Genomic DNA, 62,937 nt, shown 5'->3' with positions numbered 1-62,937 from the left:
GGGCTAGAGTACTGTCATTCTGACGATGCCTGTATGCCATTGAATCAGAGCGCTGTCAATTGCTGCCTCTGATTGTTGCATGCAAAGTTTGCATTTGGATTTGGAGTGCTCAACAATGCCATTAGATCAATGGGTTCTGTCAGTGTTTTGGCAAGGTAAGGATTTTTTTTTTTTTTCAAAGTTCAAAGGCCAATTAAAATATTGGTACATAAAAAGTGCACAAAATCAGAATTTTGTTTAGGCAGTATTTGTGGAGTCGAGAAATCATGTTTCATGTGAAACTGGTCTAAAAGGTGTGCGTTTTTGCGCCAATGCATTGTTAAAGGTTCAGTGTGTCGTGTAATATTCCCATATAAAACTTTTTTATCAGCCAATTAAAAAATATTGTTGTAGTAAAATTTGCTAATTCACAAGATCAATACATACTTTATTAAACTGCTTTGTCAAGTTGAACGCATTCTGACGGAAGTGTCGAAATGCTGAATCAATTAATTCGCTTCCAAAAAAATAAAAAATAATAATAATAATTCGCTTCCAACAGCGCTTAAAGGGAGTAGCGTCATACATATACAGGTGCTGGTCATATAATTAGAATATCATCAAAAAGTTGATTTATTTCACTAATTCCATTCAAAAAGTGAAACTTGTATATTATATTCATTCATTACACACAGACTGATATATTTCAAATGTTTATTTCTTTTAATTTTGATGATTAGAGCTTACAGCTCATGAAAGTCAAAAATCAGTATCTCAAAATATTAGAATATTTACATTTGAGTTTGAATAAATGACCATCCCTACAGTATAAATGCTGGGTATCTCTTGTTCTTTGAAACCCCAATAATGGGGAAGACTGCTGACTTGGCAATGATCCAGAAGACGAACATTGACACCCTCCACAAAGAGGGTAAGTCATAGAAGGTCATTACTGAAAGGTGTGGCTGTTTACAGAGTGCTGTATCAAAGCATATTAAATGCAAAGTTGACTGGAAGGAAGAATTTGGGTAGGAAAAGGTGCACAAGCAACAGGGATGACCGCAAGCTTGAGAATACAGTCAAGCAAAGCCGATTCAAACACTTGTGAGAGCTTCACAAGGAGAGAACTGAAGCTGGAGTCAGTGCATCAAGAGTCACTACGCTCAGACGTCTTCAGGAAAAGGGCTACCAAGCCACTTCTGAACCAGAGACAACGTCAGAAGCATCTTACCTGGGCTGTGGAGAAAAAGAACTGGACTGTTGCTCAGTGGTCCAAAGTCCTCTTTTCAGATGAAAGTAAATTTTACATTTCATTTGGAAATCAAGGTCCCAGCGTCTGAAGGAAGAGTGGAGAGGCACAGAATCCATGTTGCTTGAAGTCCAGTGTGAAGTTTCCACAGTCAGTGATGATTTGGGCTGCCATGTCATCTGCTGGTGTTGGTCCACTGTGTTTTCTGATGTCCACAGTCAACGCAGCCATCTACCAGGAAATTTTAGAGCGCTTCATGCTTCCTTCTGTTGACAAGCTTTATGGAGATGCTGATTTCATTTTCCAGCAGGACTTGGCACCTGCCCACACTGCCAAAGGTACCAAAAGCTGGTTCAATGACCATAGTGTTACTGTGCTTGATTGGCCAGCAAACTCGCCTGACCTGAACCCCATAGAGAATCTATGGGGTATTGTCAAGAGGAAGATGAGAGTCCACTATTAGAGCAACCTGGGCTCTCATAACACCTGAGCAGTGCCACAGACTGATCGACTCCATGCCACGCCGCATTGTTGCAGTAATTCAGGCAAAAGGAGCCCCAACTAAGTATTGAGTGCTGTACATGCTCATACTTTTCATTTTCATACTTTTCAGTTGGCCAAGATTTCTAAAAATCCTTTCTTTGTATTGGTCTTAAGTAATATTCTAATATTTTGAGATACTGATTTTTGACTTTCATGAGCTGAAAGCTCTAATCATCAAAATGAAAAGAAATAAACATTTGAAATATATCTGTCACGTCCTCTGTCGTGTGTGTCATGTGTTCCTGCCTCTTGTGTCCATATTTGGTCTTGTTCCTGTCTTTGTTAAGTGTGATTATTAGTTAAGTCTTGTCCAGCCGTGTTTCAGTAATTATCAGTGATTGTCATGTGTATTTAGTTCCTGCCTGTTTAGTTAGTGTTTGTCTGGTCTACTCGTTATTCCCCGGTGTTCCTGTCTGTGTCTCAGCCTTGCCTTGTCTTGCCCTGTCCTGATGTCCTCATTAAAGACTGTTATTTTGAAGTATCTCCTCGTCTGCGTGTTCCTCGTTCCTCCCTGCTGTGTGCACCGTGACAATATCAGTCTGTGTGTAATGAATGAATATAATATACAAGTTTCACTTTTTGAATGGAATTAAAATAAATCAACTTTTTGATGATATTCTAATTATATGACCAGCACCTGTAGTGGGCAGAGCGTCACGTTATTTAAAGGGGAAGTTCACACGTCAATGAGTAATAAAAGAACAAGTAGCTGCATTCTGATTACTTTTATGTCACTGATCAGGCTTTTATAGGCCTATGTAGTTTGGGGTAACAAAGGGTTTTATAGGTTTGACTGAAATAATAATGCAATAACTGACACAACAACAACAACAACAAAAAAAAACAGATAAAATCAAAAAGTAGCTGTTGATAATATCTAAACATGTATCCAAATCCAAATGTAATAAAATTAATTTATGTGTGATGACAATTTCTTGGCAACTAGGGATTGTTACATAGAGATATTCAGGCATATAATGGTATCACAGATAATAAACTGTGCAAAATGTTTTATTTTAACAGTCAATTTACTGTACAAATAGGCCTAATGCGTTCAGATTTGTGGAACGCACAATGCGCTGAATTTCCACAAATTAGTGTCTTTACTAGGACAACCAATTTGAATGTGACAAGAAACTGATGTCTGAAAAATAAATTATATATATATATATATATATAGGGGCGCTAATAGGGTTTCGCCTAGGGCGTCAAAATGGCTAGAAACGGCCCTGAGTAAATTACTTAAGTTTTCCAACATGTCACAACATTGAGCACAGTCAACTTGCTGTCAAGAGCTCACAGAAGGGCTTTGACTGTTCCAATATGGCGGATGAGCAACGTATAATGTTCCATAGAAACTAATCTACATAAACACATCTATGGGTCAGAACCTCCCGAAATCCTTCATAATTTGCACCCTGTTTATTTATGCTGTGCAAAATGTTAAAACTGTTTTAAATTAAACTGCTTTAATTTAAACAACTTAATCTTAACAATTCAGTTGCATTGCATAATTTTTGACATGACTTCTATGATTGTCCGTTATCAAAAAGAGCTGTTATCTTTCAGATTTTCCTTGAAGTATTCAATTTGCTTTTTTTTTGCTTTTTTTTCTTCATTCAAAATGGGACAGGAAGCAACATGCAGTAACAGGGAGACCAGGTTTAGGATCTAGAAATGACAGGCTGGCCCTTTATCCGAATTAGTGCCACCACACAGAATGCCTCTATAAGCCCAGACAATAAATAAATTGAACATTTACATGGTAATAATAATAATAACATGGGCTATAACCAGCTTGTGGCATCCCACTGTCAGACTAACTCAAAATCATCTAAATTCCATAAAATCTCCCAATCCCAAACCCGTTGTGTGATTACAGCGTCCTTCACCATTTGTTAGCTGAATTCTTTACTACAGCCGCACAATTCCACAGTAAAATGTTTATATACATTACAGTTTTTCTTAATTGCTTTGGTGCAATTTTCACAAGCAATTGGTACATTTTCAAAACTCTTAGTACTAATATCACAACAGATCATCAAAAGTGGTAAGTTTGTTCGGTAGGTCACGGAGTACGGAGACGGACTTAGGAGACGAGAAGCACCGGTTCGAATCTTGTGTAACTACGGTTCAACAAAGCAGTTAAAATCTGCATAAAAGGAAGTTCAAATGGCACAGTTGCATCAGCTAAAACGTTTTTATATCAGTTTTGCATTTGTTAACACTATCGGGTAGGTTTAGGGTTGGATTTGGTGTAGGGCATATTTCCAACAAGATAGAGCATTAACTTTTAGCGACAGTCCCCAGATATTTGAGGAAATGTCCACTCAGTGAACATTTCTATTTGAAACAGCGGCGAAACGTGCAGCAAGGTACATAAAATGGTGTCGCACAAAAAGTGCGCAGTGGTACGTATTTTTATGAGACCAGGTTGGTTTCATTCACAGTAACTGCCTTTCATAAAGATATTACTATCAAACTTTTCATTAGCATGCCTTCTCATTCAGTTTAATACATTTGTCTATTATTTAATCTAACTCATCTTAATGGTTAATCAGTTAATCATTTTGTTAATCTATAGATATGGATTCAATAGATATTTAGTTTCTGTAGAACGTGATTGCAATTTAGGAATAACAAAAAGCACTGAATTATTTTTACACTAAAAGTGATTTATCGAAGATGATAACCACTATTTTGTAAGGGTGTGTGTGTGTGTATGTGTGTTGTTATTGTTGTGTGTGGTTCAGGTAAACCCTATTTTATGGGGACAAAATGTTCCCACAAAGATGGCAATATCTGAAATCATTGTCTTTTTTTGGGTCTAATGAGAAAAAATATAAAAAATATTTTCATAAGGGTAGGTATAGGAGTATGGTTAGTGTAGGGGGAGACAGTATAAAACCCATTACTCCCATGGAATGTCACCATAATGATAGGAAAACCTGTGTGTGTGTGTGTGTGTGTGTACCTACTTACTGTAACCATATTTTGGGGACAAACCCAGAAGTAAGCAAAATCACATAAACCTTCCTTTGAGGACGTCCTCATCTGTAAAACCGTGTGTTTAGCTATTTGTGAACATACAGCCGGACACAAGGGAGAGGAATTGATCAGAGATATATCAGAAGAAGGGAGACAGATGGCATCAAATACAGCATTTTACATTGCATTGTGCCATGTGATACTGTATATAGAAGCATTACCATGGTAAAGACTTCACATTACTATAACTCACCCTTCTTCTGAAAAATTCAGCTAGAATATAGATTCAGTCAAATGGCAAAGTGAGGACATTTAGTGCATTGACAGTGAACTCTGTTCCAGCACAAAACCTTATGGTCATGTCATACCTTCATCACACTTTTTGATAACACAATGGATAAATGTTTTACAAACATTATTGATTTTATGTTGTTAAAAGCACTAAGTTGAAAGAAGATCTTACTGTTGTGTTTTGGTGATTAAACCAAATGTTCTCAATACATATCACAATGATCTTGTGTTCTGAAACAATGATTATGTGGAATGAAAATATGCGCAACTACAATGAAATCATGAGATCAGGTTTTGAAAGAATGACTAGTGGTGTTACAAGTGTGATCATACTGTAAAATAATTTCCATAAAATCTACGGTAAAAAACGCAGCTGTGGTTGCCGGAACTCTACCGTAAAAAAAATATGGTAATAACATTTTAGGTTTTAACTTAAATTTACAGTTAAATACCATTTCATTAACCGATATACCAACCTATGAAAGTACTGAAATCTGTTTTGTACCTTTGAAATATACTGATAAACACCAAATGCAGGTGGTGATGAGAAAATAACATGATGAATCAAAGCCCATCACAAGCAGCTTTTAAATAATAACATATATAGAAGGTGCACAGTGTCATTCACACAAACACTAAACACCATCATGGTGAGACTCATTAAACTGAAATATGCAATAAACATTAATTTAACAACATTAGATGTAACATACAATCCTAATAAACATAACTGATAAGAAAAAAACTGAGAAGCAGCATAGTTAATTTAAAGAAAAAACATCAAATTCAAACAAAATTTGAAATGCAACGCAGGTAATTCTGGGAACGTCAATTTATGTTTTTTTCCCCCTGTATATTTTACAGGAACTTACCGTTAACCATTTAACAGGTTTTTACTGTGCAGTTTCGTACTAAGAGTTTTGTAAATGTACGCCTTACTTGTGAAAATAGTACCAAACCAATTTTTAAAAAATACAACTCTAATACAACAAATATTTTCTCTAATATGAGAAAATACTCCTATTTGGATACTCCTAAATGTTTTTTCATGCATTCATAAAAGCAGAAATATTAAGGCCTTCCAGTGAAGACAGGATTTTGCACAGCTCTTGCCCAATGTCAGTATTTGGCTGCATCTGAAAACTTAGGCAGCTGCCTTACTGCCTCATGAGGCAATGACTTTGCAGGCAGCGTTTATGCACGAAGGCACCACATGAAACTAATTTCGGACAGGCTTCTGAGGCAGCGTAACGGTTTATCTACAACAAAATAGAACGAGTTTTGGTGATAACTAAAATATTTAATTACTATAATACTCATTTCTCGCTAGAAATAACATCAAAAGTGAAAAAAGTTAATCAGAAATATATATTTACACACAAACTAACCACCAAACACAACTTTCAGCCGTCATCTCCGAAGGCAGCATTTTTCAGTTTTCAGATGCAGCCATCGTGTGGCTTCAGTATATTAACCTAACTGGGATGGTTCAAAATAAAAGCTTGGCCTTGTCAGCCCTTATGTCCTGTGTTGTGCGTTTCCCGCCCTCTTGTGTCCATATATGGTTATTTTCCTGTCCTTATTTAGTTTGATTAATTAATATGATCTCATTCAGCTGTTTGTGTTTGACTATCCTGTGTATTTAGTTCCTGTCTGTTCAGTTCTTTTTCGCCTGGTCTACTCGTTACCCCCGGTGTTCCTGTGTGTGTCTGCCCTGCCTTGTCTGGATTAAAGATTATTTTTTGAGTTTATCCACGTTTCCTTGCTTCCCTCGTGAGTGTACACCGTGACAGGCCTTGTGTTAGCATTTTTCTACTACAATACAAAGGAAAATTCTGAAAAGAAATGAAACGTAAGAACAACAGTGCTGCATAATATCCATAATCTCACAATTAACATTTAGGACAAATTAACAGGAAATAAAGTAAAGAGCAATGGAAAAAAAAAAAACTACAATGTACATGGACTATATTCATTACGGAAGGAGACTCAGACAGAGAATTAGAAAATACACAGGTATCTTTATTGACAGCAACTGAGGCAGATGGTAATGGCAGGGGAGTATCAAGGGTAATGAAACAGTTCTTGAATAGATGGGGAGTATAACCTTGTTGCTTGTTTCGCAGGAGATCGTGGAATGGAGACTGGAGATAGCACACACCTCTGATGAAGAGCAGAGACCAGATTGTTGGAGCGAGGAGCAAAGACACACCGGAGGAGACCCAAAGGATAAGTATACAAGGTAGGCATTTCTAGATAGCACTCAAATAGCATAGAGTGAGTCCACTTTGTATGAACAAGATTGGACCATGAACTGGTCATGTGCTTTTGTATGGTGGCTGATGAGGGTGCTGATGATGTGCAGGTGCGTGCAATTAATGATGTTTTATTAACAAAGTTCGGGAGGAGCACATCAGATACTTAGCCTAATTAACACAAGAGGAATGCACTCGAGTTAATCAACACGCAGGTATAAATACAGCTGACATACTGCTATCCATTGATGGTTAATCAGCATTCCTCCACCGCCCCTTCTCCACTCTTGAGCTCTCACTACACTTTTACGGGGGTACTCTAGGGGTTGGGCTATTCCCGAGCTCAGGGCCCTTTCCCGGACAGCACGCCAATTACGCATTACTATACTCCAGCTATTTATATGTAAGTGTGAACTCGTGAAATACTCAGGTGATGGAGTGCGTTGTGATTGGGAGGTGAATGAGCCTGGCTGATCTGTGACAATATTATTCTTACCCTTTTTTTTTCTGTCAATACATCTTTGATTTCTTTAGTCTGTGAATCATTGGGTTGACATAATTAATATGATAAGAGTACCCAGACTGGTTAGAACTGTCCAATCCATTTTCAACACTTACTGGAATCTGTTTCATGTTTGGGATACAATCTAGAGCTTGACTATAGTTTGTCCAACTCAATTCATAAAGCATGTTAGAGCAACTGTAAAGGAATGCCAATTTGTTTCTTTTGAAATGTTTTTTTTTTTTTTAATATTTTTTACCTCTTCTGTTCTCAAACAATAAATCAGGGGGTTGATCATAGGTGGTCGTAGGTTATACATCATAACAATGAGTAATCGCAAATCAGTACTGTACCTTATACCAATATTGCCAAACAAATAAGACACCTGGGTAGAAAAAAGAGAGCAATTATGAGCTGAGGACAGCAGGTGGAAAAAGTCTTAATCCATCCTTGAGTGCTTGAAATTTGCATAACTGCCACTAAGATGGAGCAGTAAGAAAATATAATAACAGCAAAGGAACCCACCAGTACTATAAGGGCTGGAATACTATACAGTGATCTGTCTCTGCATGTCAGTGTTGTAACGGAGACATGATCACAGTAACAGTGTATAATGGTGTTTTCTGCAAAGTAAGGGAGAGGATAGGCTCGAATGACTACCATTAAGGGTCCTGCTAAACTCAAAATCCAAGAGCCAAGGATCAAAATGAATACATTTTGGTTTGTCATGATACTGTGATATTGAAGTGGATAACAAATAGCTGTGTATTGATCCATAGCCATTACTACCAGAACATTTGAACAAACATTGCCTAAATAATGCACAAAGAACATCTGAACAAAACAACCCAAGAATGAAATGGTTCCATCTTGAAACCAGTACCTGCTGATTATCTTTGGTAAAGTTGCGGTGCTGAATAGTACATCACACACGACTAGATTTATAATGAAATAATATACGGGCCTCTGAAGGCTCTTAGTCATTACAATCACTGTAAAAAAATACAGCGTTTCCCATCAATGTAAACAAGAAACAGAATGGCTGATACGAGGCCATAGTAATTGTCACAAATCCTGTCCCTGCACTTCCGTTCATTCACCACCAGAGGTCACTCACTCACCACATTGACTCTCACACCATACATAACACTGGACTCCATTTCCCATCATTCATTGCACTGATTGCACACACGGCTGATTGCACTAATCACACACACACCTGATCATACGCACACACTGATTACATGCCTTATTTAAACCCTGGACTTTCTTTCCCTCACTGCCGAGTATTGTATGCGTTTATCGCTCCTCTAGCTGCTCTACAGAGCTCCTGATAGTTTTCCTAGTCTTGCCCTGCCTGTTTTGGATTGTGGTTTCCCCTGCCTGGACTATTGCTTCATTTTTAGATAACCTCTCTCGTCAAGCCCCTTTGGATACTGTTTGCTGTCGACCGACCCAGGCCAGTTTTGGATTACTCTTTGCCTTGCCTATGATAGACCTGTTTGCCATTGCTCGACCCTGCTTGTATTTATGACCATGCCTTTTAATAAAAGCTTGCACATGGATCCGCAAGTCTCATGTCTCGTCAGCCCCGTTACAGTAATGAGGCTGAAGTCCAGGAAAGCTGACTATGACAAAATCCTTCACAGAACTAATGCAGCACAAAAATTTACATCAATTTACATCTTCATTTTATAATGTACATGTCGTACAATACACTCTAACAACAATAGCAATTACCATAAAGGAAAAAGAGAAGCAAACCTGCCACACTTGTTTCACAGGCTACAGATATGCTAGTCTTAGTTTATTTATATCTGACATGTAAATTATGAAGGCCATGGCCTGTTACACAGATGACGCAGTTCCTCCAGGGAGAATCTCTAAAATGCCATTCTTAATCAAAAATTCAAAAACTTAGATGATTTGATGCCCTTACTGATTTTCCTGCTATAGTTTTTAACCAACTGACCCTGACAGTTTGATGAGCATTACTGTTGCAAATCCAGCAGTTACTGTTAATGTGAATGAGGACATCAAATAGGCTACACCTCTTAAAGAAATGGTTCACCCAAATTATAATTCTTTCATCATTTACTCACCCTCATGGCAATCCAAACCCATATGATATAATTTTTAACATGGAGTACAAAATAAATTTCTTGAATATAGTTCACTTAACTCTTTCCCATAATAATAGTTCATAAGCTGTCAAGCTCTAAAAAAAGAACCAAACACTCCATTAAGTAACCATGAAAGCCATACAGCTTGTGCTCTGCAGCTACAAAATAGTATACACACAATTCAATACATTACATCAAAATAATGACTTTATTTTAATTTTTGGAAAAAGGTCAAAAAGGTTGAGACCTCTGAGGTGGGACCACAACTTTTATACATTTAATAGGAGCCACATTTAATGCTAGATTAATTTTATTTCAGATAAAATTAGATAATTAGATTCTGGTGCATATTGCAGCAGATGTGTGGTGTATTGAATAACAATGTGAAAAATACTCTGTGCTGCTTTTGCTTTTGATGTTATCATTGCCTGCCTAAGTCTGGGAGCTGCATTAAGAAGAACGGTGAATCCCAAATTTATCTATCAGTAAAATGGTGACATTGGAAGTATTATTGAATAAAGTATGTACAATAAGTACAGAGCTCCTAAAGTTGGATTTGCATGTTGACTTTTACATGCATACAAAAAATGTAGTCAGAACTTTTTTATCAGTACTCAGAAAAAAAAAATAGAATTCCTGCAAAGTTTAATATCTGCTGTATACATATTATATGTATATAACAATGTTCAGCATAAGCCACTTTTTCTGCAACATTGTAGTCTAACTTATTAAATATAACAGATCAGAGCAAATGTAAAGACGTGGCAATTTTCCTCTTCTGAAATTGACTTCTTAAAATCTTTTTTACTTCATCTGTTCTTAAACAGTAAATGACGGGGTTGATCATGGGCGGCAACAAGCTATACATCATAACAATAACTAATCGCAAATCAGTGCTGAACTTAATACCAATGTTACTTGACAAATAAATAAAACACCTGGGTAAGAAAAAGAGAGCAATTATGATGAGCTGAGGACTGCAGGTGGAGAAAGTCTTCATTCTTCCTTGAGTGTTTGAAATTCGCATAACTGCCACAAAGATGGAGCAGTAAGAGTAAACGATAACAGCAAGAGAGCCAAGCAGCACTACAAGAGCATTGATGAGGGCTGGAATGCTATACAGTAATCTGTCTGTGCATGCCAGTGTTGTGATGGAAACATGATCACAGTAACAGTGTATAATGGTGTTTTCTGCACAATAAGGAAGAGGATAAGCACGAATGACTATCATTAAAGGACCCACTAAAGCCAAAATCCAACAGCCCAGTATAAGATTGAGTACTATTTGGTTTGTCATGAGACTATGATATTGAAGTGGGTAACAAATTGCTGCATAGCGATCTATAGCCATTACAGCCAGAACATAAGAACCAACACCACCTAAATAATGCACAAAGAACATCTGAACAAAACAACCCAAGAATGAAATGGTTCCATCTTGAAACCAGTACCTGCTGATTATCTTTGGTAATGTTGTGGTGCTGAATAGTACATCACACACGACTAGATTTATAATGCAATAATAAACAGGTTTCTGAAGGCTCTTAGTCATTACAAACAAAATAAAAAATATAGCATTTCCAGCCAATGTACAAACATAGACAAAAAACAGAAGTGCTGATACAAAGGCATAATAATGAGGCTGAAGTCCAGGAAAGCCGACTATGACAAAATCCTTTACAAAGCTGATGTTTCCCACTGGCATGATGAATATTAGTCCTTAGAAAAATATTTAAAGTGCCTTTTCATCTTCTGTTTGAAAAATCAGTATTTAATATTAGTACAATATTTACAACTTCACCAAAAAATACACTAAAAAAAGAGTATTTTGATTTTATAATAAAAAATTAAAAATAAATGAAAAAATACCACTATATAATTATAGCTAGATAGTTTAACAAATAATAATAAAGAAAGAAGAGAAGCAACCTGCCACACTTGTTTCACAGCCTACTGTTAAAGTACATTCTGCTCCTTACACTGAGATGTGCTGGTGTCAGTTTGTTTATATCTGACATGGAAATTATGAAGATGTCGTTCCTCCAGGAGCAGTGACAGCAGGAACAACTAGTTCTGTCATTATTTGCTCACCCTCATGTCATTCCAAACCCATATGCAATCATTTTTAACATGGAACATGAAAGAATATTCTTGAATAATTTTTACAGTTTTTACCTCCACAAAGTTTATTGTGGCTACTGTTGCCAAACTGAAAAAACGAAAAAAAAAGAAAAGAAAAAAAGTACCAAACACACCATACAGGAATCATAAATGCTCATACAACTATAAAGAAATATCAGTATACAGGTTCAAAATGACAGTAGTCAACAGTCTAACTTCACAGTGTGCTCATGGAATATCAACTGAACACATAACATGCCATTTTTTTTGAAAGCAGTCGAAAAGGTCATGACCTCTGAGGTGGGACCAGTTGTTGTGTTTAAAAGGTGTTACTTTTCACGGTAGATTAATTTTTTGTTAGATACTTCTGGATTAAATAACTAGATTCTGGCACACTTTGGCATTACAGCAGATGTGTCATATAGGATATATAATCTTTCTCATTGTGTCAGAATTGCCACTTGCCATATTTTCTGATAATACTGAGCAGCACTGTACAGTTAGAAGGAACACACAAATGATTCAGGTTGTTGCAAGAGGTTTTGAACCTTTTTATTAACACAGTTTTCAAGCACCCCTGTTATTTAAAACACATTTCATTAGACGGCTATGTGTGAGAGTTGCAACGAATAGCATGGGGCATCCAATTTTATCCATCAGTATAATGGTGATAGTGCTTTAGCATGTAATGAATGAAAGTATAGAGTCTTTAAAGTGACATTCACTGAAAAAAGAAAAGAAAAAACTTAAAATACTCTTATGTGCAAATGAAAAACTTTTCCAGTGCACAAGAAAATGCTGGCATTCTCACTCGTTACAGTTTTCTGGTTTATTTACATAAAGTTTTCTGATGTGCTGCGCTAAAGTTTGTCATGTACACACAGAATTTCCTAAACTATAACAAAGAATATAATCAACAACAATTACAACATGTTCAACAACAGAAGCCAGTTTTCTCTGCAATATTAACAGAAACTATGACAAAAAATTAGAACCACTCAGAGAGGTCATCCTGAATCATAACAATATGGCATATCATTCACATTTTTATCTATATAATTGTATTACATTACATAATGAATTTATATGCATTTATGTGATGTATACGATTAATTAAAGTATATTTGAGCAGCAGAGTGGAAAAAGTTATTTTAGGCCTACCTGTTGCATAAATTATCATAATAAAATGACCATATTGTCTACAATATATTATTAGCCCTGTAAGTAATGTTACAGCAGAAGGTGCAAAAAGATTCTTAATTTCATGAGGATAAAATCAATTGTCTGGAGCCCTTCTAAAAAAAGACTTATATTAGTGTTCTTGGCATTCAGTCTAGCTGGAATACGGTGTATGTTTTGTAATATAGAGATATCTAGAGATGAGGACCTTATGACAAAGGCAACAGTTTGGCCACCTCATTAAATAAAGCACATCAGATTGACCGTAAAGGAATACCAATTTGTTTCTTTTGAAATTGTCTAATTAGTAACTTTTTGACTTCTTCTGTTCTCAAACAATAAATCACGGGGTTGATCATGGGTGGTAACAAGCTATACATCATAATAATTACTAATCGCAAATCAGTGCTGAACTTTATACCAATGTTGCCAGACAAATAATTAAATAACCTGGGTAGGAAAAAAAGAGCAATTATGATGAGCTGAGGACTGCAGGTGGAGAAAGTCTTCATTCTTCCTTGAGTACCTGAGATCTGCATAACTGCTACGAAGATAGAGCAGTAAGAGAATATAATAACAGCAAAGGGCACCAACAGTATTGTAAAGGCATAGATGAGGGCTGGAATACCATACAGTGATCTGTCAGTGCATGCCAGTGATGTGATGGAAACATGATCACAGTAACAGTGTATAATTGAGTTTTCTGCACAGTAAGGGAGAGGATAAGCACGAATGACTATTGCCACGGGGCCTAGCAAACCCACAATCCAAGAGCCAAAGAACAGAATGAGTACATTTTGGTTTGTCATGATGCTATGATATTGAAGCGGATAACAAATTGCTGCATAGCGGTCTATAGCAATTACTGCCAGAATAACTGAACAGACACTGCCAAAATAATGCACAAAGAACATCTGAACAAAACAACCCAAGAATGAAATGGTTCCATCTTGAAACCAGTACCTGCTGATTATCTTTGGTAATGTTGTAGTGCTGAAAAGTACATCACACACGACTAGATTTATAATGAAATAGTAAACAGGTTTATGAAGGCTCTTAGTCGTTACAAACAACATAAACAATAAAGCATTTCCCACCAATGTAAACACATAAACAAAAAATAGAAGTGCGGATACAAGTCCATAGTAATGAGGCTGAAGTCCAGGAAAGCCAACTATCACAAAATCCTTTATAAAGCTGATGTTTCCCACTGACATGATGAATATCAGTCCCTCGATATGGGACTTCTTTGCTGTATGTAGAAAACATTTCATTTAATATTATAAGAATATACTATAATTATAATAATAGCAATAACTGGATGGTTTAAAAAAAACATTATTATGAATAAAGAGAAGCAAACCTGTCACACTTCTTTCACAGGCTACTGTTAAAGTACATTCTGTCCCTTTACATTCAGATGTGCTGGTGATGTGTATTTATATCTGACCAATTACGAAGACAATGGCATAGTTGAAATACAAATGACATAGTTCCTCCAGAGACAGTGACAAAATTACCATGTAGTTCTCCAACCTCTAAATCATTGCATTAGGACAAAAAAAAAAAAAAGGAAACCAGATGCAAAAGTACAGCTACTGACTTAAATATTATTAATAATAAAAACAAATATAAAGGGGTGCAAATGATATTCCACTGGGACATTTGATTTATAGTTTTTAGAAACACATCTAATAGTTTTCACTAAAATAAAATAAAACACTGGCCTTCAAATCTTATAGGCTGATAGGTATTTCCAGCCATGTAAGATTCTACCAGTATCATACGGGAACTGTTTCAATGATTGTATTAGTCCGCTTGCAGCATTTCATGAGCTTCATGGCGGAGAACCAAACCCAATTAAACTTTTTGTCACTTTTTAAAAGTTTTTAAGTGAGAATGTAGTTGTTTAAATATGCTGTGGTAACAGATCACTTTAAATATCTATTACACTGTTAGTATAATGGGGCTGGGGCTTCCGCAATGTTCCTTTTCCAAAAAGAATGGGTGCATTTTTCTAGTGTTAGCCAATCTTGAACTGGATTACCGGCTCGGCTCCTCAGCAAAAACCTGGGTATGAGTTGCACCTGCTGCCTATTTATACTCACGCTGCAATCAGCAACAGCTGAATGTAATCATTGCATGTCAATATGTATTGGCTCGTTTAGTTTACACTCAAATTAGATCTCTAGATTGCTCTAGCAAGATCCCCAATTTCGTTGGTCATTGATGTAACATCTTTGTTCCCTTCTTCAGGGAATGAGGGTTACATGCGTAACCGAGATGCTTCTTGCACAGTAAGGGAGAGGGTAAGCTCTTATTGTTATCATCAAAGGGCTCGCATGTGTTAGCAGCCATGCAGCCAGACAAAGACAGAAAATATTCAGCCTTGTGACTATATTAAGTTCAAGCTCTGTTGAAGCTAGTCTTAGGCCCTGTCCCAAATGTCACTCTAAACCATTGCGGTCTTCCTTTTGAATAGCAAAACAATTTAATATGTTCAGGTATCGTTATTTTATTTGAAATTTCGATAACAACGCAACGTTTGTACATGGTCTCCTGCATCGAAACATAATTAGTAATCTATTATGAGTGCTGCTAATTAACAACTGAAGTTTGAGAAACAGCATTATTCTGAGACATAAACACTCTTTATCTTTCAATCAAAGATGATGCAACTCTTGCTAAAAGTTTTACAACAAATACAGAATTATTATTATTATTATTATTATTTTTTTTTTTTACAGTAGTAGAAAATATATCAGTCATTAATGATTTAATCTTCTTTAATAATAAAAGTTGTAATAATAGTATAAGAAGATAATGAAATATCTAAGACATTTCATTATCTTATCCACATGGAATGGTTAAGAATAAAGACTCTTATTGTGTGTTGTGGTGTACCAATATATAAGGCATTAGATGCATCAATAATATTTTGGAGGATTCGACTGTAGAGAGAGAGTCTGGATATGAGAACATATCTGTGTGATCATTGTATTAAACACTACTGTACTGTCAAGCATCATACAGGTGCATCTCAATAAATTAGAAAGTCGTGGAAAAGTTCATTTATTTCAGTAATTCAACTCTAATTGTGAAACTTGTGTATTAAATAAATTCAATGCACACACACTGAAGTAGTTTAAGTCTTTGGTTCTTTTAATTGTGATGATTTAGGCTCACATTTAACAAAAACCCACCAATTCAACAAATTAGAATACTTCATAAGACCAATAAAAAAAAAACATTTTTAGTGAATTGTTGGCCTTCTGGGGCCGGTTGCACCAGCTGGACGTACACCCGGTCGTAAGGCTAGGCTGGACGTAAAATGCGCATTAAGTCATGCGTAGAATTTATACCCGTTGCACCATCTCGGCGTAGTGCTACGTCTGACACTAAATCTTACGCCTAGTCAGAGGTAGGTGTAAAGTGAAAACTCATGATTTGCTCGGACATTATTAGTTTGTAGGATTCATGTCTGTTAGTTAATTATTACTGCAGACGTGAACTGCAATGTTTATGGTCTTTTCAGGCAGGATAAGTGATATCAGTCGCGGAGCTCGGTGTTGACTATAACACTCTGTCGACAGTAATTGAACTAATAAAAAAAAAAATGTACATCTTGTAATTATACAGTAAAATATTACATATGATCTGGGATTATTAAAAGAAATGTAGCCTACCATTCCACATCTTGCTTGGAAGGACAGTATGCTTGGAAATATTTCACGTCTTTAATTGCATTGTAGCGTGCCTACCATTCAATAATGACAGTAAGTTTGTGCTTTGTTGTTTTTAATTAGAGATAAAAGTATCAGCTTTCAAACTCTGTCAGTTTTATCACAAAATACAAACTATAAATGTGGTTTTCCAGCCACAGAAAGACGTCACGTAAGGTCACATTTGGCTACCTCAGGAAAGACATGCATTGTGCATATAACCTCGATTGTCAGCTAGAAAAAAAATAACTAGAAAGAAGCCTTGTATTGCATTCATTATATTTTACTTAACCTGCCGCCTTCATTTTTAATGTTTGTTTAAAGAAATCTGTCATGGGAACGTGCAGGGAGACTATATAAAAATGCGGACTTGTTAGAAAATGTTTACTCAATGAAATCATGGCACGGTGGCTTCACTTGTTATGATGTCTTGAGCAATTCAGTTCTATATTAGTAGTTGTTGCCATTGCAGCGTGAACGCCGTCTCAGCTATATCTATAACTGTGGGAGAATGTGTCAGCGTGGACGCGCATCGTCTACACCGGGCTTAGCTGCGCCCGATCGTAGTTTTAGTTGGTGCAACAGGTGTAAATATTTATCGTAAAGCTGGACGTTGCAAAGCCCAGCGTAGGGCTTACACCCAGCTTTTTTACGTCTAGCTGGTGCAACCGGCCCCTGGAAAGTATGTTCATTTACTGTATATGTACTCAATACTTGGTAGGGGCTCCTTTTGCTTTAATTACTGCCTCAATTCGGCGTGGCATTGAGGTGATCAGTTTGTGGCACTGCTGAGGTGGCATGGAAGCCCAGGTTTCTTTGACAGTGACCTTCAGGTCATCTGCATTTTTGGGTCTGGTGTCTCTCATCTTCCTCTTGACAATACCCCATAGGTTCTCTATGGGGTTCAGATCAGGCGAGTTTGCTGGCCAATCAAGCACAGTAACACCATGGTCATTGAACCAGCTTTTGGTACCTTTGGCAGTGTGGGCAGGTGCCAAGTCCTGCTGGAAAATTAAATCAGCATCTCCATAAAGCTTGTCAACAGAAGGAAGCATGAAGTGCTCTAAAATTTCCTGGTAGATGGCTGCGTCGACTGTGGACTTCATAAAACACAGTGGACCAACACCAGCAGATGACATGGCAGCCCAAATCATCACTGACTGTGGAAACTTCACACTGGACTTCAAGCAACATGGATTCTGTGCCTCTCCACTCTTCCTCCAGACTCTGGGACCTTGATTTCCAAATGAAATGCAAAATTTACTTTTATCTGAAAAGAGGACTTTGGACCACTGAGCAACAATCCAGTTCTTTTTCTCCACAGCCCAGGTAAGATGCTTCTGACGCTGTCTCTGGTTTAGAAGTGGCTTGGTAGCCCTTTTCCTGAAGACGTCTGAGCGTGGTGACTCTTGATGCACTCATTGACTCCAGCTTCAGTCCACTCCTTGTGAAGCTCTCCCAAATGTTTGAATCAGCTTTGCTTGACTGTATTCTCAAGCTTGTGGTCATCCCTGTTGCTTGTGCACCTTTTCCTACCCAAATTCTTCCTTCCAGTCAACTTTGCATTTAATATGCTTTGATACAGCACTCTGTAAACAGCCACACCTTTCAGTAATGACCCTCTGTGACTTACCCTCTTTATGGAGGGCATCAATGATCGTCTTCTGGACCATTGCCAAGTCAGCAGTCTTCCCCATTATTGTGGTTTCAAAGAACAAGAGATACCCGGAATTTATACTGTAGGGATGGTCATTAATTGAAACTCAAATGTAAATATTCTAATATTTTGAGATACTGATTTTTGATTTTCATGAGCTGTAAGCTCTAATCCTCAAAATTAAAACACTTTTTTTTAAAAAATGTTTTACTTTACATGTAATGAATCTAAAATATATGAAAGTTTCACTTTTTGAAATAAGTTACAAGAAAAATGAACTTTTTCACGACATTCTAATTTATTGAGATGCACCTGTATTCATGAACCTTATATTGAATTTGGTTCTGCTTAGTAAAGAGGTGTCATATAAACAGTTTCTGCACTTCTTATGTGGCTGTAAGAGTAAAGGTCAGCAGTTTTTTTTGTAAGGTTACAAAGTCACTGCCCTTCTAAACAACTTTTTAATTACCTGTGTTTTGATCTACAGTACTCCAGGTAATGGGAGACAGGATTTTCCCACACTGAAAAAAATAAGAAGTTAAATTTACTTAAATTTACTTTGCAAGTTTAAAGTAAAATTTAAATACAGAAATAAGTAAAATCTACTTAACTAAGTTATCTAAAATTAGTAAAGGAAATAAGTAAATTTAAGGTGGCCAGGTAGAGTTTGATGAGTAATTTCTACTTAATTATTTTAAGTTTACCCTACAATACTCAAGTACATTTCACTCAGTCACAGTTTGTTTACTTTGCTTGTTTAAATTTACTCAAAAAAAAAAAGCATGTGGTTAAGTTACAAGCACATATGTAAGCAAGTAGACTGCTCATTATTCGTTTTAAGGTAATATGTTGACTCAATATAGTTATTAACTGAATGAACACAGAGACCTGAATACTTGGTCTGAATACATGATACACTGAATACACAGAAATGTTATATTGGAGAATTCCATATTATATATTATACAATATATAATAGTATTTTGGAGCATCAGAATACAGTAATTTTCTTATTCCTTATAGATTAGCTGCAGTAGATATGCATTATATAAATGTGTAATTGTAATAATAGTATAAGAAGATAATGAAATATATATTTTTAAGTATACAAATATCAGTGTACTAGTAGTATACTTGTAAGTGTACTATTTCAATACTCATTGGGACTAAATTGGCCCACTTTCTAGTATATAAAAGTACACTTAAGTATAACAGTAGTAAACTTTGAGTACACAACTAATTTACATCAATGTTTTAGCTTGTACTGCAACTATACTAAAAGTGAACTTATAGGTATACTGATAGTTTACTAATTAAATACTTGTAGTAGCATTTTTAGTACACTTTGATGTATAGTCTCAGTAAGCTACTAGTTTAGTAATTTTATACTGCAAATTTTCTTTAAGCGAACTTTACATCATACTTCAAGCATACAACTATGTCCCTATTTAGGTATTAATTTGTATGTATTTTGTTGTACGAATATCTGAATATACATCAAAAGAAAGAACAGGGTATCTGCTTGAAAAAAAAAAAGTTTCATGCTTTCTTTTTTTAAACAATTGAATGTGGGAGATAAAGAAAAATAAACAAATAAACAACATTTTTAACAAAAAGCTGAAAAAAGACTATGAATTGGATTCAGAATGATAATCAAAATGTAGATGGAGTCGATCAACACCCCAAGCTTTACAGTCGTTATTACCTCTTCATTGGTCGACATTTTATTCCATAATGTTACACAGTTTTGATGCTGTTTTAACATGTGGAAGCAAGTTTTGGTTTCTTCAATTGTGTTTTTTTTGGAAATTCTGTACAGAAGATATGTATAGTGCCCCCTACCATATAACAATGAAAACATGGATTCTCGGAGCACAAGTATAGCTCAAATATATTTAGACTTTTTCTAAGTATAAGTCAAGTATACTTAAATGTCATTTTAAGTATATTTCTTAGAAGTACATAGTCAATTTCTGAGAAGTACGTAAAAAGTAGACTAACAGTATACTTTCCTATTTTAGTTTAAAAGAAGTATACTAATAGCACACTTGAATAAACTTCTTTTTCGTAAGGGTACTTGGAATTTGTGCTCTGCATTTAACTCATCCAAGTGCACACACACACAGCAGTGAGCAGTGAACACACATACACACACCATGAACACACACCCAGAGCAGTGGGCAGGCATTTTTGTTCTAATCTGCATATCTTGGCTGCCATGTCATTAAGCTCTTTTGAAGCTTGTCTCCATTTGAAGAATCCTTAGGCCCTGTCCCAAATGGCACTCTAAACCCACAATCCATTGCACTTGTTACACGCACTCAGGTGCAGCCAATCACACACCTTACATAAGCCATGGACTTTCTCTCTTTCACTGCCAAGTATTGTATGCACTTATCGCTGCCCTAGCTTTAGCTACCTTACAGAGCCTTTTTGTAGTTTTCCTAGTCTTGCCTTGCCTTGCCTGTTTCGGATTGTGTTTTTCCCTGCCTGGATTATTGCTTACGTTTCCGGATTACCTCTCTTGTCTAGCCCCTTTGGATATTGTTCGCTGTCGACTGATTCATGCCCGTTTTGGATGACTCTTTGCCTTGCCTGTGATATACTTGTTTGCCATTGTTTGACCCTTGCTTGTTTCTTAACCACGCCTTTGTAAATAAAGCTCGCACATGGATCCGCATGTCTCTCATCTCGTTGGCTCCGTAACAGCCGCTTTGACCGACGTGTAGAAGTCTGCACTGATGTGAGATCTGCAGAAGTGTGCATAGAGGGCACATAGTGGCTGCAAATGAGGCGCTCGTGGCCACACTTCTGAAAGCAAAAATGATGCATGGGACATTCTATGGTCTCATGGACTTAACGGACATGTGTATGCAGTGGCCATTGCAAGTCTGCAAGATTGCAAGTGCACATGAAGTGTGCCATTTGGGACAGGGCCTTAGTAGGCAGTCCTCATTTCACATCCTTCATTCGGCCTGTTTGGAAGGAAGCATCAGGTGTATCCTTTGCGTCCTTCAATCATCCACAATGCTTTGCACACATTACAATTTACAATTCGCTGAAAATAAATCGGCACTGAGCTCATCCAATTTCTTTTGTACTGCAAAAAGATTTTGGAGATGAAGGCATATGTTTTCTACGGTGGCAGAGAGAGCTCAATACACTGCAACTTAAGAAAACACATGCAAATAGAAAAAGCACCAGCAAATTCCGAAAACATCTTCATCAGTTTCTCGCAAATCATCAAATACTCGCAACACACCTAAATACAAAAACACACTGCAAAAACAGAAATGAGCTGCAAATACTCACAACACAACCAAAAAAAGAAACATGTTGTAAGTAGCACAGACCACAACGTGAGAACCCCAACAATGTCAAAATAACCCCAACAAAATGAAAATTAACCATGGTTTTATTATAATAAAAGGACAGTAAAATTAATAAAGTATTTTTTACTTTCAAGTATGCCGCCGCTAACAGCGCAAGCCCCGGCACCCGCCATTCCCCCTCTCTTCCCCTCCCTTTCCTCCACTCACCGAGATTTCCCAAGCCCAAGCATGCCTCAGCTAGCGGCTCCAGGGGCTACCTTTCCCCCTCCCTCTGCTCGAGGTTCATTTTCGCTTTCTTCCGCCACACTCCTACCCATCCCTCCGAATGCGCTCGCACTGGAACCAGTCCCTGTAGCCAACTCCATCAGATCACAGATCTTGTCAGGTATGGATATAGACCTTTTTTCCCTTTTGTCACCAATTTCGCCAAATCGACTGCAGCGAATTTTCTGTCACTTTAAAAAACACCGCTAACAACCCGTCACCTATTTTGTCATTCACTGAATTCACGATCGCTTTCAACCGTTACACAGAAGTCATCTGCACTGCGTTTCCCCACAGGAGACGCGAGCTCTGTGACTATCTTGCGATAATCGCCGAGCTCGCATTATCATACGGAGGCTCCCACTTTACAATGTACCACAAATTATTCGCCGCTAAATGCGCCATCCGAGTGGCCCAATGAAATCAGTGTCATTACTGGGGAGCCCTGGACACTGAACTCCACAACAGAGTATTTTTAGGCTGCCGTAACATTGCATGTGCGGTCTGCCGATCAATTTCCCACTCCACCATCATATGCCCCTTCATCAATCCATCCATTCCCCACTGCCCAGAACCATCCCAGCCCAAATCCACCAGCTATGTGCCACGCATTCCAAACGTCTCACCCAACCCACCTCCCCCTACCTCATTTCGCCACCGGCCATCTTCCTTCGGCAGCCAGGTCTGCAACAGTTTCAATTCTGGCAGATGCTCAAGACAACACTGCCGGTTTATGCATGTTTGTAATTTTTGTGGCGGTGCTCACGCCCGCTCGATATGTCCAGTGCAAAAAGCTGCAAATAAAAATGATAAAAAATATTTATCGACCCCTGTAAATATTTCTCGTTTGTCTGCAGAACTGTTTCATCACCCAGACCCCCATTTCATCGATTATGTAATAACAGGTCTCTCACACAGTTTCCACCCCGGCGTCGGAAATCTCTCCACCCAAAGCCTCATCTGCCCCAATCTCCAGGCCGCTCTCACCGAACCCGAAACAGTCGATACCCTAATCAAAAAAGAAATAGACGCAAACTTCATGATCGGCCCCTTTTCCGTTCCTCCCTTTAACGTTTTCCAAGTCAGCCCCATCGGCGTAGCTACCAGAAAATTTTCAGGTAAAAAACGCCTCATAATCGATCTCTCATCACCACATAATTCCCCGTTCCCGAGCAAGCCTTCCTCCAGCTCAGGAAATCACAGTCCAAACTCCCATCCGACCCCCTTTTTACAGGCGACTCCAACCGCCCCGTCACTCGTTTCTGGTTCCAAAAACACCTTAAGTCAGTTTTGCTCCTATCTGGTACCCCAGCCGAAAACTTTTCCAGCCATTCATTCAGAATAGGTGCAGCAACCACAGCGGCTCAAAAAGGCCTCTCCCAGCAGCAGATACAAGCTCTCGGTCGCTGGTCGTCAGAAGCTTTCAAGAGCTACATTCGATCGGACCGCTCCCATATCAAGGAGGCCCACCGAACTCTAATCGGTCAACCCCTTTAACGACTGTATCCCCGGTAACCCAAACTTCAGACCCCCCCATAGCCAACCCCTCTTAACATCACCCAACCCACCCACAATGGCCCATCCCCACTCCATCTATCCCAGCAGCACCCCGCTCCCGTAGGAGCCTTATCTATATTTCCCCACTGCCGCAGCATTGTCTGCTCCCGCAGGAGCTTTATCTGTATGTTCCCACTGCCGCAGCAGTGTCTGCTCCCGCAGGAGCTCTGTATTTTCCCACTGCCGCAGCAGTGTCTGCTCCCGCAGGAGCTCTCTGTATTTTCCACTGCCGCAGCAGTGTCCGCTCCTGCAGGAGCTCTATCTGTATTTTCCCACTGCCGCAGCAGTGTTTGCTCCCGCAGGAGCTCTGTATTTTCCCACTGCCGCAGCAGTGTCTACTCCCGCAGGAGCTCTGTCTGTATGTCCCCACTGCCGCAGCAGTGTCTGCTCCCGCAGGAGCTCTGTATTTTCCCACTGCCGCAGCAGTGTCTGCTCCCACAGGAGCTCTATCTATATTTTTCCCATGGCCGCAGCTCTATCTGTATTTCCCTCTCATCTCTACTTTTCAGATGCCGCAGCAGTTCCCTGCAGAAGCCATTTAATCTTTTCAGGTGCTGCCGCAGCTTCTGCAGAAGCCACTTTTCTTTTCAGATGCCGCAGCAGTGTTCACTCCCGCAGGAGCCAAACTCTCTTCTCGAAGGCCACAGCAGTACCGTTACTCCAAGTGATGTCCAGCACCCCTCCAATCTTAAGCTCTGCAAATTTTGGGGGGTTATCAACGCACCTCTCTGGCTGCTGTCCAGCAGTTGCATGTTATTGCATCTTTGGGGGGAACGCTCTGGGTCCGGGCTAAATGCCAAGCTCTGACCCCTCTCCCCGGACAGGGGGAGTACCCTGGGCTCGGGAGTGATTACTGAGCTCTGAGCCCTCCCCCTGGACAGCATGCCAAATACGCATAATCTTTACTATTATAGGTAAGAGTTAACTCGTGAATATCATTTGCAGCACATTTCTGGATCTGGTGTGCTGTCAAATCGATGAAGATGTATTTTTATTTTATTTTTTCCAGGTGTTTTATTTTTCTATTTTCATGGGGGGGTTTTTTCCTTTTTATTTTTATTTTTTCCATTTGCAGCGCATTGTGCTCTCTTGGCCACCGCAGTCTTCTGTTGTTTTGTTGTAAATGAATTGCATAAAGCTAAACTGTGCGTAATGTAAACCACTGGGAGATCACAGACAATTGTCATTACATATATTGCATTAATAGAAATTAATTAAATATATAGATTTTTAATATAAAGAATTCCTTAAAATATAATTTAAATAGTATTTTTGACAAGATCATGGGGCTAAAACAAATACGACTAGCATTTAATCCTGAGCAGGACTCTAGCACTGAATAAGGCCTGGACTAGTAAGGATACATCCTCACTATGATGCAGCCTTCTTTGAGAAGCACTCTTTGTTTCGTGTCCTTCATTCTGCCTGTTATGAACAATGCATCAGGTGTATCCTTCTCCTGAATTTGTGCTAATTCAGAAAAAAATAATTAGCTGAAAACACCATTTTCAAAACACTGACCAAGCAACACCACAAGCTGGTGATGCTTGGTCAAAACTATGTAAATGCAAAAAAAAAATCCAAACATGCATAAAACAGCTTTAACAAACCCATTGCAATGTTTATTGAAAATATAATCTATTAAATGCAATTAACAAAACGTTACATATGAAGTATGAAGTTTCTGTATAATGTGTGTTCTTTTAATTTAATTAGTTTAGTTTTATGTAGGGCTTGGCACTATAACACTTCTTTTAAGTATACACATGTCATTGAAATGTCTACAGATTTAGATCACATGGCTCTGTCACTTACTTTTTTTTTTTGGCTTTGCTGCATGTGTTTGTACATTAGGCTTATATTTAAGACATGCTTAGAGTGAGAAGTTAAAACTTGAAAATTGGATGAAGGAAACAAATATGTATACACTTTATGTAGAATATGCGATAAAGTATAGACAGTTTGTGTTATTAGAGGGATTGGTTTTAAGAAAATTGGTATGTGTAATTCCACATACTCCACAGACAGCAGGCCACATGACAGTGATTCACAGTGTTAACATTTATCTTAATAATCTCTCCACTGGGATTATTTGGAAGTCTCTAGGCCAATTATACCACAAATTGATTTATCTTTTAATAATTTAGCACATCTCTAGGGCATTTGAATTAATGACCTATAATAATTAACTTCTGCTTAGCAGTAGACAAAGTAGGATTTTCTTGCATGGTTGCATCAGGTGGTCATTGGTCATGGATCACCTGTCAAGCAGGCCATTAATGACATCTTGCTATAACAGGCCTAAGTCTTCGTGTCAGGTTTTTTTTTGTCTATGTTGATTATCATTGAGCAGTATCTCTCTGGACCTTTACTGTGTAATTGCTAGGTGACATTCAATGAAATTAATTGTAAACATCATAAAAGCAATTATTTTTTTTGCTGATGAACAGTAAGTAACATGCAAACAGCTGCCATAAAAAGTGTCTTTTCCCCAGAGTCCTAATTTTCTACTTGTTGTTCTTGGTCCCCGAAGAGGCAGGCCTCCTTCAAGATCACTGAGTGACATTTTGTTTATCAAACATTATTTTGTTTCTACAAGTGTCTGTGCCTCTAAGCAGCTCATTATCAGGTGAGGTGTGACAAACAAAGAAGTTACCCTGGAGCAAAAACACTTTCAATCAAAGATGATGCAACTCTTGCTCAGAAGTTTGAAAACACTCACACAAAACTTTCTACATTGATCAAAACTAAATTATTAGTAATTAATAGGAAAGCAACTGACATGTGTTTGATTTTCATTGACTTCTGCTAAACAGATAAATCAGTATTGTTGTCATAATATTTGCACCAGAAATTAAATTCTCACCCATTCAGACTCTTTAAGAATAATGCATTTTTAATTACTCTACATTTCTCAAGATATGTAAATAATTATGAAGTGCCACTAAAACCATGCAACATGCTGTTAAATTATAATATAGGGAGCTGACACATTTTAGAATAGTAATCAGTCATCATATTCATACCATCAACTGTTACACAGCTGTGTAGTAAATGCTGCTCCATGTGAAATCACGCACGTGATGGAAATTTACCGCAGATTACAGAACCTGCTTTATTGACAAGATGCACATTAAATATCGCATGCAATATATCGTGCAGCCCTACCAGAAAAGTATGAAAGGCATAGTCAGAATAGTCCATCTGCCATCAGTGGTTCAATCTGAACTTTATGAAGCGACAAGAATAATTTTTGTATGTAACAATTCGTCTCATCTGCGTCACCGTAGCGCCATTTTGGAGAGTTCGCTGGATGCAAACTGCATATGCTGTTCTGTGTCGAAGCTTTTACGGGTTTGGAACGACATAGGGTAAGAGATTAATGCCAAAATTTTCATTTTGGGGTGGAGTAACCCTTTAATATGTTGTATTGTATTAACATCACATAACTATGCTACCTCATTGTTACTCCAATTCAGTAACTTCTCAGAGACAGCCAAAGTTGTCATTGCTAGTTCTAACACGTTGAATTAACACAGAGGCTTGGACACATCTGATGTTTGTAAAGAATAATTAATTGTGAGCAAAGCACACATGAAAAAGGCCACTGTATTATTAAGAACATACTATAGATCGTTCCAGTGTATTGAATTTGAATTAAAAAGCTTTTAAAACATGTAACACTCTTGAGTCTGTTTTAAGGAACTTTTAATTTGTGATGTCCGCATGTCATCATCAGAAAAGGGGAATTATGAGCTCGCAGTTTGATTGATGGATCTGCAGCAAGTTGTCTGTGAGTGATCAGTTCCTGTATTTGAAATAATTTTGATAACCGCTTTTATTTATGAAGTAATCGTGTAAATACAATCGATATTTCACTAAATGTACACACTTTGGGACTAAAAGCCATATGGACGTAAGCTCTGTGATCACATAAATGGTAGCAAAAAACAATTGAATATATTCAGGTAGGCTATGTAGGCCTATCTCGTTACTCTATTTTAAATTTTGATAACTACGCATTGACTTTGCCATCCTGACTGACATTAAGTAATTACTATAATTGTGAAGATCAGAAACATAAACAGAGATCTCCAAATCAAATAAGAATTAATAATTATTCTATAAATGTTTTTTTTTTTTTAACAGCTGTCAGAAAACAAACAAAAACTACTGTAGAGGTGTGTATTTACGGTTAGCAAACTAAGTTAGAAAGACATTTGATTATTTGTTGATGATAGAGGAAAAAAAAATATCTTTAAGAGTTTCATCTTGAAGGGAGGAACGAAGAGAGGGGTGTGTGTACAGTAGCCTATGCACTGGTGTTAACTTTCTCCAGTTTTACTATGCAACTATTATAGGCTACCTATTATGCCAAAAGATATAACAAGCTAAAAATAAAAAGTGTTAATAAAGTATTTTTTCTTTTGTAAGGTCACAAAGTCACTGCCCTTCTAAACAAAACTTTTTAATTATGTTTTGATCTACAGTACTCAAGGTGATGGGAGACGGGATTCTCTGAGGTGTCAGAGCTGTGTGTACATGGTCTCCTGTGTGTTGACACATAGTTAGTCATCTATTATGAGTGCTGCTAATTAGCAACTTAAGTTTGACAGAGTCATTCTTAGATGTAAACACTCTTAATCCTTCAATCAAAGATGATGCAAGTCTTGCTAAAAGTTTCACAACAAATACACACATATATATATATATATATATATATATATATATATATATATATATATATAACATTTACAGTAGTAGAAAAATATCAATCATTAACGATTTATTCATCTTCAATAATAAAAGTCAGCATCAGAATACAGTAATTTTCTTATTCCTTATTTGGATTAATTGCAGTAGATATGCATTATGTGTTTCTTTTCTCCAGATATTAAATAACTTACCTTTCATGGGTGAATGAATAAAAACAATTCATATAGATATGAATTAGATATCTCAAGATACTATCATTACAATCCATATGGAATAGTTAAGAATTAAGACTCTTATTGTGTGTTGGTGTAGCAATATATAAGGTATTTGATGTAATAATAATATTTTCGAGGAATCAACTCTGTAGAGAGAGTTTGGATATGAGAACAAATCTGTGTGATCATTGTATTAAACACTGCTGTACTGTACCATGGCATCATATTCATGAACCTTATATTGAATTTGGTGCTGCTCAGTAAGGTGGTGTCATATAAATAGTTTCTGCACTTCTTATGTGGCTGTAAGAGTTAAGGTCAGCAGCATCCCGAAACTGTAAAGATTGGAATGACAGTTACAAGTTACAGACCAGTGAAAACATGTTCAACAAAACATCTATATATTTTAAAAAAAATTTAGTTGTATTTTAATTATTAAATTCTCAGAATAGACTCAGTTGAAAATTCTGTAATTCAAAAAAAGGCCCACCACAAACTTGGGTGTCAAAAGGCCTCTAAGTAATACAGATAACCTGCTAATCTGTTGTACAGCCCAAACATATCCAGAAGAGGGTGACAGAGACAAAGTAATACACGATTCCTTTAAATTTAGCAATGCAGCTCTCTTAATTTAATCCTGTTTATTGATAAATAATGTCTACACATGTGAATCTTAACTTCTTAATTTTTGTTTCATATTTATTTAGGGCCAACCTCTCTAAAGGTAGCACATCAACGTATCAGTTTCACTTGATAAACTGATACATGAATAAGGGAATATTTAGCAATAACACAATGGCATTGAGCTGGGTCAGTTTCTGGGAGATTGTAGGAATAACAACAACAGTCCTCCAAATGTCATGATTCATTAACAATATCATGCAGTGCTATTCAGCTAGTCCCCTACTGCCTAAATTATATATATATATATATATATATATTTTTTTACTGTGTCATAAGGATAACCACTGCTTGCACAACAGATCCACAATAGCATTCAAGATCAAGTTGTCGTGGCATCATTGCAGGGCCCTCTAAGCCTCTGGGCCCTATGCACATTTGCCCACATTGCAAACGAATTAAGAATTAATGTGAAGAAAGAATTGCATCATCGATTGAAAGTGTTTTTGCTCCAGGTTCAATTTTTGTTTTTCAAACTTCACCTGTTAATGAGCTGACATAGAACATAGAAACAAAATAATGTTTGATAAACAAAATGTCACTCAGTGATCATGAAGGAGGCCTGCCTCTTCAGGGACAAAGAACAAGAAGTAGAAAATTAAGACTCTGGGGAAAAGACACTTTTTATGGCAGCTGTTTGCATGTTACTTACTGTTCATCAACAACAAAACGGTTGTTATTATGATGTTTACAATTAATTTCAATGAATATCACCTAGCAACTACAAAGTAAAGGCCCAGAGAGAAACTGCTCAATGATAATCAACATAGACAAAAAAACCTGGGGAAACAGACAGAATGACTGAGGCTTGTAATGCTGTTAAAGCAAAATGTCACTGATGGCCTTTGATGACCGTCTGATGCAAGTAGGGGAAACCATGCATGGAAATCCTGCTTCGTTTACTGTCACCTAAGTAAAAGTTAATTATCATAGGTTATTAATTAATGTGCCTTAGAGATACTGTCCTGGGCAGTGTAACTTCCCCCAACTGTGCTAAATTATTAAATGATTAATCAATTTGTGGTATAATTCCAGAGACTTCCAAATAATCCCAGTGGGGAGATTATTAAAATAAATGTTAGAACTGTGACTCACTGTCAAGTGGCCTGCTGTCAGTGGAGTATACTGGGATTATTTATCTGTTTTCTTTACACCAATCACTCTAAAAGTAATATTGTCTTAAAGTAAATATTCAGGTTTACTTTACCATGTATTCTGTGTAAAGTATACTCAAGGTTAATTAGTTTCTGCCATGATCCGGTTTTCAAGTGAAAATTTACCCCTGAGCATGACTTGATTATGCTTGATGTGCAAACACATGCAAAGGATATTATAGTTTTGAATTTTTTAATTAGTTTTTATTTTAATATCGTTTTCAAATTTCCTATAATTTCAGTTTAGTTTTAGTTAGTTTCATTAATGGTTTTGTTAGTTTTAGTTTAGTTTTTATTTTGTGTACACATTTCTATTTAGTTTTTTTATTTTAGTTTCAGTTTTAGTTTTAGTAATTATAGTTTAACAGAGTTAATGGAACACTTCCAGTGTAGACCAAACCAACACATTTAATTTTAGCAAAGTTGAATGTTTGCAGTTTACAGTTAACTCTTATGTATACAATTTATTAATTCATATTCCTGTTCATATTCATTCACATTAAAGATGTAATCTTGTTTAATATGTCAATAGTTTACAAACAACAAGTTAATCAAGGTTTTCAGAGTTACTAGACATCATCAGGCAGTTGAGTTTTTATCAGGGCTGGAGCTAAATTCTGCAGATCAATGGCCCTCCAGTGCTGGATTTGAGGAAACATGCCCTGCGTCCCAATGTGCATACTATGCACCCTATCTGCCCTAAATAGTATTAAAAATTACTAATATCACATAGAATTTAGCATGGACAGTGTGCACATTGGGACGCAGGCATGTTCTTTGCAATCGTCGCTGAAACTCTATAAACTTTATTTTTGTCCATCTGTGTTTTCAATGCATTAATTTGTTGGATTTTTTGCACACACGAGCCACCGCGGTGCACACTGTATGTCCCGTCTCCCTCTATGAACGTACACAATAAGAAGAAACAATCTAAAATGGTTTGAAACCTCATACTACTCAAAAATAAATGCGATATGGTGACTTAAATGATGTTTGCACTTTACTTTGACGAGCCACTCCAGCTCGCACGCGCTTCAGATGAGCAACGCAACCAATCCCAGTTCTTCTAAAGCCCCTTTTACACAACACGGCCAGCGGTGAAAACACAGCGCGGCTATCGCTTTCTCTCATTTTGGATGTGTTTTATACAGGCCTGGCCCACCCAGTCAGAAGCTTGGCCCACCCTGGCCCCATACATAACAGCCAATCACAAAATTGTTGTGATATTCAATGGAGGTTCATATATTTTTTCTTTTTCGTTTTCTTACCGCCCACACCCAAATACGTGCTAATACTGTATTTTCGCGCATCAGGGAGCCGCTATCAACATGCGCGAAATTGAAATGCTTTTGAATGAGCGCTCGCACCTTTCACTTTCACTTTCGATTTGGCGATCACGAGTACCCCAGTGAGCAAAGACACGTCCAAACAACGTCTTTTGTACTTCGTTTTTGAACGTCCAATTTTGGTCCCCTTAAGGTGCAGACTGTGACGCCAGATGACGTCTTTTTTCCAACGTCTAATGAACGTCCAGTATTGACGTCCACAGGACCTCTGTATAAGGGCTAATTGTAGGCCAAATGTGGTCTTTGTGGACGTCTTTTCTACATCAAACTTAAACTCATTTTAGACATCATGTACTCAATAAATAAATATTTAAATAACAAATAATGTTTCATCACAGGTAACCTATATTGATATTCATTAACCATGCTGATAAGAACAATGTTGATATTTGTCTTAAATAAAATAAATATTACATTCATTAATAATGTCAATTTTCTGCACATGTCTTCGACGTCCAAAAAAAGTTACCTAGTCCGACGTTCAAATGTAGAACTGCATATTGACGTCCAAATGGGGTCTTGGTTAGACGTCCAAATAGCGGACCTAGTTTGCACGTCGTGTAGACGTGCAGAATTGGTCTTGGACCGACGGAGGCAATATAGACATAATCTGCACGTCCGTCAGACGTCTAATGTTTAGTGGGACAGTGCTCTGTGTAAAGGGAGAACATCTTACAAGATCAGATATTTGTCAATAAGCTAAGAATCTGTTGATGTATGGTTTCGTCAGTCTCAGTGGTGTAGTGCAGGGTATATTCAGGTATAAGGCTTATCAGTCGGCTTTGCGTAGCCTATACCTACTTCTAAATACCCTCTGATGCGCATTCAGTGGTGTCTCGCATTAGCCAAAATAATGACAGTCCACCACATGATTCGCTAATCAAATCGTCTGTGAATAAATGCAAATATTCCCTAAAAACACCCAGTAAAGACAGTGATGCGGTCAGGATGCGCTGGCTTCCCTTTAAATATGATTGATGATTGCGCCTGCTTTGTCCCCAGACAAGATGGCAAAATAATAATTAATTATTGATTTCTAATTTGAATCAGTACATTATAATATGAAAAGAAAAATCAAAAGGACCAGGTTTTTGCGATCAGATATTTTTTAAACCGGTAAACTCCTGTAAACTTTTCAGTCCAAGGATCCAGTAAACGAACGCGTTCAAACAGCAAGTTTAAAACAGCTCTAATACAGAGAAAACCCGAGATCAGAGATTGCGGAGAGTCGTTTCAGTTTGTATTTGGCTTAAAAGCACGAGTGTTTTATAATGGATTTTTTTCACTATATATAAAAATTGTAAATGGTATGGGGGAGGGGGAGGTAGGGATTACATTTGCCCGTCACTGCCATGGGAGAAACAGTCAGTCAAACATAGGAATATGTACAATTCTGGAAAAATGTATCTCTTTTTTTTTTTTTTTTCAAATAGAGATCATATTCTCCTATGATTCTCAGTAGACAACTAAACAAATAGCTTGTAATTTACTAGAGGTTCTGACAAAATGTTAATTGCTGCGGTCTATTTAATTTTTAAAATTTGAATTATGTATTGCAAAATTTGCACCTCTGTTGTGGCTAATATTAATTTCATAATTATCCTTACTCCATGAAGTAGCAGAACTTACGTGAAAATGTGCAAATGGCCCATTTTGGGGTGAATTAAATGCAAGTCTTAAATGTCACTGTTTATAAGGCATTCATCCTTTCACTTTAAAAAAAAATGGGGGCATAAAAATAGTAGCCTATATATATAGATTATATCCCATTTCATAGCCGGCGTCTTGTTTTTTAAATGCAAGAACGCATTCTCTGTGAATAGCCGCTTAGGACGCAGCTCACGTGCATGAAGCGCCATCTGTTTCCCTAAACCCAGTAAGGGTAAAATCTTTGCGTGGCAGGGGCAGCTGCCATTTAACCTGCCACCGCCAAATTGCGCCTGCCAGTGGCAGCTGCCACCGCTATGTGCGCCTGCCACCGCCAATTGCGCCTGCCACCAAACCTGCCACGGCTATTTGCGCCTGCCACCAAACCTGCCACCGCTATGTGCGCCTGCCACCGGACCTGCCACCGCCAATTGCGCCTGCCAGGGGCAGCTGCCACCGCTATGTGCGCCTGCCACCAGACCACCGGACCTGCCACCACTATGTGCGCCTGCCACCAGACCACCGGACCTGCCACCGCTATGTGCGCCTGCCACCGGATCTGCCACCGCTTGCCTCGCAACCGTCACCGCTATAGCAAACAGGTGTCGTGATGCTTAGGTGCTGTGCGCTCCATTATGGTTTTAAAGGGAGTAATAATCTGGCAAATAGGTAAATAAATGTAGAAATGCACTGTTTGTTTGTTTATAAGCATCAATCAGAGTGTAAACAGAGAGAGATGTTGAGGCAGGCGCGACGCTTTGGGGATGCGAGCCGTTATGCTTAAGGGAGGAATAAAACTTAAGTTATGTGGCGAACAGGTAAATAAATGTACCACTGTTTGTTTGTTTATATGCATCAATCCGCCGTTATGGATGTAAAGGTTATGTTTATATACGTACATTCAAGGCTGTAAAATGACAAACGCAACATGCAGGCTTATATTTAAAACAAATGCAAAAAAAAAAGTACTACTTTTAAAAGTAGTCAAGTTACATCGGGTTTTGGGGGGCTGTCCTCAACCCGGGACGTTTATTGCTTTGAAACCGGCCACCCCACCCCCACCCGCAAACAAATACAACACCGACGACCCCCAGCCTTCAGACGTTTTTGATTGGTTGAACTACCCAGATAGCACACGTACGTCTGCAAGATGTCTGTTAAGGATCTGTTGATCTGGAAAGCATCTGCTGTCTACAAACGTCTGACAGACGTCTGCAAGATGTCAGTTTTACATACATTCTAAATCATAAACATCTTAAAGACATCTAATAGATGTCTATTTGACATCTAAAGGAGACGTCCAATAGACGTATTGCAGATGAGCAAACACTCTAAAAAATATGTCTTGCAGATGTAAATGCAGATATCAAATAGACGTCTCCTAGATGTACGTGTGCTATCAGGGTAACCATCTAAATATCACCTTCGCTGTAACATGTTCTTTGGCAGCTGTGCCGAGATCTGACTGGTGTGTCATATGGGGCAGGCAGAGTTGTGGTTGCATTCTGTTTCCTTACGGAGATCAATCGGAGCAGGCGGGACGCGCGCACCATTATGGATTTTAAAAAAGTAATAAAATATAAGGTACAGTGACAAAAAGGTAAATACATGTACAGTTTCACTGTCTGTTTGCTCATGTGCACCAATCGGAGTGTAAACATTCAGAAATCTGCAGTAAGTATTTTTGCGCAGCTTCTTAATTCAGACTGAGCCTTATACTCGCGCCTGGCTCCGCTTCGCGAGCCTCCGCTGACTGCGCGCGCACCTCCCCAAACGGACGAGGCGTTTATACTTGACGCGTTCGCCGTTGAGGTGTTCTTTGAAACGACAGGGGGCGCACAAACGAAATCGTCCTTTAAATCCGCAGGAAGTAGAAGAGAAGTAGGAATTTTACCGGAATTGCGTCAGATCATTCAAGATGGACTATTGTTTGTTGATTTAATAAAATTTTACATCAAACTTTTTGTTCACTCTTTCATTTCTGTGCATAATGCAGACACATTTCTACATATTGCAGTATAGCTAACGGTATGTGGGTTATTCCACAGTGTTGGAATTTACAGGATGTCTTATTTCTTATTCTAACATTTCAAATTAGTCCACATTATTAGAGTACAAGTTAGACAAAAATATTGCCACGTTGAGGCTCAAGTAGGTGTAACTGTTCAAATACAAGATTAATGTTATAATGTATATAAGTTGAAACCTACAGTGTTTTGCAAATGTAACACTTCTATAAAGGTTAGGGACTGCAAAATATACTTTGCCATAGATTAACCCATGTGATGTCTTTGTTATGTTATATAAAATGAGAAGATATAACAGTTCAAAAGAGCAATGTTGATAAATATTGTTTTATTCTCAATACAATATAGGCCTATTACAGACATTGTTTTGTGGTGCATAGAATACTTTGCTATAGTTACAATGCTACAGGCATTTGAATAATTATTTTAAAACTATTATAAAAATTACAAAGAAAATATAAGTTGTTCATGTTGACTGCGGCGCCGCGCGAACTGTTCGCTCGAGTCTCAAAAAATGTCGTGCACACCGCCATGCGAAATGAGGTCGCGCTCACCCAAAGCGAACTTCTGCTAACACCGCGATGATGTCATATTTGGCGCGCGCACCCAAGCGAACTTGCGGACGCGTCGTGTATAAACCAGGCTGGAGCCTGCCACAGTTAAGCGTCACTCTGATTGATGCTTATAAACATACAAACAGTGCTACATTTATTTACCTATTGGCTAGATTATTCCTCCCTTTAAAACCATAATGGAGCGCACAGCATCTAAGCGTCACGCCACCTGTTTGCTATAGCGATGACGGGTCGCGAGGCAAGCGGTTACTGGGGACGTGGCAGGCGCACATAGCGGTGGCAGGTTTGGTGGCAGGCACAATTGGCGGTGGCAGGTCCGGTGGCAGGCGCACATAGCGGTGGCAGCTGCCACTGGCAGGCGCAATTGGCGGTGGCAGGTTAAATGGCAGCTGCCCCTGCCACGCAAAGATTTTACCCACTCTCCCTAAACCACCACGGGTCCGATTTTCTGGCACAGAATGCTTATTAAATCATGAACACGATTATTTATTTTTACTAATTATTTTATTTTCGTTAGTTTTTCAGTTACTGTTGTTAGTTTCGTTTAGTTTTAGTTTTTCATTTATTTAGAAATTTTAATTTTATTTCAGTTTACGAAAATGTTTTTTGACCAATAGTTTTAGTCTTAGTTTCAGTTTTCGTTTACGAAAATAACCTTGACACATGCAACTCAAGCTAAAAATAAAGCTAACCCTTTTTAACACACAGAATACCAGGTGTCTATTGTCTGTTATATTTTGGAGCGTGTATAAAATTGCCAAAGCCAAACATTTTTTAAATGTCAAATTTAATAAAACATTATTTACATTTACATTTTTAATGAAACATTTGTATAATTAAAAGGAAGCATATTGCCAAGCTCATAAAACAAAAACAAACAAGATCTTTTTTAAATTATACAGAAATTGTGCAGAAATGTAATACTTCATACTTAATGTTTTATTAACTGCATTTAATTGATTATACTTTTAATTAAACGTTCGCCATGAGTTTATAAAAGCCACCTTTGTCATTAAAATAACATTCAGTCTCAGTATACTAAAAGCAGAAAAAAATAGGTAGGTTAGTTCATTCCTTTGATCACTAGTTAGTAGCCTATAAGAAACACAAGAGGCATATGGTCAGTGTCATCGACCAACCACAAAATTCCCCGCCTTATTAAGAGGGAAAAGATGTGCCTTAAATATATTTGACTTTAACATATTTTTGGAGAGCGTAAAAAGACGTACTGTGTATTGTAAGTAAATTCTTTTACTGATATAGAGATCAAATCAGATACTTTTCCAATTCACTCAAAAACTTGATTAGAAGATAATGTGATCATTTTTGTTCCTTATTGTATTTTTTTTAAATGATAAAATGCTGTTATGATTCTGTGATCCAATGTTGTATATTAATTTTGTAATATTGTAAAATGTTGTACACTGTTCTAATTTTTCATCTTTTTCATTCAGCCATCAGATCATGATGTCAGCAGGAAACATCAGCTTTGTTAAGGACTTTTATATCGTTGGTTTTCCTGGGCTTCAGCAAGAATACTATGGTGCAGTGGCTGCTCTGCTGCTTTTTGTCTATGTGTGCATCTTAGTGGGGAATGGAATTTTTATAGCACTTTTAACTCTAGAAAAATGCCTTCATAAACCTATGTATTATATCATCTTAAACCTGGTTGTAAGTGACTTATTATTCAGCACCACTACCTTACCAAAGATTATTGCTAGATACTGGTTCCAAGCAGGTAGTATTTCATTCACTGGTTGCTTCATTCAAATGTATTTTGTGCACTATTTTGGTTCAGTCAGTTCTGTTATCCTGGCAATAATGGCCTATGATAGATATGTAGCCATTTGTAATCCCCTAAGATATCCTAATATAGTCACAAAGTTAAACATTTTCTGTCTTTGTCTGGCTGCATGGGTGCTAACACACGCGTGCCCTTTAATGATGGCAATAAGGGCTTACCCTCTGCCTTACTGTGCAGGAAACACAATTATACACTGTTACTGTGATCACATTTCTATCACATCACTTGCATGCACCAACAGGGCACTGTACGGAGTTCCAGCCTTTGCATTTGCTATGGTTGTGTTGCTCAGTCCTCTGGCCTTCATTGTTTTCTCTTATTGCACCATTATTGTAGCAGTTCTGCGTATATCGAGTACTCAAGGAAGGCTGAAGACTTTCTCCACCTGCAGTCCTCAGCTCATCATAATTGCTCTCTATTTTCTACCCAGGTGTTTTATTTATTTGTCTAGCAACATTGGTATCAACTTCAGCACTGATTTGCGATTGGTCATTATCATGCTGTATAGTCTGTTTCCACCCATGATAAACCCCCTCATTTACTGTTTAAGAACAAAAGACGTGAAGGAAACCTTACTCAAAAGGATAAAAGTTTCAATGAATCCCCTATTTATTCCAACAAAAGTGAATGTATCCACTGTATGTGTGTAAATTAATACAGCAGTCATACATTAGAAGAAATAACAAAAACAAAATAGTATTAGATGTAAACATACTAAATTAGAGTAACTGTGAGTTTTATCCACAAAATTTGCATCATTGGAGTCTGATATATATTTTGAAAATTATAAACTTGCTATATTTCAACTAAACTATATTTCAAAAAACAAAGTCAAAAAGAAAAAACAAACAAGCTATTAAATATGTTTAAAACATATCTGTATACGAAACATCTGCTCCCAGCGGAAGCAACATCATTTGCACCTTATTTATTTAATTATTTATTTATAAGATAAGTCAATAGCTGTACTTTTGTGATGTACATTTTGTCTTAAATGTGAAGTTTTAGAGGTTAAGAACTACACGGTAATTTTGTCACTGTCATTCATGCCATAGTCTTTGCAATTTACATGTCAGATATAAACAAACTGAGATCAAACTGTTAGTGTGATCATGTTTCCATCACAGCACTGGAATGCACTGACAGAACACTGTATAGTATTCCAGCCTTACTTACTGCTCCATCTCCATACAGATTTCAGGTACTCGAGGAAGGATGAAGAATTTCTCCACCTGCAGTAAGGGCCTGTCAGCAGAGTATAACTCTAGGCCAACATAAACACACCTGAACCAGCTAATCAAGGTCATCAGGATCAGTAGAAACCTTTGTGTGCTGGAGCTAAACTCTGCAACCCAGTCACTCTCCAGGAGCCACTTTCCACCACCATCACTTTCCACACCATTAGGGCCACCACAGATGTAAATATCCATAATAAAGAGAACATTATAGCCATGCTCGTATTGTTCACAATAGAATGATATCTTAATGGCAAGCAAATTGCAATGAAGCGATGTTATGTGAGATCAACAAGAGACACACTTTTGAATAGAACTGAAGAACACAAAAAAAAAAAAGTTTTCCAAACAAGCACTGTAGGAGATGTACCATGAGTCAAACAGAAAATTTTTCATGTTAGGAATCATTAGTTTCACCAATATCAGCCAAGGCCAAGTTAAACACACCAATGTACTTCTTGCAATGTAGGCTTCATTCACGAGCCACAATGAGAAGGACTACAAAATTCCAAATTATAGCATTAAAATATGTGATAAATAAAAACAATAAAAAACAGTAACTTTGATTTACTCCGTAAATACAAAGATCTATTTTTAGTGTGATTTAGCACACTTAGACAGCATTAGTGAAAAGCTGAATGTTTGAAATAAAAAACCATCAAGATATTTTTACCTTCAATCATGTGCTACTAAAATACAAGTCCTCTATCCATAATATCACCTTTTCTCAAATAAAAAGTCTTCTTGTTTGAATCAAGAAAGAAATCAAACACTGTTTACAAGTGAAAATAGGCCAAAACTGTTGTGAACAAAGAGGTAAGGACTTTTTCACTAGAGGAAGATATATTATGGATTATGGACGGATATCTTGGCCAGAAGCAATAGTTCAAAGTTAAAAACTCTAATGATGGATTTGTTTTTTTACAGACACAGCTTTTTGCTTCATAAAATGCTAAGTGATGGACTAGATTATTCATGTTGTAGATTATTGTGATGTTTTTATCAGCAAATTTTAATTTTGGGGAAAACTATTCCTTTAACAAGCAGCATTTTCACTTCCCTTTTAAGCTTGCATCAATAAATTGATATCTTAATTGAAAAGTGGATCCCGTTGCAAAATAAAAAAATAAAAATCCACATCCAGGCACTCATATAGTAAGCACAGTGAAAAGCCTTTATTCTAAGACATTTATTCTAAGCCTACATATTAAAAAGACACCAACGTGTATCAGCCCAAACAGGCCTTCGTCTATGGAAGCAGAATAATGACAATAGTTTTTGAAACATAAAGCATGCTGAATTCCACAAATCGAGAAAAAAGATACATTGCAATTAACAGTGCTTGCATTTTAATGCCTTGTATTTCCAGGGCATGCATTTTTAGGTCCTGAAATTGAACATAATTGTTTATTTAAGCTGTTCATATTTCAATTCAAAATATTTCACACACATTTCCAAAATATTCTATCTGTTTAAAAATACAATGTATAATATTCGACAGGCAAATTTTGGTCATTTTATTTCACTTTCCAATTTCGCAGCCACAAATTCAGTGGTTAAAATTCGGCGGAAAATTGCACATCCAGGAACCGCAGGAATAGCAGTAGAGCACCGATGCATGATCTCCAGCTGCTGTCAGCCGCTCACCAGCAGGTGGCGCGAGCGGCAGTTGATGAAGGCCATATGTGGATCAAGTCATTCATTTACAAAAACTGATTTGCAGAAATGGAGCAAGTAGAAGTTTCGATTATCGGGGCCAGTATAAACATGTGGAAACGCTGATTGTGTGTATGTTTAATTCAACATCTTCGCAGTTTCCCGTAGCCTACATGTAAGCAGCTTTCTCTACCACAAAGGAGATTATAATGCTCTTTTACCCAATGCTGTAGTACAGAACTAACATTACATCTGAGGAAGACATGTATTGCTTTCGGTTGCTTAGTTTCTGTAACTTTGTATCATGGCTTGTGTGACGCTGTGCTGTAATATTGGGGTTCCCCTCATACGCCACACTCCAGGATTCCCCAACGACGCGTAACACGCCTCAGTGAACTAATACAATGATATAAGACCTCAGATCTCAGAATACACTTTATTGATGATTATGCAAACTCATGGGCGTCGGAAGCAAAACAAATGTGGGTGGGTCCTCCCCCAGAAAAAAAAATACAAATAATTACTGGAGTAGGCTATATGCTATTTTCTGTAGTCTGGTGCCTTTTAATTAACGGAATAGGCTGCCTTGTCTGCAGGTATTATTTACACTACCTTTGGCCACTAACGTCACAACATTACATAAGACGCTTATTTAAACACATCTGAAGTGGCGCAGGTGGTAAAGTGCGTAGTGTTTTTGACGTGAGCGACCTGAGTTCGCTCCGCCTTTTGCCGAAATCATTCTTCTTCCTTTTCACATCTCATATTACATCGGAAAGGCACTTGTTTTCAATAAAAAATAAAAATGAAGGAAATAATTGAAAAGTTTAAATAAAGTACTGGGTAGGGTTAGGTGTATCTGAGCAGCAGATACGCTAAGATGCTTTGTTTACTTTGCTGTGTCGCGGGAGTGCAGCAGGCGTGAGTATCTAGTGAAAACACAGAATAGAGTTATGTGGACTCTGAATGAGCCAAATGGAATAGATTTGAGGAAGCAGCAGTGTGGAATTCAAGGCTGTAGCTAAATGTAGTTTAATCTATTAGGGCATTTGTCGTGTGGAATGGATTTGACTGACGGCGCTCTGAAAAGTGCACAGACATATTCGCTGAATTAGAGATGGTAAAAGTGGGTGGGTCCAATATCATTGGTCTTCAAAAGACAACCAGAAAATGAATGTTTTTGTCTTAATTTGTATCGGGGTGAATACTTAGGGACATTTTGCTCTGTTTTGTTTGGATTCAGGAAATGTAATAAAATAAATTATATTGCCCATCCTCTCAGGTTACCTGGAATCGGTGTTACAAGTACCCTAGGCACAACGTTTTTCCATTTTTGAAGCATAAACCCCATAAAACCGATGCGAGCTTCAGATGTTCCAAGTTTCTCTATGGCGCTGAAACCTAAAGCTGGCTGCACACTAGACGATTTTCAAATCTTAAACGATTTTAAAACCATGGGAGACCACAGACATGAAGACAGTTCAACCGATTTTTAGCCTTATAATCCTCTGAATACACTAGATTTTTAGACCAGACCGCGAGACCACACACTTGAAGATTGTAGGTAGCTTTCACAGTGACACCAGATCTCACTGACACTTGCGAGATCAAATGTGACTAGAGAAGAAAAACAAATGGAGGACAATCAACATTGTCAGCTGGCTCTCCTGGCGCGCGTTCTGGTTCACAGTGAAAAACAAAGTATAGAAAAGAATATGGGTGATATTCTCTGCTTTCATGTCATGTTTGTGGCTGCCAAGTTTCAGCTGTAGAAGCACGCAACATCCGATAGGTGACGCTTGCTTGCTCTCATTGGTTATCGCGGGCATCACATCAGAGGCAGCCCGATGAAGAGTCCTAAATATCAAACATGTTTTGATATACATACAGGTGCATCTCAATAAATTAGAATGTTGTGAAAAAGTTAATTTTTTCTTGTAACTTATTTTAAAAAGTGAAACTTTCATGTATTTTAGATTCATTACATGTAAAGTAAAACCATTTCAAAAGGTTTTTTTGTTTTAATTTTGATGATTAGAGCTTACAGCTCATGAAAGTCAAAAATCAGTATCTCAAAATATTAGAATATTTACATTTGAGTTTCAATAAATGACCATCCCTACAGTATAGGGAATTCTGGGTATCTCTTGTTCTTTGAAACCACAATAATGGGGAAGACTGCTGACTTGGCAAGGATCCAGAAGACGAACATTGACACCCTCCACAAAGAGGGTAAGTCACAGAAGGTCATTACTGAAAGGTGTGGCTGTTTACAGAGTGCTGTATCAAAGCATATTAAATGCAAAGTTGACTGGAAGGAAGAATTTGGGTAGGAAAAGGTGCACAAGCAACAGGGATGACTGCAAGCTTGAGAATACAGTCAAGCAAAGCTGATTCAAACACTTGGGAGAGCTTCACAAGGAGTGGACTGAAGCTGGAGTCAGTGCATCAAGAGTCACCACGCTCATACATCTTCAGGAAAAGGGCTACCAAGCCACTTCTGAACCAGAGACAACGTCAGAAGCATCTTAACTGGGCTGTGGAGAAAAAGAACTGGACTGTTGCTCAGTGGTCCAAAGTCCTCTTTTCAGATGAAAGTAAATTTTGCATTTCATTTGGAAATCAAGGTCCCAGAGTCTGAAGGAAGACTGGAGAGGCACAGAATCCATGTTGCTTGAAGTCCAGTGTGAAGTTTCCACAGTCAGTGATGATTTGGGTTGCCATGTCATCTGCTGGTGTTGGTCCACTGTGTTTTCTGAAGTCCACAGTCAACGCAGCCATCTACCAGGAAATTTTAGAGCACTTCATGCTTTCTTCTGCTGACAAGCTTTATGGAGATGCTGATTTCATTTTTCAGCAGGACTTGGCACCTGCCCACACTGCCAAAGGTACCAAAAGCTGGTTCAATGACCATGGTGTTACTGTGCTTGATTGGCCGGCAAACTCACCAGACCTGAACCCCATAGAGAATCTATGGGGTATTGTCAAGAGGAAGATGAGAGACACCAGACCCAACAATGCAGATGAGGTGAAGGCCACTGTCAAAGAAACCTGGGCTTCCATACCACCTCAGCAGTGCCACAAACTGATCACCTCCATGCCACGCCGAATTGAGGCAGTAATTAAAGCAAAAGGAGCCCCTACCAAGTATTGAGTACATATACAGTCAATGAACATACTTTCCAGAAGGCCAACAATTCACTAAAAATGAAGTATTCTAATTTGTTGAGATAGTGAATTGGTGGGTTTTTGTTAAATGTGAGCCTAAATCATCACAATTAAAAGAACCAAAGACTTAAACTACTTCAGTCTGTGTGCACTGAATTTATTTAATACACAAGTTTCACAGTTTGAGTAGAATTACTGAAATAAATTAACTTTTCCACGACATTCTAATTTATTGAGATGCACCTGTATAAACATGTTTTATATTTACGATTTGAGTTCGGTGCCGCTCCGTCTCGATCGGGAACAGATAAATAATTGTAATGACACCACACAATAGAGGATTTTTGGGCAAAAAAATCGCTTGCGACAAGCCACGAACCGGGCCACACCCCCCCCCAAAGGTTGTAGTATACAATATTGATGTACTTTATGTACATTAAGGGAGGTATTAGCAAGATTTCATCTATAGTTGTCACGGGACGGGCGAGAGATGAGGTGAGGACTCAAGTGCAGGAGAAAGCGGGTCTTTTTAATAATAAAGAGAAACAAAAATGAACAAAAACCACCCCGAGGGGGAAAAACAGGCAGGTAGGCAGAGAACTGCAGTACATGCACACAAACCCACACACGACATAAAACATCTGACATTAAACAACGAAACAGCACAGGACTGCAGACACCAGGAGACTATATGGGGAGCCAAACGAGGAGGACACAGGTGAAGTAACTGAAACAATAATGAGATAACAAGGAGGGCGGGGTCAGACAATAGACAGGAGAGCACATGGCACCAACAACAAACAACAAGCCATGTGCTAACACACACAGTGACATCTGGTGGCCAACCAGGGCACACCAGCAGGGCCGTGACAATAGTAAGTCAGTCACTAGGAATGTACTACAACTTTTGGAGCATATTTAAAAAAAGAGGGGGAAAAAAAAGAAAAAAACTGAATTACAATAATTTCTTACGAATAATTAAATAGGCTACTTTATGTACAGTGAGGAAGATGTTGGCAAAATTTCAACTGTAGTAAGTCAGTCTGGTCACTATCCAGTCAGCAAACAAATTTGGCCCAGACTTGGCATGCATCTGGCACAGTTGGCATTCATCCGGCACTGGCATACAGCATGTGGGCCAAACATGGCCCAGGTTCGGCAGAGAAGGTACCGGGTTTAAGACGGCACACAAGACATGGCCCAGATGTCAAATGCAGATATGTGGGCCACATAAGTATTGCCGATCTTGACCCACATTTAAAATCCATTTCACATTTAAAATGCCAATGTTTTCCCATACAGAAAGGTAATATATTCACATATATGTGAAACTGTTAAATATATTTTTAAAATATATTTTTAAAATGCATAACATAAAGCTCATACTGTGTGTTATTATGTGTTTGTATGCAAAATTATATTCATGCCTCATATGATATTATATAATATATGATATTATATAGTATATTATAGAATAATATATTCTGTTGTTTTATATATATTCATATATTCATCTGCCATTCATCCGGCACTGGCATACAGCATGTGGGCCAAACATGGCCCGGGTTTGGCAGAGATGGTACCGGGTTTAAGACGGCACACAAGACATGGGTCAGATGTCAAATGTAGACATGTGGGCCACATAAGTATTGCCGATCTTGACCCACATTTAAAATCCATTTCAAATATTTTTGACTAAAATCCCAATGTTTTCCCATACAGAAAGGTAATATATTCACATATATGTGAAACACTGTTAAATATATTGAAATACATTTTGAAAATATATTTTTAAAATGCATAACATAAAGCTCATATTGTGTTTAATGGTGTTTGCATGTGAAATTATATTCATGCCTCATATGATATTATATTATATGTTATATTATAGAATAGTATATCCTGTTGTTTTATTTATATGCAACTGACTTCAAACAATGTTTTGCATTCACTGCTTTCATATTCTCATTCAATTTACAGTTTGATGTAGGCCTACTAAACAATACATGATGAAATTTCAGGACATTTTATTTGACGTTTGTACTATTTATGTAAATGCGTAACTTTGATGTGTTTTAGGCCATGTTGGCCAATCAGAAGCCTGACAAAGTTTCAAGTAGGCGGAGATAACAGCGCAGGCTCTGACGTCACAAGCCAAAAACTCCGGTTTAGCTGTCTACATGATAACACTGCAGCCAGAGTTTTTTTTAAATCTTCACCCTGGCAGGAGTTTTTTCAAAATGTTCGGTTTCAGTGACCTGGTGCAGCGCTTGCGTGAGGACGAACGGAACAAACCGCATAGAAAAAGCTGCTGTTTTGAAAATAACCGCGTTCTGTGGACGACCAATGAGCGCGCGCGTTGAGCATTCAAATCACATTTAAACTGAAGCTGAGGAGGTTACCATGGTAACAGGGCGTCAACTCACTCAGCTGACAAGTAACGAGAAGCTGTCTCTCTGCTGTCTTCACTGCTTTCAGGTAAGTTTAGTCCCTAAAGTTACACAAATAATACATACAACTGTTCCTGACACTTTCTTACATGTTACTGACACGTTTCTGTTGAATCCTTACTTTACAGGAGTGGTATAGTGTCTTCAAAAAGACCTTTAGCATCACAACCGTTAACTATAGAGGCTAACAATTAGAGGTAAGGTAACTTATACATTTGAGCTCTTATTAATGAACGTTTGAGCTTTTAAGCACCTTTTATGTGTAGATGAGCGGCTTTGATAGTTTTGTAAATGTTTTGCTGATACTTTGTCAATAGATAAATGGAAGTCACTATAAGCTAATTAATTTAACCTAAAAGTCTGCACTGTGGGGTCAATCGGTGACGTCACTTACATGAACTAATGGGCTGAAACTATTTCAAACACATTTTGAACTTTCATTGCAAACAAATATTGATCAATTGTACTATGATTTCAGGAGCGTCAGAAAAAAATACCTAAAACAGGGGAAGTTACAAAACAATTTGTAATGTGAGCTGCTGACAGAGATACAGGAAACACAGGTGATCTGAGAAGTCTTATTAAATAACTTTATATGAATTTTTCACAGTATATTTCAACTATATCATCATGCATCTGTAAAACCTAAAAATATGAATTCTGGTATCTTAAGATTTTTTGTATGTTTTGTATATTATTATTATTGCATTTCACCTCTCCTGTAGTTTATTTCTAATAATCCTGACATTGAATACTACATTTGTTGGCTATGTGACATATTGTTCCTATTCTTCCATGCTTATGGCTGTGCTGCAGAGCTGGAGCGGAGCAGATCTCCTGTCGAAGAACATCTCCAAAGCACCATGAACCATCTGACTAGTAAGTAAAACCTCAAACATTCAAAAGTTTGTCGAATATTCAAAAAATATATCAAATAAATATCAAATATTTCCCAGACAGCAAGCAGTGTAGATCCGGCCCACATCTGGCCCGCATGGATTTCACGCTGGCCAGATGTGGGCCGGATCTGGGCCGACACTATGTTGCTGTCTGGGTTCCTGTATGTCCTACAAGGCCATCTTGTTTAACTCTGCTCTGAGGACACTTCATACAACAACCTACAGAGGGTCAATCATAATTCAAAAAGACACAGATGATAATAAAAAGTTCTTTGAAATTAAAATTTATAACAGTAAGACAGAACCAGTACTGTGAATGCACCTCACTTCAAACTGTAACGGTCTGTATATTATTTTCTAAACTTTAAATGTAGTGAAATTTTTGTTCAAGCAGACTTTGTTGCTCGTGGAAACCTCACGCGAGCCTGGAAGACACTTAAAACTTAAAATATTATTTGCACTCTTGAAGACTGTTCACCAAATACTAAATTTCTGTCCAGCAGAATTTTCTGCACACTTCACCCCCGAGGCCAAAAATGAGCATTGTGAACGTAAGAGCCTCACACTACATTGTTTGTTTGAATTGTATTTCAGGGCAGTTCGTGAAGACGGATAACCTGGACAGAAGTCGGTTCCAGATCCAGCCTCCACACCAGACATCTCACTCACAAGGATTGCTGTCTACTAGATATTATGTGTACTCTTCAGACTTAGGTTCATGCAGATATTATTCAGGGACATGAACACTTGAATACTGCAAAAATATACCTTATTTAAGAATTTTGTGTTAATTGCGTGAACATTAAACAAATATATTTATTTTACTGTTTTTTGTTTTGTATTCCAAAGCACCTAAAAGCCAATTCACACTGCCATACTCCAACAGGGTGAACACACTGACCAAGCAAAACAAATAAGCATGTTTTTATAGTTTTTGTGAAAGTGTGAACTGACAATGCTGTATGTTAGGTGTGAGATTCATTCAACTTGGTTTGCTGATTAAACATGATTAAATATTTGTTCAGAATATTTTGTTGTTGTTGTGACTATTCATCTAGGAGGGGTGTGTATCAAGTGGCTTGGTTATGGTTTTGTTGAGGCTGACATGTGGAACCCATCTGATCCAGCATATAGGACCAGAACAGGGCCAGCTATGGTCATACAGAACCTCAGATCCCACATAGCAATTTTTCTCTGGCCCAGCTCCGGCCCACACAATCAGCTTTTGCTTGGCCCACATACCGCAATGACTTACGGTCCTAGTGTGTACCAGGTCTGGATTCCAGACAAGGGCCACACATAGGCCAGAACTGGCCCGATTCAGGACCAGTTATGGGTAATTAACTTGGCTGAGACTTGGGCCAGTTATGGCCCATGTGTGGCCCTTATCTGGAATCCAGACCTGGTACACACTAGGATCTGGGCCAACACTATGTTGCTGTCTGGGCCAGAATAGGGCCAGCTATGGTCATACAGGTATGGTCCCACATAGCAATTTTTCTCTGGCCCAGCTCCGGCCCACATAGCATTTTTTCTCTGTCCCAGCTCTGGCCCACACAATCAGCTTTTGCTTGGCCCACATACCGCAATGACTTACGGTCCTAGTGTGGACCAGGTCTGGATTCCAGACAAGGGCCACACATGGGCCATAACTGGCCCAATTCAGGGCCAGTTATGGGTAATTAACTTGGCTGAGACTTGGGCCAGTTCTGGGCCAGAGAAAAATTGCTATGTGGGTAGTAACATACAACATTTGGAACACGAAAAATCCCATTTTGGTGAATTACTGTAATTTTTTTTCTTAAACATTTGTGTACATACTGTAAAGGAAAATGAGCAATTGTCCTATTGCAAGTTTGCCTTTTTATTTCTTTAATACCTTTTTATTGTAACTACAAGTTATTATATGTGTTGGTTTATTAAGAAAGACACCACACATGTTATTGTATTTGTTTTATTGAAAGTAGTTTATTAAGAAATACACAAAATATGTTATTGTATTCATTTTATTGAAAGTGGTTTATTAAGAAAGACATCACACGTGCTATTGTATTTGTTTTATTGAAAGTAGTTTATTAAGAAAGACACAACACATGGTATTGTATTAAGCATTTATTAAGAAAGTGTTATAGAATATATCAATAGGAAGATAGCCAGGAAAGAAATATGTATTAGCCAGAGCTTTAAGGAAAGGAATGTTACCGTTGAATGATGTGTTGCAGACGCAGCGAAGGAGACATCTTAGAAGAAAGTCCCGGAGAAGAAAAATGAGAAAATGGAGGACTTTATATAGGAGTCTTCTGAGGGAAATTCAGGGAAATTCCAAGACCTCATGACATCAAGACATTGGAATCTACCTGCTGTCTATAAAGGACTGAAGTACGATGAAGAGAATCAGATGCTGGTTCTGCGTGACAGCTTCTCTGGTGCCAGCGGCCTTGCCAGAGATGCCTCAAGACAATCGAGCTTGCAAACCTTTTATTTCTGTTTTTATATTTTATTTGTAATGTATTTAACCTATATTACCTAACAATATACTGCATCAACTGAATGAATCTTTTTTTTTTTTTTTTTCATTTATTTTTTTATTCCCAGTGAATAGGAGTTAAAACTCCCACCCGGATGACAATAATATACCATGCAAAATACAAAAAATAAAAATAAAAATAAAAATAGAATAATATAAATAATAATAATAATAATATATTTAAAATATTACCAAGTAACGTTGCAAACAACAATAAAATCACAGAAGGACTTTAACTGTAAGCGACACAAGTATAGGGAAATGATATTTGTTATTATTTCAAATTTTGTATACATTTTTATAAACTTTTTTTTATTTATTTACTACTTAGGCATGTTGACAATAACGCCATCAACATTGTCTATGACCAGATATGTTTTTAGTGGACTTTCAAAATTTGCTTTGCTTGAGAAAGCATGAAAATATACAGTTATGATTTTTATTTATTTTTTTATATGATTTCGTTGGGTTAGTTTTGCATCAAACACAATGTAATTTTCGGCAATCGAGATCTGGCAGCAAAAGCGCATTTTTCCAGCTGGGCAAGCGCTTCGCGGACAGCTTACCTCTCTCATTAAATCGTCCGTCTACCAGCTAATCACTGAGAACGCGCTACAATCCTGACGAGTCATAGCCACAGAGCGGAGGCGCCAAAGCTGCGGAGAATCCGCTTACCCGGAAGCTTCCGTCACTGTCTCACTGACGTAGGTTTACAGAAAATTACAATTTTTTTTCAAATAAATAATTTTACATACTTATTCCCAACACTTTATTAAGCTTTAAGTCACATCTCAAATGACAAGAGATCAACTTATAATCATGTTTATATTCATTAGCCCGTGAACTCATTCTCTCAGAAGGCCTGGGTATGCGGTGCATTCGCAGCTTATATGGACGGAACGCCACTGATATATATATATATATATATATATTTTGTGACAGGGTGGAAGGACCACGCGACAAGGAGAGCTCAGTTTAAACCCCAGAGGGTGGATTTTTATTGTTAAACAAGTGAGTTTGTGAGTGGAGAAGGTGCTCTTGCTTGCAGAAGTGCTCTCACTCGTGTCCAGGTGTGGGTGAATCCGTGGAGTACTTGTGGGGGTGCTGATCGGTCACACACTGCTGTCTAGAACGGGACAAAGAGAGAACGTTAGTCTGCTGTCTCATGGAGAGGCTTCTCACCCAGGGCTTCCTTCTCCATGGTGGCATAATTCTTCTCGGCTGAGGTCAGCTTTCTGGTGATATAGAGGACCGGATGCTCTTCACCTTCCTGAACCTGGGACAGGATGGCACCAAGTCCTGTGTCGGAGGCATCCGTTTGCAGCAGGAAGGGGCAGCTGAAGTCCGGGGCTCGTAGGACTGGCTCCGAGGTGAGTGCTGTCTTCATATCCCGGAAGGCCTCCTCCGCTTCGGGTGTCCAGCACACCTTCTCTGACTGCCCCTTCCTGGTCAGGTCTGTCAGGGGGGTGGCTAAGGAGGAGAAGTTAGGGATGAAACTTTGTGCTGGGTTTCGGGGAGGACCGGACAGCTTCCACCTTTTTTTCCTGGGGCTTGATGAGGCCCCGTCCGACCTGGAAGCCCAGGTACTTTGCTTCGGATAGGCCCAGGTGACATTTACGGGGGTTGGCAGTGAGCCCAGCCCTACGTAGCTCCATTAGCACCCTCTGCAGATGGTCCAGGTGGTCTTCTAATGTTCAGAGTGAATAACCACATCATCCAGGTACGCCGCGGCGTAGTACTGGTGGGGCCGCAGCAAGATGTCCATCATGCGTTAAAACGTGGCAGGAGCCAGTGCCCACTGGGGGTCCTGAAGGCCATTTTGGGTTTTGCAGTTTCGGAGGGGGGCACTTGCCAGTACCCTTTTGTGAGGTCAGGACTCAGGACTGTTATGCACGCACTGCACGTGTTTCATCGCGCTGCTCTCTGCGTCACGCGTTTCATTTTTGGGGTCTGTGCGCACAGCATGTGCATAACGGTCCTCAGAGCAGGTTGTAGCCCACCGGTGGTGACAGAACAGGCAGGTTGTCGATGAGTGACAGAGCAGAATAAGGATGGAGCAAAGTGAGGATGTGCTGTCCTTGAATAACGTTCAACTCGGTTTTGTTTATATTTTGCTTAGCCTATAATTTTAAGTGTCGTATTTATTTATTTATTTTTCTCTGCGACACTTTTCCTACTGTGTTAACAGCAAAAGGTTAAACTTTAGTAATTTGACAAGACGAATAAAATAAATACAATTTTGTGCAGACTACACGTTTATTTGTTAGCCTATCTCTCTTTCCTTTAGTAGAGGAAATTTAAATGTGAGATTCTGGAAACGAGATCTAAATTTAGCGGGAACGGTCGGATCGGGAAGAAAATTACTCTAAGCGGACAGCAGGTGAACAAAGAGTGAATATATGGCGGGAATGGGTGGGTGCGGAATAAAACATTATGGGAGCGGGACTAAAAAAACAGTCCCGCGCAGACCTTTAGGCTGGACCACGGGCTGTTAGATGGTTCAATCACCCCTAATTTCAGCATTTGTTGGATCTCCTCCTTGATAGCCTGTCGATGAGCCTCTGGGACGGTTCCTGGGGGCGTTCAGATCTCGTGTTGGAGGACCCGGGTCTGCCCGGGGGTCGGGGAGAACACATCGGAGAACTGACCGACCAGGTGCTGCAGCTCGGCCTTCTGAGTCGCCAAGAGCTGTGGATTGATGTCCACGACTACCGTCTCCATGGTAGTGAGGGCGGCGAGCTGGTCCCTTGTCCCCACCCATTTCTTCAGCAGGTTAATGTGATATAGATGGTCTGGTTTCCGCCGTCTCGGCTGGCGGACATGGTAAGTGACAGGACCAACCTTCTCCGTGACGGTATACAGGCCCAGCCAACTGACGAGGAACTTGCAGGCTGAGTTGGGGACAAGGACCATTACCCGGTCTCCAGGTTGGAACTCTCTAGGCTGAGCGGCACAGTTGTAATGTCGCTGCTGCGCCTGTTGAGCTTTGGTGAGGTGTTCCCGGTCGATTCGTTCCCTCATCTCTTTCACATGTTCGATCACCGAGTGGTGGCCAGTAAGTGCCGTGTGTCTACATGCACGCATGTGATCGGGAGAAAAGCCTTGGTATCACTGCGAGGGGCAAGGATGCAGGACTGTACCAGGCTGACTGCGCTGCCAGAGTCCAGTAGAGCCGGGAACGGGCGGCCGTTAATCTTTATTTCTGCTTCTGGAGCCCCCGCGGGGAGGTCACAGTGCACAATAAAGCCTACCAGCCACGTCCGTGCGGGAGATGTGGGAGCCTCGGTTGGCATGGGCTCATCCTTTGGCGCGGGAGCCACCGGCCTGACTACTGGTCGCAAGGTGCCCTCCGGCGTGCGTCGCTCCTGGACCACCCTCCGTGGAAATGGCGACGCTCGCTCCCCAGCATCCCGGTGTTGGGCAGCATCCGCTAGCTCCATGGCCTCAATGAGTTCGGAAACGGTGGCGGGGTTTCGCATCCTGACAGCTTGGCAGTGAATCCTGGGCAGGGCCCGCAGAAACCGGTCAACGACGTCGCGCTCCGGTACTTGGGCAGCCATCGGCTCGCCATCCAACAGCCAATGTCGAGCGAGGTGGGAAAATTCAGCGGCTTGGGCTCGGGCTGGGAGGCGGGGTTTGTACTCCCAGTCATGGAAATATTGGGCCGCACAGACCGAAGACAGCCCCAGGCGGGCCAGGATTTCCTTCTTAAGCTCGCTATACTGCTCTGCGGCCGAGGACGGCATGGTGAATTAAGCTCGTTGAGCTTCCCCAGTGAGGAGGGGCGGCAACAATTGCGCCCATTCTTCGCTCTCCCAGCCTTCCTGGATCGCCGTGTTTTCAAACATCTGCAGGAAGGCTTCCACGTCGTCATCAGCCGTCATTTTCGGCAATAGTTTCGTCACTTGTTCTCGGGGGTCGGGTAGCGGAACGCGTCGTGCAGCTGCCATGCGCAGCGCGTCGAGCTCCTGCTCGGTTTGTCCCTGTCTGGCAGCAAGATGTTCCGAAATCTTGTCGGGGAGGAGCGGTCGCCTGGCAAACAGGGGAAACAGAAAAAAAAAGAACGGTGAGTTGCAGAGAGATCGCTCATCGGTGTTCCTTCCACTAATATGGCCGCATTCTCCACCAGTGTGGCAGGGTGGAAGGACCACGCGACAAGGAGACCTCAGTTTAAACCCCAGAGGGCGGATTTTTATTGTTAAACAAGTGAGTTTGTGAGTGGAGAAGGTGCTCTTGCTTGCAGAAGTGCTCTCACTCATGTCCAGGTGTGGGTGAATCCGTTGAGTACTCGTGGGGGTGCTGATCAGTCACACACTGCTGTCTAGAACGGGATAAAGAGAGAACTTTAGTCTGCTGTCTCATGGAGAGGCTTCTCATCCTTCGTCGGTGAGCGCACTGCTTACGTGCAGGCTGGTTAACGAGCTGCAGGTGTGGCCGATCAGCGTGACGACGGAGAGGGGAACACAGGTGTGACGATCTGTGAGCAGGTGCTCCTCGTGAGTTTATATATAGGTTTTGTAGCCTAGATCCAGGGGGTGTGGTTGGATCTAGTCTAAACCTATCCGTCTCCACCCCCTGATCCCTAAACCCATCCATCCCCACCCCTAAACCTACCCATCTCCACCCCTAAACCTACCAATCTCCACCCCCTGGATGTGGATCCAACCCCGCCCCCTGGATCTTTGTTCTGCAGTGAGGGGCTATTGCAGTCAGTGGGTAAACACCCCCTAGTTACATGTTTCCTCTAGAGTAGAGCTCCGCTAGGACAGTTATGTGAGTGGTAGGCTCTAGGTGAGTCTCCTTACTGGATGTCCAGCGTGTGGAGTGTAGTAGACCACACGTCAGGTCTCCTCTCGCTTAGAGAGTTTTAGAAGCCAGAGCTCGCCAGAGCTCCGCTAGGACAGCTATGTGAGTGGTAGGATCTAGGTGAGTCTCCTTTCAGGATGTCCAGCGTGTGGAGCGTAGTAGACCTCCTCTCGATTTAGTGAGACGGTATGCAGAGGTCTCCGCACCGAAAACTCGACTGTTTCGGCGAGTGTCGTCAGGTCTCTTCTCACTTAGAGAGTTTTTAGAGGCCTCCACTCACTAGAGCTCCGCTAGGACAGTATGTGAGTGGTAGGCTCTGAGTGAGTCTCCTTACAGGATGTCCAGCGTGTGGAGCATAGTAGACCTCCTCTCGATTTGGAGAGTCGTTATGCAGAGGTCTCCACTCCGAGAGCTCGATTGTTTCAGCGAGTGTCGTCAGGTCTCCTCTCGCTTAGAGAGTTTTAGAGGCCTCAGCTTGCCGGAGCACAAGGACAGAGAGCTTATGCCTGTGGTGGATGAGGATGCTTTCAACAGCATCTTGAGGACCAAGACTCACCTCTCAGAAGTTGGCCTTCGGGACGCAGGCCCTGCCCACTTTAGCCACTCGTGGCCGTTTTTTCTCTCACCCTAGCTGTGCTCCATCCACACTAGGCAGGGATTTTGAAAGTCTGGCGGCGTGGGTATCTGCGTTCTCCGACGCAGCTCGAGTTCCTGAAGAGGAACGTCTCAGGTTACGTATGTAACCATGGTTCCTCGAGGGAACGAGATGCTGCGTCTCGAGGCCATACTTCCGGAATCCCTGCCAGCACTTGCTTCATTCCTAGAAGCTGAAGTCGGTTCCACCGCACATGCTTTATGCTTCCTGGCCGATTACGTCACCCGCCTGTGACGTCTCGCCCATCCATTGGACAGATTACACATGTGATTCAGAGCACGGTCACGCTGGAGGCGTTCCCATAGCGTTCTCTGAAGCAGCATCTCATTCCCTCGAGGAACCATGGTTACATACATAACCTGAGACATTTCTTCTCGATAGGTGAGTGTGGCGAGTGGGGCGGGGCCGAGAGCCGTGGGAACGGAGCGAGGCCAGTGGAGTTAATGATAATGAGCAACACCTGCGCCACTCACCGGTCTCGAGTCACACGGAGGAGCTCCGGAAGGATAAAAGGAGGAGTGACGACAGTGTACGACGAGAGAGGACCAGGCCTGGTCGAGGAGGGGTGGCTGCCGTTCAAGAGGGAGCGGAGGAGTCGGCGCCGTTCGCCAGGAGGCCGGAGCCTGCTGCCATCCGCCATGTTTGGGGAGGAGCAGGGAACAGGGGACTCGCTGCTGGCTGCCCTCGAACTGAAGGAGCCATCGCCGTCCACCAGGAGGCGGAGGAGCAGAACCGTCCACCAAAGAGGTCCAGTACCATCGCATGACACCGCGAGGGAGAGCCTGTCAACTGGTTGAGGACCGAACGGCAGTGTGTCCGGGAACCGGACCGAGAATTTTTTTTTTTTTCTCTCCTCTCTCCTCTCTCCCCTCTCTCGTCTCTATCTCTCCTCATCCTTCCGTCTCCTTTTCTCTCGCCTCGTCTGTCCTTACCCCCAGGTACGCCGCGGCCGCCGTGATCTCCCCAGAGAGGGGGGAGGGGGAGGGGAGTAGAGCGCAGTCTCGGGTGCACCCCCCGGCCTGCGAGGGGCGATGGGAGTATGTGGTGAGTGGGGCGGGGCCGAGAGCCGTGGGAACGGAGCGAGGCCGGTGGAGTTAATGATAATGAGCAACACCTGCGCCACTCACCGGTCTCGAGTCCCACGGAGGAGCTCCGGAAGGATAAAAGGAGGAGTGACGACAGTGTACGACGAGAGAGGACCAGGCCTGGACTTTGATTTGTGTTTTTGTGTGCGGCAGTCGTCCGTCAGGGGCTGCCGCTTTATTTTATGTTTGGTTATTTTATTAAAACCTTGTTTGAATGTTCGCCGGTTCCCGCCTCCTTCCTCCCGATCTACAAACTGTGTTACAGTGAGTAACATTGGTTTTGCTTTGTTTCACAGAACTAATCATTTCCGTACATATGTGTGGGGCGGAGATATCAAAATAGGAGGGAGACCCTTTTGGGGTAGGGGCGTGTTTGTTTTGGTGATTTCAAATATCAACATTGGCTACCAGAAATCACTTACCCCACCTTTAAGAAAACTTTCCTGGCTAACCAAAAACAAACCATAAAAAATAACGTTCTGGGAACCAAAAATGAATGTTCCCAGAACGTTTTGGGAACCAAGAATTGTTAATAGGGTAATTAGGCCTAGCACTTTTGTGCAGTGTAATGGAAAAGTTATAGTGTACTGATCTCTCTGCCAGTAGTACTTTTTTTTGAAGTAATAATAATTTTTTAAAAGAGTAATGAGTATTCAATTATATTTTTGACTAATGAGCCGGTTGTTATATAAGGGTATGCATATTTGAATTGACCCCTCAGTGGATCTCAGCCATTTCCACCACTTGCTGTAAAGCCCAATGCGTGGACAAACTAGTAAGTTGTACTGTGGTTGCTAGTGTCACATTATAGACTTAACATTAACTATATCCTTGAGTTACTGTAATATAATGTTCATTAATGAGAAAACAAATTCTGTGGCCTGTTTGCAGACAAGTGAAAAAAAAAAAAATCTATCAAAACTAAAGCATTGGCCAGAACATTTACTTCAGCATAGTATTACATCATTATGTTGTCTGAAATCTCTCGAGATGAATCAGAAGATATATTTGGATTCCATATATAAATGTCCAATGATCTTTGTAACATAAGAGAATAAGGATGAGCATTTACAGCTGAGTAATATTCAAAGCAGCTCACAAGTGTTCAGACTTTCACAGTCATTGTGTGCTCTGGCTCTAAAACTTCATGTATACAGGTTTGTGAGTGAAATATTATGCAGAAACTTATGTATGTATACTTTCAGCATTTGAAAATAGTTGTTAGAAAAGTAAGATGACAATTTTGTGAATTCCCTAAATTTTGTTTAGGTCTTCATGGTAATTTCTATTTTCAGCTTTTTTAAAACATCAAGCACAAAGCTGCCATGAGTTCTTTAAATGCAAATGTACAGAATGTGTCCATTGTTCGTCCTGAATACTTTTTCATCACTGGACTTTCAGGTATACCATACAGCAGTTATTACTATATTTTTTTATGTGTCACATATTTTATTGCTGTAATTGGGAACTCTGCAGTCCTCCTCCTTATTGCTCTGGAACGAAGTCTGCACAGTCCAAAATACATTGGTTTGTTTAACTTGGCCTTGGCTGACCTTGGTGAAACTAATGCATGGATTCCTAACACAATGAACATTTTTTTTTCTGACTCACAGTACATGTCCTACAATGCTTGCTTGGCTAACATGTTTTTTGTGAACCTCTTTGTTACTCTGCAAAGTGCCACTCTTGTTGTTCTGGCATTTGATCGCTACATTGCAATTTGTTTGCCATTAAGATATCATGCCATAGTGAATAATACTGTCATGTCTTTAGTGTTTGTAGTAATATGGGCATTTAACACTTCTCTGGTGGCCCTGGCAGCGTCTTTGATAACACAACTTTCATTCTGTAAATCTAATGTGGTACAGAGTTATTATTGTGATTATGGAGCAGTGTTGGGGATGGCATGCAATGACAACAGCATTAATATTTTTATAAAAAACCTCATCGTAGCTTTGTTCCTTGTTGCACCATTGCTCCTTATAGTCCTGTCATATCTGGGCATTGTTTTTGCCTTAAGTAAAATTACAACTTGGGAAGCTCGTTTAAAAGCAATGAAGACCTGTATTTCTCACCTTTTGTTGGTCGTATCTTTCTTTCTTCCTGTCTTATGCATTATCATTGCTTCATTAATTGCTCCTCTAACTCTCAATGCCAGAATCATCAGTGCATCTCTTTCATTGTCTCTTCCACCAATGTTAAATCCCATTATTTATGTTTTGAACACAGCTGAAATCAGAGTCTTAATTCAAAAACTGCTTAAAAACAGAATTGTGCCAATTAGAAAGAACATTTCAGAACGATGATAATGATTGTTTGTGTTCTTCCATCATTAGGAATTAAATTAACTATATGAAAAATGTAATATATTTTTTCATAAATGTGTTTAGATTCATTATGTGTAAAATAAAACTGTACGAGCAGAAAAAGTTAAATTCACTCTGCTGCATTCCTAACATATGGGCATTTGAGGCTTAATATGTGTTGGTGAACAGCAGCGATGTGCAGTTTGTACTGTTTTCTTAATTACTGACCCAAAGACAAAAGACTGATACAAAATAAACAAAATAGACTGAAAATTGTAAAAGCTATTTGAATATTTTTTTTTGTGAGCAGTGTGTATTATGCTAACATATTTCATGTTACCCTAAGGTTTCACCCACCCAAATGCTGTTAACTGTTCTGTTTGTTCATATGTTCATGTCATTCATACTGTATAATGCAAACCATTGATCCATTTTCACATGATTATGTCTGAAATCTGCTGATAAGGTTCTTTTTATTGTCTTTCTGTTGAGATGTCTCAACTTTTTGTTATTTCTGTATTTGCTGGACAATAAATAATAAAAGCTTAACATGAACTAAGATATCAATTTATTGATGCAAGCTGAAGTTAATCCTGTTTATTGATAAAGAAGGTCTACACATATAAAATCTTAATTTCTTATTTTTTGTTATTGTTTAATACAATTTTTGAATTATTATAAAGTACAAACTTTATTTTCTAAATAAACCTAGTGAACTTTATTTAGGGGCAATGTCTCTAAAAGTAGCACTGCAAAGTATCAGTTTTACTAGATAACAGTGGCGAGCGGTGACTTTTTTAACCGGGTATGCTGAGTGCTAAGATTAAGGAACCCCCTCCCCCCTCCCCCCATCGCTTTTAGGACACACTCAAAGAGGAAAACACCGTGGCAGGTGTCGATTTAAAAGTATGCATATTCCTACCTTAGGCTATTTGCAAATGAAATTAATCTCCAATCCTTCTTCTATCGTTTCAGTTTTATCCATATAGTTATTCGAATGCTAGAAAACAGCTGATTTTCCAAGTAAAAACCGCCAAATAACGTTTACACGTCATGATACGTAATATTCAGAGCATGGGGAGATGGGGGATTTCCCCGGTCTAAGTCTCCGCATCAACTGAATTAATCTTTTTTTTTTTCCCCATTTATTTTTTATTCCCAGTGAATAGGAGTTAAAACTCCCACCCGGATGACAAGACCATGCTAAATACAATAAATAAATAAATAAATAAATAAAATAAAATAAATAATAAAATAATAATAATAATAATAATATATTTAAAATATTGCCAAGTAACGTTGCAAACAACAATAAAATCACAGAAGGACTTTAACTGTAAGCGACACAAGTATACGGAAAACAAAGGTATTGTTTCCTATTTTTTCCTGATGTTTGTTATTATTTCAAATTTTGTATACATTTTTATAAACTTTTTTTTATTTATTTACTACTTAGGCATGTTGACAATAACGCCATCAACATTGTCTATGACCAGATATGTTTTTAGTGGACTTTCAAAATTTGGTTTGCTTGAGAAAGCATGAAAATATACAGTTATGATTTTTATTTATTTTTATTTTTTTCATATGATTTCGTCGGGTTAGTTTTGCATCAAACACAATGTAATTTTCCGCAATCGAGATCTGGCAGCAAAAGCGCATTTTTCCACCTGAGCAAGCGCTTCGCGGATAGCTTATCTCACGCATGAAATCAGCGCATACCAGCTAAACACTGAGAACGCGCTACAATCCTGACGAGTCATAGCCACAGAGCGGAGGCGCCAAAGCTGCGGAGAATCCGTTTACCCGGAAGCTTCCGTCACTGTCTCACTGACGTAGATTTACAGAAAATGACCATTTTTTTCAAATAAATAATTTTACATACTTATTCCCAATAAGTATGTAAAATTAAGCTTTAAGTCACATCTCAAATGACAAGAGATCAACTTATAATCATGTTTATATTCATATTTATTATAATCATGTTTATATTCATATTATATTCGCAGCTTATATGGACAGAACGCCACTGCTAGATAAATTGATACATGAATAAGAGAATAAGTTGCAAATAACACAATGACATTGAGCTGCGTCATTTTCAGGGAGAGACTATAGGAATAACAACAGGAACACTCCAAATGTCATGACTCATCATTAACAATACTTTTCATGCAATGCTATTTAGCTAGGCTCCTAAATAGGCATTTGTCATGTTTTAACTGGACACAGAATCCAAAAATAGCATTCAAGATCAAGTTGTTGTGGCTTTGTTATCCGAAAAGGGCAGCGTCTATTTAATCATTTCAATGAATAATTTACAAATAATTTACAAATCATGCAGTTTCACAATGTCAACACAAGGTAACAGCCCTAGATTTTAGGCCAGATAGGCTATCAGTAAAACGTGACTGACAACAATTTGATAACTCATATGTGCTGTCATTTCTTTAGCGCACAAGAATTCCTCAACGCACCAAAAGCCGAACAGCGCTACTCGTTTGAACCACGCTGCATGGACCGTTATTAGCTCTGACTAAAGACAGCGCAAGTGTGAACTCAGAACAAATGCATTTACTCACATGCTCTTACTGTAAGTGACCAAGATTACAAGTGTGGGTATTTGGACAAGGCAACAATCCACACACCAAAGTGGGATTCAAAGTGTATCCCATCATTTCTGGACCTTGATCGTGGTAATTACAACATTGCTGTCTATATAGGAGGGTCAGAGAGCTCTCAGAATTCATCTTAAATATCTTAATTTGTGTTCCGAAGATGAACGGAGGTCTTATGGGATTGGAAAAACATGAGGGTGAGTAATTAGTGAGAATTTTCATTTTTTGGTGAACTATCCCTTTAATTAGATGCACCACAATTACTAAATTGTGTAATCTGTTATGGGGATAACTGGACAGACATTTAGAAGTTTACATTAAATGCAAAGTATTAAAATCAAATCAAAATCAAAATAAAGCTCTGTAAACACTTGCATTTTTATAACTCTATAGGCGTGTCCCATTGGGTAACAAAAATGTAATGTAGACTAGCGTGACGACGGAGTGGGGATCCACTTGCAAGGCTTTATTCAAAGAGCGTGGTCAGACAGGCAGGGTAGGAAACACCAGCAAACAACATCAATAGAGACAAGGCAAATTGTAATCCAACAACAGGCTAAGGTCAGGGCAGGCAGCAAACAATCAAAAACCAGAAAGACAGTCCAAGGCAAAAAAAAACCCCACAAAGGCAAGGCAAGGAAACATGGGTAGAAAACACGGAAGACTATGAAATGTACAGGCTAACAATCAACAGCGATGTGTTTAAGTGTGTGTGCATCTTTTATAGTCATTTTATAGTCCCAAGGAGCGGCTTCCAGACGCTCCTTAATAGTACAGACATGAGTCCAGGAGGGTGGTAGCACAGAGACGGAAAAGGGGGAGGGATGGAGGGCAAGGTCCATGTGGCAGTGAAGCAACAGGGGACTGAGGCAAAGCCGGCGGAGCAGGGTACCAGGGCAAAGCAGAGTGCCAGGGTGGAGCCGGCGGAGCAGAGGACCAAGGTGGAGCAGGGAGCCAGGGCAGAGAAGAGAGCCAAGGCAGAGCCGGCAGAGCGTAGAACCAAGACGGAGCTTGTGGAGCAGAGAGCCAAGGTGGAGCCAGCAGAGCAGGAAGCCAGGGCGGAGCTTATGAGCACCAGGGCATAGCAGGCGGAACTGAAGACCACCAGGGCAAAGCAGGCGGAGCTGAAGAGCACCAGGACGAAGCAGAAGACCAGAGTGGAACAGACAGAGCTGAAGATCACCAGGGCAGAGCAGATAGGACCGGAGATCCCCACGGTGGAGTAGACAACCACCACAGCAAAGCAGATGGGTCCGAAGACCCCCACGGTGGAGCAGATGACCACCAGGGTGGAGCTGATGACTCCCAGGGCGGATCAGGCAAAACTGGAACAGACAGCACAGAAATATTAATAACGGTCTCTACGGCCATAACAAGGCAGGTAGAGAATTCACGGACAACCTCCATGGCTGTGACAGGACAAGCAGAGAGTTCACAGGCAACCTCCATAGCCGTGACAGGACAGCTAGAGAGCTCATAGACGGCCTCCATAGCCGTGGCAGGACATTGAGGGAATTCAGAGGCAGTCTCCATGCCCAAGACAGGAAGGACAGGGAGTTCATAAACGGTCTCACAGGCCGTGACAGGTACGACTGAGGATGCACA

At 39.4% G+C, this 62,937-nt stretch overlaps 4 protein-coding genes, 1 long non-coding RNA gene and 1 pseudogene across 8 annotated transcripts; 3 read left to right on the top strand and 3 right to left on the bottom strand.

Moving 5' to 3' along the window:
• Positions 1-7,979: 7,979 nt before the first annotated feature.
• LOC131554211 (olfactory receptor 13C8-like) lies at positions 7,980-8,590 on the bottom strand (annotated as a pseudogene).
• A 1,835-nt stretch (positions 8,591-10,425) lies between these two features.
• LOC131520595 (olfactory receptor 6N1-like) lies at positions 10,426-13,049 on the bottom strand. The gene has a single exon (XM_058744945.1). The coding sequence runs from the start codon at positions 11,633-11,635 to the stop codon at positions 10,673-10,675; it is 963 nt and encodes a 320-aa protein (XP_058600928.1). The 5' UTR covers positions 11,636-13,049; the 3' UTR covers positions 10,426-10,672.
• Positions 13,050-13,231: 182 nt separating this feature from the next.
• On the bottom strand, positions 13,232-15,286 carry LOC131520603 (olfactory receptor 10A3-like). Of its 2 annotated transcripts, XM_058744964.1 has the most exons (3): positions 15,184-15,286; positions 14,594-14,675; positions 13,232-14,482 (listed from the first exon to the last, which is right to left on the bottom strand). In XM_058744964.1, exon 3 carries the CDS (start codon positions 14,445-14,447, stop codon positions 13,485-13,487), a length of 963 nt encoding a protein of 320 aa, XP_058600947.1. In that variant the 5' UTR covers positions 14,448-14,482; positions 14,594-14,675; positions 15,184-15,286; the 3' UTR covers positions 13,232-13,484. The 2 variants fall into 2 exon arrangements, with proteins under 2 accessions (XP_058600947.1, XP_058600946.1); XM_058744963.1 differs by having other exon boundaries at positions 14,594-15,278.
• A 168-nt stretch (positions 15,287-15,454) lies between these two features.
• LOC131554063 (olfactory receptor 2AT4-like) lies at positions 15,455-39,454 on the top strand. 2 transcript variants are annotated; one of them, XM_058799115.1, is made up of 3 exons: positions 15,455-15,539; positions 37,578-38,357; positions 39,122-39,454. In XM_058799115.1, the coding sequence occupies exons 2-3, from the start codon at positions 37,588-37,590 to the stop codon at positions 39,144-39,146; spliced, it is 795 nt and encodes a 264-aa protein (XP_058655098.1). In that variant the 5' UTR covers positions 15,455-15,539; positions 37,578-37,587; the 3' UTR covers positions 39,147-39,454. The 2 variants fall into 2 exon arrangements, with proteins under 2 accessions (XP_058655098.1, XP_058655097.1); XM_058799114.1 differs by lacking the exon at positions 39,122-39,454 and having other exon boundaries at positions 37,578-38,577.
• A 6,714-nt stretch (positions 39,455-46,168) lies between these two features.
• Positions 46,169-48,349, top strand: LOC131520777 (uncharacterized). 2 transcript variants are annotated; one of them, XR_009266136.1, is made up of 5 exons: positions 46,169-46,464; positions 46,565-46,633; positions 46,915-46,999; positions 47,253-47,315; positions 47,930-48,349. It is a non-coding gene; the product is annotated as an uncharacterized LOC131520777 (long non-coding RNA). The 2 variants fall into 2 exon arrangements; XR_009266135.1 differs by having other exon boundaries at positions 46,177-46,633.
• A 7,157-nt stretch (positions 48,350-55,506) lies between these two features.
• On the top strand, positions 55,507-58,714 carry LOC131554210 (olfactory receptor 51A4-like). Its single transcript, XM_058799411.1, has one exon. It carries the CDS (start codon positions 57,734-57,736, stop codon positions 58,712-58,714), a length of 981 nt encoding a protein of 326 aa, XP_058655394.1. The 5' UTR covers positions 55,507-57,733.
• The last annotated feature ends 4,223 nt before the right edge of the window (positions 58,715-62,937 follow it).

The sequence above is a fragment of the Onychostoma macrolepis genome, chromosome 15 (assembly GCF_012432095.1).
Source record: "Onychostoma macrolepis isolate SWU-2019 chromosome 15, ASM1243209v1, whole genome shotgun sequence".
Lineage (NCBI taxonomy): Eukaryota > Metazoa > Chordata > Actinopteri > Cypriniformes > Cyprinidae > Onychostoma > Onychostoma macrolepis.
Note: the sequence above shows the minus strand (reverse complement) of the source record. Positions and strands in the feature narration are given on the sequence as shown.

Bases quoted from the DNA above. Each gene is read 5' to 3' on its own strand.
- LOC131554063 (XM_058799114.1), top strand. From the start codon at position 37,588: ATGATGTCAGCAGGAAACATCAGCTTTGTTAAGGACTTTTATATCGTT.
- LOC131520595 (XM_058744945.1), bottom strand. From the start codon at position 11,635: ATGCCAGTGGGAAACATCAGCTTTGTAAAGGATTTTGTCATAGTCGGC.
- LOC131520603 (XM_058744964.1), bottom strand. From the start codon at position 14,447: ATGTCAGTGGGAAACATCAGCTTTATAAAGGATTTTGTGATAGTTGGC.
- LOC131554210 (XM_058799411.1), top strand. From the start codon at position 57,734: ATGAGTTCTTTAAATGCAAATGTACAGAATGTGTCCATTGTTCGTCCT.